We start from the raw sequence: 72,089 nt of genomic DNA, 5'->3' as shown, positions 1-72,089 counted from the left end.
TTACGTTCATATTGAAGGCTCCTCAGCTGCTTCCGGACCTTAAAAGAATGGCTGAAATGTGTGCAGATTCTTCGGCAGATGGTCAGTAATTTGACGACTGGCGCTTCTGTTTTCAAGAAGGCTTGCACCGCGATGTTAATATTGTGCGCCAAACACGGCACTCTGAAATAGCCACCGTTATCCATGGCCTTAACTATATTACTGCCATTATCCGTGGAAACATAACCAACTGTGCGGTTTCTTGGACGCAGCCATTCATTGATCTTCCTGTTAAACTCCTCCAAAAGGTTAGGTGCAGTGTGAGATTTCTCCATGGCAAACATGCCTACTGTTGCATGTTTGCGAGTAGCTTGAAAAACTTCCTCCGTGTCAACATCTTTGTGTTTTAACTGTTTTTCGACCCCTGCAAAAGAGACCCAGTGTGCAGTGATGCACATGTAATCAAGGGCTTGGCAACTGGTCCAAATGTCTGTTGTCATGTGGATAGTGTAAACAGCACTCTTCAGAATAGCTGCGCCAATCACCTCCAGCACATCTTGATGTAGTGCTGGAACAGCAACCCTTGCAAAATAAGACCGGCTAGGAACCTTCCATTTAGGGCAGACTGTTGCCACCAATTCACGAAAACCCACCTCTTCCACGAAAGAGAAAGGGAGAAGGTCCAGAGCTAGCATTTTAGCCAGCTTTGCGTTATACAGACGCACCGTTGGGCTGTTGCGTTCAAATGGCGCATCCGACCAAAACATGTTGCTTATGGTGCGCTGTACCGTTTTACGTGATGATGATGATGATGCAGACTTCAAACCAGTTAGGCTCATTGATTTAGTTTTTTGCATTGGTGTCTGTCCCAGACTCTTAGTGTGCCTCATACATGTTGCAGGGGTAGAAGGTGTGGGCGCTACCACTGCAGTGCTGATGCCAGGGGTACTGGGTGTTCCAGAAAAAATGTCTGTTGCTTCTTCACTTCCCCCCTGCACGATCAGCCTCTCATCATCATCAGATGAAATATCAAGGGATACATTTGGATTTGTTTTTGTTTTGGCTTCCTCGATCTTCCTCATGTGTGCTTCCCAAATGATAGTGTGGTGTTGCTTGAGATGACCTCTCTGGCCTCCGGTACCATAGTTGGTACCAAGCTTACCCCGACTAACGCATGCTTTACAAATCGAACAAACGACCATGTTTTCCGCATTTTGCTAACAGTAAAGAAGTCCCAAACTGGGGACTGGAGATGTCTGCTAGTGGTGGAGGTGCTACTTTGACTTTCAATGCCAGATGAAGTGGAGGTTGGGCGTGGCTGAATTAGTTTCTGTTGTTCACTTACAGCACCACTACTTGAGGTAATGGAGGTCCAGCTGAATGGAGGTCCCTGCCGGCCCTTCGGACGAGAAAATATGGAAGCTGTAGGTCGTGTTGGTGTTGTAGTTAACTGCGTTGGTAGTGGTACCAGTGCCACGCTGCCCACATCCCGCTCAGCAGCCATTCGGGCTAGGGTTAAAATGTTAGTCTGCTGCATGCCCGCTGTGGCTGGAGTGACGTCTGTGATGACTAGGTCATCGTCAGACTCTTCATCAGCAGCAGAAGGCACCACTTCTTGTTCATCGTCACCAACCATAAATCGAAGCCTTGCGGGAACCTTCCTTTTAGGCTTAGCTACCTTTATCGGCTCATGGCGTGCCTCACTGTCAGACTGCATTGGTGGGTTCCAATCAAGATCAAGGTCATCAGAATGAAGGGGGCTTGAAGAAGAACTTGTAGTAGTAGCAGCCCTCCTTAACCTTTTTCTTGCTGGGGATCTGGAAGACAATGTATCACTCTCAGGAGGAGTGGCTTCCTCGGATGATTCTTCCACTTGAATATCAATTTCCTGATGTGCCCCTACTTCTGGGGGAACAAGCGTTGTAGGCAGTTGTGCTGCTCCATGAACCTCTAGTGGCACCTCTCCATGCACCTCTACTTGCGCCTCTCCGTGTGCATGTACTTGCGCCTCTCCTTGCCCATGTACTTGCGCCTCTCCTTGCCCATGTACTTGCGCCTCTCCTTGCCCATGTACTTGCGCCTCTCCTTGCCCATGTACTTGCGCCTCTCCTTGCCCATGTAATTGCGCCTCTCCTTGCCCATGTACTTGCGCTTGTACTAGTTGCACTTGTGGTTGTCTTTGCGGCTGTGATTGTTGAACACTCGCCAGCTGAGTTACACCCGGCGTTGATTGGACGGTACTTTCTTGTGATGAGCCAACATCACTGGTCGATAGTGATTGAGAAAGTAAAGTGGCTGCCTCAGCAGCACTCATGGTCTTGGACCTAACTTGGCGTGGTGGCACTGACCCCAATGAGGCGGAGGTGCTGTTTCCAGCTTGGTCCCCGGCGGACACCGCTGCTGCTGCAGGCGTAGTTTTTTTCCCAAAAAAGGTGTTGGTGGTAACACCCGTCTCCTTGGTAGGTGGTGCCACTTGCTTCTTCTGCTCCTTCTTACTGGCAGTGGCACTGGCAACTTTCTTCGCTGAGGCGCTACGGCCACCTTTCTTTGGGCCCATCTTCTTCAGATGTCAGAACAGCAGGCTGCAGTTGCACGAGTTGCAGAGTTGTCTTGTCTGTGGCCACACGTGACGTCACGTGATGTTGTGCTGCACACACCGCTGCAGGACTTCTTCCTGGCACTGGTGGTTCTCTTGTGCACCTAAAAGCAATGGAAGACAGAGGAACATCAGTTATACACCCCAAAAAGTCGAAAAACACATATAAATCACCACAATCCCATGCCATCCATGCCCTCAATGATGTTTAAATTCAAGACACCCCACAGAAAGACTAGGCCCATGCACCACTGAGTACCCCTGGGCATAATGGTTGAAAGCAAGGCAAACTGGGTGCAGACCTGAGCACACTGCCTGCCTTCAAAATGGCCCCTTGCCCCCCAGCACATGGCCAGGCCCTGCCTGTACCAGCACTCAAAATGGTCCCACCCACATGGCCAGTCCCCAACAACACCCCAAAAAATCGAAAAACACATAAAAATCACCACAATCCCATGCTATCCATGCCCTCAATGATGTTTAAATTCAAGACACCCACAGAAAGACTAGGCCCATGCACCACTGAGTTCCCCTGGGCATAATGGATGAAAGCTAGGCAAAACGGGTGCAGGCCTGAGCACACTGCCTGCCTTCAAAATGGCCCCTTGCCCCCCAGCACATGGCCAGGCCCTGCCTGTACCAGCACTCAAAATGGCCCCCACCCACATGGCCAGTCCCCAACAACACCCCAGAAAATCGAAAAACACATAGAAATCACCACATTCCCATGCCATCCATGCCCTCAATGATGTTTAAATTCAAGACACCCCACAGAAAGACTAGGCCCATGCACCACTGAGTACCCCTGGGCATAATAGATGAAAGCTAGGCAAAATGGGTGCAGGCCTGAGCACACTGCCTGCCTTCAAAATGGCCCCTTGCCCCCCAGCACATGGCCAGGCCCTGCCTGTTCCAGCACTCAAAATGGCCCCCACCCACATGGCCAGTCCCCAACAACACCCCAAAAAATCGAAAAACACAAAAATCACCACAATCCCATGCCATCCATCCTCTCAATGATGTTTAAATTCAAGACACCCCACAGAAAGACTAGGCCCATGCACCACTGAGTATCCCTGGGCATAATAGATGAAAGCTAGGCAAAATGGGTGCAGGCCTGAGCACACTGCTTGCCTTCAAAATGGCCCCTTGCCCCCAGCACATGGCCAGGCCCTGCCTGTACCAGCACTCAAAATGGCCCCCACCCACATGGCCAGTCCCCAACAACACCCCAAAAAATCGAAAAACACATAAAAATCACCACAATCCCATGCCATCCATACCCTCAATGATGTTTAAACTCAAGACACCCCACAGAAAGACTTAGTCCATTCACCACTCACTACCCCTGGGCCTACTGGCTAGTGAGGCCTTACAGGCACCCCAAAATTTAAAAAAACAACAACATATAACAGTGAGCTAAAATTCCATGACATAAATGAGAATTAAGTTAAAAAAAATCAGAGAAACAGCTGTATCATGCACCCATGACTAACCCTGGGCCTACTGGATACTGTGGCTAGCTACCCACCACAATATATATTTTGTTAAAGTTGTGAAAAAAGTTTTAGAACTGGAGTTGCCTCAACTGCAATGCCCCAAACAAACAACACCAACTTACTTGTAAAATCTCAAGTCCAAAAGTGATCCAAACTCCAAAGTCCAAAAAGTCCTCAAATACAAAAATCCACCAGCAGCAAGAAAAAGTAATCCTTCCAGCTCCACAGCCAAATGAAAAGTGACCAGGACATGCACAAAGCACTGGGAGGAGCCTGCTGGACAGGAACAGGAAGTTGGAGACTCTGGGGCACTTCCTTCCTCCCACCCCACCCCAAAAAATGGACTCCTGCACCAAAAAGTGCAGCCAAATGTCAATCTGAGGAGTTATTCTGATCAAAATCATCATTTTCACAAGGTTTATGCTTCCTGCGGTGGATTTCTTGTGCAGAATTGCAATTTTTTCAATTTCGGGAACGCGAGCTGTTCAAACCTCCTGCCGGAAGTCAGCTGCGCGCCGTTGCGGGCATTTATGACGTACTCACGTTGTTAAACTCGCCGTGCAAGATGGCAAGCCACGATGACGTAATTGCATTCGAAAAACTCTTGCGCGATCACGCAGCAAGATCGAAAATGGCGCAGCTCACGCAAAACCGGGAGAAAAACAACTCGGCAGGCTCAGAGTCAACGCCGCGTGCGCGATATTATATTTTTCAAGCGCGACCAAGCAAAATGCGATTTATTGGGTAAATTCGTGCGATTCGTGGATCGCGAAATGGTCAAAAATTCGCAAATTCGCCCGCGAAGCGGATTTTACGCCCACGCTTACTTCATACACTAACCTCTTCATCTGATTTTTTCTCAATTGTCTGCTCCAGCTTCTTGACTGCAACACTGTTGCAGGTGACTGGAAGAAACCAAAAAGCAGAGCTAACATTTACAACAACAAAAAATGATGTGTGCTCTTCATTTTGCATTTTGTTTCCAGACACCACAGAATTGCATCTGATGTGAGTACTGGGTTTGTTTCTAACCCTGACCACTTTACCAGTGATGAAGACATAAGTGTAAATCAGAAATAATGTGACAAATGGAGGTATGCGATTACATCTCCAAAAAATGAATTTTGCTGATGGGAATTGAGCAGGTGCATGAAAATCTTAAAAAAATTTCACGTATGTAAATAGTAGTTGAAAAGAACAGAATTCCAGAAAAGTTCACGAGAATATGGAAAATGTTTTCAATACTTTTATATAAAGAGTGCTGAAGTGGTGATAAAAAAGATGAGTGTCTGAGGAGTGGACTGAACTGAAGGAGTAGGAGTAATAAATAATGGATAAGGTCCAGTGCCCAAAACTGCTCGGAAGCTGCCGGCTGATAAATTAAAGGTTGGCATGAAGAATATCAAGGCAGCACAGTCCTGAATCCACTTCATGCCTTTTAATTCACTACCAGGCACTTCCTGTCCGTTTCTTACATTTGCTGGTTCCTGCTTTTTAGGTTTCGGCTACCGTCCCACTGCGTAAGCAGTGGGCGGGCGGAGCCAAAATCTTTTGTTAGTAGTATGGGGGCCTGAACACGCCCCTCTTCTCCATTGGCTGGCCTCGTAAATGCTGGCCAGCCATTGGAGGAGAGGCGCGTCACTGAGTTCAGGGCCCGCCTTGACGAGATTCGGGGGCGTTTCCGTGTGGTTTTTTTAAGTCACGCCCTCTCCTCTTCCCATTGGCTGGAATTTTACCTTCCAGCCAATGGGAAGGGGAGAGCACGAAAAACACGCCCTTGCCTTACGGACTCCTGTCCATGCGAACATGTAACTGTGCAGTTGTACCCCGCTACGGTAACAGAGGCAACCTTGAATTTATCTGCAGTGGTATGACCCATTCAACACTAACTTCGCACTCGTAAAACCGGTCACGTAATTCATTTTACTAATCTCAACTATCTATTCATCCTTACTAACACAAAATAGAGCCCGATTGAGAGACCCGTTTCGAGCTCCCCTTTAAAATAAAACTGCCGGTGTTCAGTATTCGCCATGATTGTATAAACTGTGCTGTGCAAGAAGGAGGCCTCTGTACGTGTAGGTGTGGTGACGTGACTCGGTAGAACCATCGGCCTCCATGAACAAAAACCGTAGGTCTGCAGAAAGTTGGAGTGCGGTGGGGGCCAGACGGATAAGCAGGAGTGGAGCGTTCCGCTTGGGTTAGTTCAGGGGGCGGAACATGGTATGTGGAAAGGGGGGGTGTGCAAAGTAGCCGACGCAAACCTGGGTTTTACAAACCGCTCGTGGTCTCACGCACGGTGCGTGTCCTCCCCGTGTGAACGCACCTGGCGGGGCCATGCTCGGAGCTGCCGCGCGCTGAGGGGCTGCGCGCGAGAGTCCCCGGGCCTCAGCATCAGCACCGGAGCCCCGCGAGGAGACTGCAGCCCGGCTGGGCAGAGGGGGTCATGCTGCAGGGTCCGGAGGATCCCACTGCAGGAAGCGGGGGTGCGGCTCGCTGTGATGCAAGAGCCTGGCGGGGACCACCGGCAGTGAATGCACTCTCGGAAGGCCGGGTGTCGCACCGCAGGTGGCCAGGTGGATGCACCTCGGGATGTCGATGTGATCTCCCATATTCAGGTTAGGGGGAACTGCGCTGCAGGGAGTGACGTGACCGTGCAGACACCGGCTCACACCGAGGTGCTTCTGCTCCTGGAGGAACACAGCGATGGAGGCCGGAGGATGCACCGGAAGGAGGCTGGGCTGATGAACTGCACGAGGCTGGGCTGGTGAACTGCACCAGGCTGGGCTGGTGAACTGCACGAGGCTGGACTGGTGAACTGCGCAAGGCTGGGCTGGTGAACTGCACGAGGCTGGGCTGGTGAACTGCACGAGGCTGACATATTGGTGCTGCAGAAGGCCGGGTGATCTCACTGCTGGAAGTTGTGTGTGAGGCAGGAACTGACCAGCCGCAGGAGGTTGGGGTAACTGCACTGGGGTGTCTGGGGCTAAGGCACTGGCGGAGGTTGAAGGGACTGCACTGCAAGTGATAGTGACTGCGTACACTAGGGGAGGTCCGGGTGACTGCTCTGGAGAAGCCTGGGGTGACTGCTCTGGAGAAGGCTGGGGTGACTGCTCTGGAGAAGGCTGGGGTGACTGTGCTGGTGGAGGCTTGAGTGACTGCACTGGTGGGGCTGGGGGACTGCACTAGAGAAGACTGGGGTGCATGCACTGGTGGAGGCTGGGGTGACAGCACTGGTGGAGGCTTGAGTAACTGCACTGGTGGGGGCTGGGGTGACTGAACTGGAGGAGACTGGGGTGACTGCACTGGAGGAGACTGGGGTGACTGCACTGGTGGAGGCTGGGGTGAGGAGGAGACTGGGGTGACTGCACTGGTGGAGGCTGGGGTGACTGCACTAGAGGAGACTGGTGTGACTGCACTGGTGGAGGCCGGGATGACTGCACTAGTAGAGGCTGGGGTGACTGCACTGGTGGAGGGTGAGGTGACTGCGCTGGAGGGTGTAATAGGTGACTGCACAGGTGGAGGGTAGGGTGACTGCTCTGCTGGAGGCCGGAGTGACCGCTGTGGTGGAGGTTAGGGTGACTGCTCTGCTGGAGGGTGTAATAGGTGACTGCACTGGTGGAGGTTAGGGTGACTGCTCTGCTGGAGGGTGTAATAGGTGACTGCACTGGTGGAGGTTAAGGTGACTGCTCTGCTGGCGGCCGGGGTGACTGCACTAGAAGAGGGGGAGGTGTCTGCACTGGCGGGTGTAATAGGTGACTGCTCTCCTGGAGATCGGGGTGACCGCTGGGGTGGCGGTTAGGGGTGCCAGCACCTCGGCAGATTGGGCGGTTGCTTTGCGGGAGGACGGACGTGGCTCCATCGGAGGAGGAGAGCTGCACTGCAGTAGCACAGCGCCAGCACTGCACGGCCGCGGCCTGGGCCCATGCCATCCATGCCCTCAATGATGTTTAAATTCAAGACACCCCACAGAAAGACTAGGCCCATGCACCACTGAGTACCCCTGGGCTTAATAGATGAAAGCTAGGCAAAATGGGTGCAGGCCTGAGCACACTGCCTGCCTTCAAAATGGCCCCTTGCCCCCCAGCACATGGCCAGGCCCTGCCTGTACCAGCACTCAAAATGGCCCCCACCCACATGGCCAGTCCCCAACAACACCCCAAAAAATCAAAAAACACAAAGAAATCACCACATTCCCATGCCATCCATGCCCTCAATGATGTTTAAATTCAAGACACCCCACAGAAAGACTAGGCCCATGCACCACTGAGTACCCCTGGGCATAATAGATGAAAGCTAGGCAAAATGGGTGCAGGCCTGAGCACACTGCCTGGCTTCAAAATGGCCCCTTGCCCCCCAGCACATGGCCAGGCCCTGCCTGTACCAGCACTCAAAATGGCCCCCACCCACATGGCCAGTCCCCAACAACACCCCAAAAAATCGAAAAACACATAAAAATCACCACAATCCCATGCCATCCATCCTCTCAATGATGTTTAAATTCAAGACACCCCACAGAAAGACTAGGCCCATGCACCACTGAGTACCCCTGGGCATAATAGATGAAAGCTAGGCAAAATGGGTGCAGGCCTGAGCACACTGCTTGCCTTCAAAATGGCCCCTTGCCCCCAGCACATGGCCAGGCCCTGCCTGTACCAGCACTCAAAATGGCCCCCACCCACATGGCCAGTCCCCAACAACACCCCAAAAAATCGAAAAACACATAAAAATCACCACAATCCCATGCCATCCATGCCCTCAATGATGTTTAAATTCAAGACACCCCACAGAAAGACTTAGTCCATTCACCACTCACTACCCCTGGGCCTACTGGCTAGTGAGGCTTTACAGGCACTCCAAAATTAAAAAAACAACAACATATAACAGTGAGCTAAAATTCCATGACATAAATGAGAATTAAATAAAAAAAATCAGAGAAACAGCTGTATCATGCACCCATGACTAACCCTGGGCCTACTGGATACTGTGGCTAGCTACCCACCACAATATATATTTTGTTAAAGTTGTGAAAAAAGTTTTAGAACTGGAGTTGCCTCAACTGCAATGCCCCAAACAAACAACACCAACTTACTTGTAAAATCTCAAGTCCAAAAGTGATCCAAACTCCAAAGTCCAAAAAGTCCTCAAATACAAAAATCCACCAGCAGCAAGAAAAAGTAATCCTTCCAGCTCCACAGCCAAATGAAAAGTGACCAGGACATGCACAAAGCACTGGGAGGAGCCTGCTGGACAGGAACAGGAAGTTGGAGACTCTGGGGCACTTCCTTTCTCCCACCCCACCCCAAAAAATGGACTCCTGCACCAAAAAGTGCAGCCAAATGTCAATCTGATGAGTTATTCTGATCAAAATCATCATTTTCACAAGGTTTATGCTTCCTGCGGTGGATTTCTTGTGCAGAATTGCAATTTTTGCAATTTCGGGAACGCAAGCTGTTCAAACCTCCTGCCGGAAGTCAGCTGCGCGCCGTCGCGGGCATTTATGACGTACTCGCTTTGCTAAACTCGCCGTGCAAGATGGCAAGCCACGATGACGTAATTGCGTTCGAAAAACTCTTGCGCGATCACGCAGCAAGATCGAAAATGGCACAGCTCACGCAAAACCGGGAGAAAAACAACTCGGCAGGCTCAGAGTCAACGCCGCGCGCACGATATTATATTTTTCAAGCGCGACCAAGCAAAATGCGATTTATTGGGTAAATTTGTGCGATTCGTGGATCGCGAAATGGTCAAAAATTCGCAAATTCGCCCGCGAAGCGGATTTTACGCCCACGCTTACTTCATACACTAACCTCTTCATCTGATTTTTTCTCAATTGTCTGCTCCAGCTTCTTCACTGCAACACTGTTGCAGGTGACTGGAAGAAACCAAAAAGCAGAGCTAACATTTACAACAACAAAAAATGATGTGTGCTCTTCATTTTGCATTTTGTTTACAGACACCACAGAATTGCATCTGATGTGAGTACTGGGTTTGTTTCTAACCCTGACCACTTTACCAGTGATGAAGCCATAAGTGTAAATCAGAAATAATGTGACAAATGGAGGTATGCGATTACATCTCCAAAAAATGAATTTTGCTGATGGGAATTGAGCAGGTGCATGAAAATCCTAAAAAAATGTCACGTATGTAAATAGTAGTTGAAAAGAACAGAATTCCAGAAAAGTTCATGAGAATATGGAAAATGTTTTCAATACTTTTATATAAAGAGTGCTGAAGTGGTGATAAAAAAGATGAGTGTCTGAGGAGTGGACTGAACTGAAGGAGTAGGAGTAATAAAGAATGGATAAGGTCCAGTGCCCAAAACTGCTCGGAAGCTGCCGGCTGAAAAATTAAAGGTTGGCATGAAAAATATCAAGGCAGCACAGTCCTGAATCCACTTCATGCCTTTTAATTCACTACCAGGCACTCCCTGTCCGCTTCTTACATTTGCTGGTTCCTGCTTTTTAGGTTTCGGCTACCGTCCCACTGCGTAAGCAGTGGGTGGGCGGAGCCGAAATCTTTTGTTAGTACTATGGGGGCCTGAACACGCCCCTCTTCTCCATTGGCTGGCCTCGTAAATGCTGGCCAGCCATTGGAGGAGAGGAGCGTCACTGAGTTCAGGGCCCACCTTGACGCGATTCGGGGGCGTTGCCGTGTGTTTTTTTAAGTCACGCCCTCTCCTCTTCCCATTGGCTGGAATTTTACCTTCCAGCCAATGGGAAGGGGAGAGCACGAAAAACACGCCCTTGCCTTACGGACTCCTGTCCATGCGAACATGTAACTGCGCAGTTGTACCCCGCTACGGTAACAGAGGCAACCTTGAATTTATCTGCAGAGGTATGACCCATTCAACACTAACTTCGCACTCGTAAAACCGGTCACGTAATTCATTTTACTAATCTCAACTATCTATTCATTCTTACTAACACAAAATAGAGCCCGATAGAGAGACCCGTTTTGAGCTCCCCTTTAAAATAAAACTGCCGGTTTCCAGTATTCGCCATGATTGTATAAACTGTGCTGTGCAAGAAGGAGGCCTCTGTACGTGTAGGTGTGGTCACGTGACTCGGTAGAACCATCGGCCTCCATGAACAAAAACCGTAGGTCTGCGGAAAGTTGGAGTGCGGTGGGGGCCAGACGGATAAGCAGGAGTGGAGCGTTCCGCTTGGGTTAGTTCAGTGGGCGGAACATGGTAGGTGGAAAGGGGGGGTGTGCAAAGTAGGCGACGCAAACCTGGGTTTTACAAACCGCTCGTGGTCTCACGCACGGTGCGTGTCCTCCCCGTGTGAACGCACCTGGCGGGGCCATGCTCGGAGCTGCCGCGCGCTGAGGGGCTGCGCGCGAGAGTCCCCGGGCCTCAGCATTAGCACCGGAGCCCCGCGAGGAGACTGCAGCCCGGCTGGGCAGAGGGGGTCACGCTGCAGGGTCCGGGGGATCCCACTGCAGGAAGCGGGGGTGCGGCTCGCTGTGATGCAAGAGCCTGGCGGGGACCACCGGCAGTGAATGCACTCTCGGAAGGCCGGGGGTCGCACCGCAGGTGGCCAGGTGGATGCACCTCGGGATGTCGATGTGATCTCCCATATTCAGGTTAGGGGGAACTGCGCTGCAGGGAGTGACGTGACCTTGCAGACACCGGCTCACACCGAGGTTGCTTCTGCTCCTGGAGGAACACAGCGATGGAGGCCGGAGGATGCACCGGAAGGAGGCTGGGCTGATGAACTGCACGAGGCTGGGCTGGTGAACTGCACCAGGCTGGGCTGGTGAACTGCGCGAGGCTGGACTGGTGAACTGCGCAAGGCTGGGCTGGGGAAACTGCACGAGGCTGGGCTGGTGAACTGCACGAGGCTGACATATTGGTGCTGCAGAAGGCCGGGTGATCTCACTGCTGGAAGTTGTGTGTGAGGCAGGAACTGACCAGCCGCAGGAGGTTGGGGCAACTGCACTGGGGTGTCTGGGGCTAAGGCACTGGCGGAGGTTGAAGGGACTGCACTGCAAGTGATAGTGACTGCGTACACTAGGGGAGGTTCGGGTGACTGCTCTGGAGAAGCCTGAGGTGACTGCTCTGGAGAAGGCTGGGGTGACTGCTCTGGAGAAGGCTGGGGTGACTGTGCTGGTGGAGTCTTGAGTGACTGCACTGGTGGGGCTGGGGGACTGCACTAGAGAAGACTGGGGTGCATGCACTGGTTGAGGCTGGGGTGACAGCACTGGTGGAGGCTTGAGTAACTGCACGGGTGGGGGCTGGGGTGACTGAACTGGAGGAGACTGGGGTGACTGGACTGGAGGAGACTGGGGTGACTGCACTGGTGGAGGCTGGGGTGAGGAGGAGACTGGGGTGACTGCACTGGTAGAGGCTGGGGTGACTGCACTAGAGGAGACTGGTGTGACTGCACTGGTGGAGGCCGGGATGACTGCACTAGTAGAGGCTGGGGTGACTGCACTGGTGGAGGGTGAGGTGACTGCGCTGGAGGGTGTAATAGGTGACTGCACAGGTGGAGGGTAGGGTGACTGCTCTGCTGGAGGCCGGAGTGACCGCTGTGGTGGAGGTTAGGGTGATTGCTCTGCTGGGGGGTGTAATAGGTGACTGCACTGGTGGAAGTTAGGGTGACTGCTCTGCTGGAGGGTGTAATAGGTCACTGCACTGGTGGAGGTTAAGGTGACTGCTCTGCTGGAGGCCGGGGTGACTGCACTAGAAGAGGGGGAGGTGTCTGCGCTGGCGGGTGTAATAGGTGACTGCTCTCCTGGAGATCGGGGTGACCGCTGGGTGGCGGTTAGGGGTGCCAGCACCTCGGCCGGTTGGGCGGTTGCTTTGCGGGAGGACGGACGTGGCTCCATCGGAGGAGGAGAGCTGCACTGCAGCAGCACAGAGCCAGCACTGCACGGCCGCGGCCTGGGCTACCTGCAGCGTGGGGAGAAGGATGCCCGGTCCCCCGGATACACCCGGCCCTCGCCCGGCTCTACTCTGCAAGAGGCTCCGGGGCTCAGCACCCGCCGCCTGAAGAGCGCCCAGGAGTAGGACCATGCCCGGCCTGCCAGGCTGCCTACACCACAAGTAAGTGGCACACCGCCCACCTCTCCAGCACACACAACCACACGGAAACGCACACTGCACAGCAGCAGACACACAAACCCATCACTGCGGTAGTAGGCCACACACACACAAGCACACACATGCCGTACGGACACTCCAAAGCAGAAGACACACATGCATACACATGAACATACACACGCACTTCAAAGCAGAAGACACACACAATACATCAATGCGGTAGAAGGCCACACACGTGCACACAGACATACACACGTGCACACATGCGCACACACACACGCACAGTACATCGCTCTTCCGGGGCATGCACGCACACATCACTGCGAGAAACATTCACAGGCTGTTCTGATGTGCTTCCACTCACCAACGCATAGAGTTAGTCCACCCTTCCCTCCATGTGCTTCCTCTACCGCCGAGCCTGGCCCGCCTTCCTTGCACGTCCTGGCGTGTGTTGTTGGGTTCACAACGGCGGTGATGTGTGTAGCTGGGCTGATCCTGTGTTCCATTACGCATTTATTGTGCATGTTTAGTTTTCCTGGCGGGGCTCACGTTTCTGTATGTGTGTGTATGCGTAGGCTGGTAACGTTATGTGTGCTGGATAAATGTTATTTTATTTTCACTGGGAATATCAGTTTGCGTCCATTTGAGTTTCTGTGTTTGTGCACTGGGACTTTCGATGGCCTGAGTGTGTTCTTGCAGCTGTGCTCAAGTCTTTGTCCATCTTTGTGTATTTGCTTCTGTATGTGTATCTGTGGCAGTGTCAGTGTGCCTGTTCTTTTATTTGTATGACAGTCGGTATGTGTCTCCATGTGCCAGGTCTCGCATTTGCGAGAGATTAAGCTATTGCCATTGTAAATGACAATGCCATTTATTTATCGGTTTTCAAAACCAACACATAAATAAAAAGTTTGTCATTTACAATGCCAATAGCTCAAACCTTTGCAAAGGCGAAACCGTTGCATTGTAAATGCTTGTTCTCTTACTGATGGTTTTTCAGTTTTTCACTTCCTTGGAGTTTCTGCTTTTGTTTTTTCCTTCTTTTTACTCAGTGAATGTCTGATGAAGAAAAATAAGTGCTGGACCCTAAAAATGAGTGTCAGTGGCCCCCACCAACTCAAATGAAGCACTAATAATCAGAGATCGGATGTGTGAATAGCGTGAAGAGAAAAGCGTGGAACAGTTTCTGCTATGTCAATGGCCAAGACTTCAGCCTCAATAGGTTCTGAAATGTGTGCATCAGCAAAAACCATATGTTCCAGAGGGTGGAGAACCAAAGCTCGGGAGCAGGTCCTTATCTTTTCTGTATAAAAGTCAAAGTATGTCGCTAGTGTTCTCTCTTAGCATGATAAGCATTACCAACTCAGTGCCAAAAAGGATATTCTTCAGAGTTTCACAAATGTATATTAACAGACTTAATACACTAACATTTTCATTGGATTTTTTCTCAATTGTCTGATCCAGCTTCTTGACTGCTACACTGGGTGCAGGTGACTGGATGAAACCAAAAACCAGAGCTAACATTCACAACAACAAAAAATGATGTGTGCTCTTCACTTAGCATTTCGTTTACAGACATCACAGAATTGCATCTGATGTGATCACTGTTTTTTTTTCTAACCCTGACCACTTTACCAGTGATGGAGCCATAAGTGTAAATAAAAAATAATGTGACAAATGGAGGAACATGATTACCTCTCCAAAAAATGAATTTGGCTGATGGGAAATGGGCAGGTGTATGAAAATCCTAAAATAAGTTACAGTATATCAATAGTAGTTGAAAAGAACAGATTTCAAGAAAAGTTCACGAGAATATGGAAAATGTTTTCAATACTTTTATATAAAGAGTGCTGAAGTGGTTATAAAAGAGATGGAACGATTTGGAGTGAAGAGCTAAAGCAGTGAGAGTCTTAGAGAATTCTAAGAGGAAGAAACTAAGGTCAAATCACATTAAATGATTTGTCAAGTATGGATATTTAACAACATCAACAATTGTATAAATGTATTCAGCTTTTAAGACGTCCAAGCTAATGCACCTGCGCTGGGCTTTTAGCATAAAACAGTATATATATATATATATTAGATAACAAACAACTTACTGTGTCCTTCGTGACCTTTTTACTATCTACTGCACTAGACTGAATTTAGTGGTAAAAAAAAATCAGCAAGCGTTCTCGATGAATGACAAACTATGAGAATTGATGTAGAGTTTTCAGAGGTGCTTTTTTCAGTACTCTCCTTCTCAACATAAAAAATGTGCCTGTATTCTGTACCGGACAATATTGACCCATTTAAAGTACTGGTTATATGTCTCTAAAACCCACACAACAGCAGAGGTACCCTAGTTAAGATAATACCAGACCCAGCTAAAACCAGTGTTGAATGTAATGTAAATATATTATATTGCATTTGTGACACAGTTGTACAGCATTACAAAAGGGAAAAGCTAATCATATTATCACCAACAAAAACCTTGAGGTAATTCCACATTGAAAAAAATGGATTTCTGGTAACTTTTTGGTCAAACAGTAATTATTAAATACTTATATTGGTTATGTAGACACCATTAAATAGTTCCAACACAATACACTCATGCCTTGTCCATTTTTACGTTGCAACACTAATCTTTTAAATATCAGAAACACTTGTAGAAACACTGTTTGTGTTTGGTACACCCTGTTCTTAGCTAAAATTGGGTTAATACCTTGAATTCCATGTGTGGGATTCCTATCACCAATTCATGGTGCTGTTACTTATTTTTCATGACTCTCTAAATGGGTCTGAAGGTTTTAATGTGAGTAATGAACTCAGATATGAACTCGTTCTGTATAATCACGCTCGGGAATATGCAAGGTTCTGGTTTCTCTGTGGAGAAATACCCTGAAACCGAAGTATAAATACAGACAAAGGAAATAGTCTGGAATTATTCTTTCTATGTACCAGAGTCACTTCACAAGACGTAAGTCTCTGTGTGCTCTGAAATGTGTGCATTGGCAAACATAGAAGGTACAGACGATGAAGAATCTAACATGGGGACCATGTCTTTCTCTGATAGTCAGTGTGTCTCTGGCTTTCTCTTTGTGTGTTAAGCATGAGTGGCTCACTTCCGAAATATGATACATTTACGTTTTTCACAGATATATATCAACAGGCGGAATATACTAACCTGTTCAATTGATGTTTCCTCAGCCGATTTATATTGCTTCTGCACAAGGACATCAGAAATAGGTCGCTGGAGTAAATTAAGAAAAATCCCGTAACATTTACAAAAAGACACAATAATGCATACACCTCATATTACCCATTGTTTTCATAAATCGATCAGTTTTTATCTGTGTTGATTACAGGGTGTTTGAGGCACTTGACCCCTTTTCTCATTGTTTTTTTTACTTGGTTTTTATTAAAACTTCGAGGACAAATGACATACATGTACATTTTCAGGATGTTATAGGCAGTATACAGCCAGCGGTGTTAACAAGTCATATCATGTTTACGTACAAGCTCTCTATTGGTGAGCGGCATTACACATCCATTATAAAAGTGCAACTTTCTGTTTATATTTTTAAACTATTTTTCATTGGTGATAGAGGCATGAGTGAAGGCCAAGCAATACATTTAAGAGCTTGGGTATGTCAATACCACCACGAGGAATTAATCTCACTGATGGGAAATTGATAAATGTATGAGCACTTAAAGATTTGTCTTGGCATAAAATTGTATTTAAAAATAGCACATGTCAGAAACATTCTGGGAAAAGTTTACATTACTATTATATACAAACTGGCAATAAAGTATGGTATATTGGGCAAAAGGAATTAGAGTCTTTGAACATTGTAGCGGGCAAAAATAAACACGGACGACATTGATTTGAGTTTCTGGTGGCAATATGTAAGAAGATGAGCAATCATATTTTTGAACTCAGGTTTTAGAAAATCCTCGCTGGTCCACTTAACCAGCAGCAGCCGGCACAAGTAAATGCGGTGGGTTGGGGCAGGGTGGTTGGGGGAAAGTCGATGCATTTTGTATAATTAAATAAATAAATAATACCCATTCTGTCGTCTGTCGACTTCCCCCTGCCGCGCCCTGCCCCGATCTGCCACGCACTGCCCCGATTCACTGCGCTTACCTGTGCCGGCCGCCACTGCACTTAATTTTCACTGAACTGGGAAACATTGTTTGATTTATTTTGTATAAAAGCAGTATATCAGAGGAGGAACTGCTTATTATGCATCTCATCGCCTTTTCACTATCCACTGCAGTTGGAGGCAAATTCTAATGGTAAAAAAAAAGTCAGAAAGAGTTCTCAGTGAATGACAAACGATGCTAACTAATAAAAGTTTTTCACGTGGAATTTTGGGGCTAGATGTAGGTAAATCAGAATTACCAATTCATAAATACCGAATTTTACCGATTCGGTATTCATGAATCGGTAAATCTGATGTAGGTAATTGTTCGGTAACAAATACCGCATCGGTAGGATTCGGTATTTACCGATTCGGTAATTACCGAATCGGTATTTGCCATTGATTCCTATGGGGCTTGAAGCCCATAGGAACCAATGCAAATACCGATTCGGTAATTACCGAATCGGTCAAAATACCGAATTGCCAAGGGGACAGGGTGTCACTTTGACACCCTGTTGCACCCCTGTTTCTGGCTTGTGTGCCATGTGACACACAGACATGCCCTTAGGGCATGTCTGTGTGCCACATGGCACAGGTGTACTACAAAGGAATTCGTTATTTACCATGCAATAGCATTACATGGTAAATAACGAATTCTTAGGGGCCTGTGGCACTGTTTACTGTGCCACCTACATATTGATTTACAGATTCGGTAAATTTACCGATTCGGTATTTTACTGATTCTGTAAATTTACCGAATCGGTAAATTTAACCGATTCTGTAAATCAACGGCCCCCTACATTACAAAACCCAAATACCGGTCGGTAACGGCCGAAATCGGCCGTTACCGACCGGTATTTGGTCTCCTACATCTGGCCCTTAGTCTCTGTGACCTAATCAAGTGTGGTGGTGCTCTCATTTCTGCAAAGTCAGGTTCACATTAAATCATTGCTGAACATGTTGTAAGGCATTCTACTGCATTTGTGGAACAATAATACAGCATTGAATAATATGGAAACTTATCCTTTTATTACCAATAAAAGTGAATGCTAATTCCACACTTGTTTTGAAAATAATTTGTTTTCTCATTTTTAGGTCAAAAGGGAGTTCTATATCATGTTGAAAACATTAAAGAGACCACCTAATGCAAAAAAGCTATTTTTGTCAACTATTTCTTCTCTAACAATCAGCAACAGTAGACCTGTCCCATCAACACTGATTGGTTGTTGTTACAGACAGAGGTACCCCGAGTTAAGGTAGTACACAGTGGCAGTAGCCATTCTGTAGTCATAGCTAGGGTGACTGGATATTGAAATTTCTGTCCCTTAATCTCTTTGCATCTGTTTGACGAACATCCATGAAACTTTGCAGACCTACTGCCCCATGTTATTCTGGTAGTCCTGAAGGTTTCATTGTGTTTCATCAAGGGGGTGCAAAGAAAAAAGGGGGATTCCAAAATGGGTGTAAAATCCAATGCATTTTACATAGACTTTTGTATTTCGCGTCGCAGGAAATCTGTCAGTCTGATTTTCCCAGCATTTGGATGGATTATATGTTATGGTATGCAGATGATATTGTGAGTACTGGAGGTAAGAAGGGTTAGTATTTGTTAAGTTTTAAGTGTTTTAAATTTAGCTATATCTATGGCCACAGTAGTACCGCAGTACTCTTCAGGTATATAGTGATGGCAAGTCATTAGCTGATTGGCTAATGACTGCCTTTACAAAAGTTGAAGGCAGCCATGTTGTTTTCAGTTCAAGTTTCCCTGTGTTTTGCATTACACCATTCAATGTAGGTAAGTATTAGGTTTGGTATTTTTTCCTACCTATTACCGCTTTAGGAAAGGGGTAATAGGCAGAGAAAAATATTTATAAGTTTAAATATATATATTTTCTTTATTTTGAAGTACTTAAGTACCGTAAAAAAATTATTTAAAAAAAATTGCAAATAATAAGACTGTACTGTAAATATAATGTGTTAAAGTGTATTTAATTTTTTTTTTTGCATATTTAAATATATACAAAAAAGTGTAAAATTGTGTATGGAGTAGCGCGTAAATTAGTAAAAAGTACCCTGCTACTTTACAAAAAACACAGCGTAGAGTACACTGCTTTATAGAAATAAAAAAGACAAATTTTAACCTTACAAAATGTTTTTAGGGTACCACGGTACTACCGTGCTCTCTGTTTTTTTTAAAAATATATAGAAACGTTTAAGTATTTTACGCTAAAGTGGTAATAGTTAGGGCAAAAATACCACCCCACGAATACTTACCTACATCTGAAGGCGTAACAAAGAAAATGGGCAAAGTGTACCCAAAAACATAGCTGCGTTTAACTTTTCTAAGGCCAAAGATAACACAATCAGCTAATGACTTGTAATTACTATGAACTGTGGTACTATCTCGCAATACCTCCATATTTAGCAAAAAAAACACAACAACAGATATGACTAACTTTAAATACACTAAAACGTATAAATTAGTTACACTACTTACCGAACCTACAGAACAAGTTACTTACCTTCGGTAACGCTTTTTCTGGTGGATACAGTATCTGCCTGTGGATTCCTCACCTTGTGAATATCCCCCTGCGTCAGCAACGTTCGGAAAATTCTTTTGTAGCACGCCGGCGTGGACGACGTCACAGGAGCACGGCATCGCGCGCGACTCCGACTGACGTCACTGACTCCTTATTAGGCCCACATCGGCGTGATAACATCAGTTCCGTCCTTTTTTCCATGCCTTCGAGGCACCCGGACGGACCAATGATGGTAGACATGTACATATACAATGTACCCAGTACATAATATCCAAAAATACACACATAGTGTGAAGATAATGCATGGAAAACACCATATATAACATATATATATATATATATATATATATATATATATATATATATATATATATATATATATATACATATAAACACATTAATGTATTTAAACATTGTCATGAACTCAGATATAGAAGAGTGGACAACGGGGAGGCGGGTGGGCATGTGTGGAATCCACAGGCAGATACTGTATCCACCAGAAAAAGCATTACCAAAGGTAAGTAACTTGTTCTTCTGATGGATACATCTGCCAGTGGATTCCTCACCTTGTGAATAGATTCCCATAGCAGTCCCCACTCCCGGAGGAGGGTGTCCACTCTTCTATACCAGGAAATCTTGAAGGACAGAGCGCGCAAAATGGCCATCCCTCCTCATCTCACTATCTAAGCAGTAATGCTTTGCAAAAGTGTGGAGGGAGGCCCATGTTGCCGCTCTACAAATGTCCTCTACAGGTACACCTCTAGACAAAGCAGATGTTGACGACTTTGCTCTAGTAGAATGAGCACTTATTCCCTCTGGAGGTTCCTTACCAGCCAGGGCGTAGCAGATTTTTATGCATAGTATGATCCATCTTGAGAGTGTGCGCTTGTGCACAGCTCTTCCTTTTTTGCAGCCAGCAAATCAAATAAAGAGCTAATCATCCACTCGATAGTCTTTCGTCCTATCAAGATAAAAGCTCACCGCCCTTTTGGGGTCCAGACGGTAAAGTCGCTCCTCCTCCTTAGAAGGGTGAGGGGGAGGATAGAAGGTAGGAAGGATAATAGACTGCCCTAGATGGCAGGGAGTTACCTCCTTAGGCAGAAAAGCAGCCCTGGTCCTAAGAAACATTCGTTCAGCATGGATGGTCAAGAACGGGGGCTTTGAACTAAGAGCTTGAAGCTCACTTACCCTCCTTGCTGAGGTAATTGCGACAAGAAAAACAGTCTTAAAAGACAAAAGTCTCAAATGACACCTGTGTAGAGGCTCAAATGGAGAACCCATTAAATATGTAAGAACCAGGTTCAAGTCCCACTGAGGCACAATAGAGTGAGTAGGAGGAAACTTATTTGTTAAACCCTTTAAAAATCTCAATACAACAGGAGATTTAAACAAAGATGGTTCATCCGGTAAACAGATAAAAGCTGATAAAGCTGATAGATATCCCTTTACCGTAGCTACAGCAAAACCTTGCTGCGTCAATGAAAGAGCAAATTGAAGTATTTCTGACAAGCACGCTCTTAAAGGATCAACAGAATTCTCCCCACACCAGTATATAAATTTAGACCACCTATAAGAATAGATGGACTTGGTGGAGTCACGCCTGGCCGATAGAATGAAATCCACCACACCAGGTGTGAGAGAAAAGGAATTCAGGTTGCCCCGTTCAATCTCCAGGCATGAAAGTGTAAGGTCTGGAGGTGGGGGTGTAGAACCTACCCCTGCGACTGCGAGAGGAGGTCTGCCCTGAGAGGGAGACGGAGCGGAGGGCACGAGGAAAGGTGGAGAAGATCTGTGTACCACACCCTTCTTGGCCAATCCGGGGCGATCAATATTACTTGGGCCCGGTCTTGACATATCTTCCTCAGAACCCGAAGAATCAAGGGTATGGGAGGAAATGCGTAAAGGAGTCGCGAGCCCCAACTCAACTGAAACGCATCCCCCAACGCTCCTTGCATCGGATACTGGAGACTGCAGAATGATGGGCAGTGAGCGTTCTCGTGAGTGGCAAACAGGTCCACCTGAGGAGAACCCCATGTCCGAAAGACATGACAAACTACCTCTGGATGAAGCCTCCACTCGTGATCTGCTGAGAACTGCCGAATGAGACTGTCTGCACGAACGTTCAGTACTCCGGCCAGATGATTTGCCACTGGACAAATCTGATGTTCCTGAACCCAGGACCAGAGACGCAGAGCCTCTCTGCAGAGACACTGCGACCCCACTCCTCTCTGTTTGTTGATATACCACATCTCGGTGTTGTTGTCCGTCAGGACTTGAACCGACCGACCGCGAAGGGAAGGGAGGAAGGCCTTGAGTGCCAGACGTATTGCCCGCAATTCCAAAAGGATGATGTGAAGAAACCTTTCTTCTGGAGACCAAAGACCCTTGACATCCAGTTCCCCCAGATGAGCACCCTACCCTAGAGTGGATGCATCCGTTATCAATGTGGCCACCGACGGAGGAGTTTGAAAAGGCTTTCCTTGAGACAGATTCGACTCCCCACCAAGACAGATCCACCACAGCTTCTCTGGAGATCCTTACTGACTCCCTGAGATCCCCTTGGTGTTGATACCACTGCCTGCGGAGGCACCACTGGAGTGCCCTCATGTGCCAGCATGCATGGTTGACTAACAGAATGCAAGAAGCCATCAGACCGAGCAGACGAAGGACCTTCAGGACTGGAACAACCTCTCCATTGTAAAAAAAAGGAATCATTTCCTGTATGTCGTGAATCCTTTGAGGTGGAGGGAATGCACGACATACAGTTGTGTCCAGTACCACACCTATGAACAGGTTGCCCTGGGAGGGCACCAGGTGAGATTTGAGTACATTTATCGAAAAACCCAACCTGTACAACAACTGAGTTGTCTCTTGCAGATGATGGAGCACTATCTCTGGAGATTCTGTTTTGATCAGCCAGTCGTCCAGATAAGCGAATACTGGAATCCCTGACCTTCTGAGATGTGCATCCACCACAGCCATCACCTTCGTGAAGACTCGAGGCGCAGTAGTAAGACCAAACGGTAGAACCGCAAACTGGTAGTGTTGCGATCCCACCGTGAAGCAGAGATACTTTCTGTGTGACTTCAGAATGGGTATATGGAAATAAGCATCCTGCAAGTCATTGACACCATCCAGTCTTCTTCCATCAGCGCCTGAAGAACCTGCGCAAGAGTGAGCATCTTGAACTTCTCCTGCTTTAGGTAAAAGTTCAAGATCCTGAGATCCAGGATTGGACGAAGTCTGCCATCCTTCTTGGGAATCAGGAAATACCGGGAGTAGCATCCCTGACCCCTTTCCTACTCCGGAACCACCTCTATCGCACCCTTTTTGAACAATGCTTGTACTTCTTCCTGAAGGAGCAACAGGTGGTCCTCCGAGCAAAAACTTTGGCAAGGAGGGTAATTTGGGGGAAATTCCCGAAAGGGAAGAGCATACCCATTCTCTACAAGATTGAGAACCCAAAGATCTGATGTAACCGATTCCCAATCCTGTAGAAAATAAGTAAGCCGACCCCCACAGGACCCGCATGATCCGAAATGGTGGATCTAGGGCTGCTTTGCTGTTGTAGGCGGGGAGTGGGTAGCAGAGGAGGAAGTGGAGGAGGAGGAGGCTTGACGTCCACAAGAACGACCCCTTTGTCTGCCTCTGTAGGACCTGTACAAAGGATTTTTCTGCTGCTGTTGCTGCTGGGTCTGCTTATAGGTACGAAAAGTAGACCTTCCAAAACCTTTGTATCTTTTGGCGACAGAGCCTCTAGTTTGCAACCCCAAGATCTTGCCGTTACTCTGCTATCCTTAAACCTTTCCAAAGCAGCATCAGCTTTCTTTCCGAAAAAGCCTGTGCCATCAAAAGGCAAATCCATCAGAGCAGCCTGAACATCCGCTGAAAACTCAGAAGTCTTTAGCCAAGCAGCTCTTCTGGTGGCGATCGAAGACCCCATGATCCTAGCCACAGAATCTGCTGTGTTCATACCACTTTGTATGACCGGCCGAGCTGCAGCCTGCGCGTCAGATACCACTTCATTAAAGTTCTTTCTATCCTCCTCAGGAAGCTTAGGAGATAGCTGTTTCACTGTATCCATCAAAGCATGGATATATCTGCCTAGCAAAAAAGGAGCATATGTCGATTTTAGGGCCATACTGCCTGACGAAAACAATTTTTTTGCATTCTGATCTAGCTTCTTAGAGTCTTATTCCAGGAACCTAGGGAAAAGCACCTGCAAATCTTTTCGAACAAGCAGCTTGAACCACCAAACTCTCTGGCAAAGGATGTGTGGCTAAGAATTCAGGATCTCCAGGCGCCACTCTGTAGCGCCTTGCCACTGTCTTTGAAACTGCAGGAGCAGTAAAAGGTTTACTCCATATCTCCAATATAGGATCAGTAAGAGCCTCAGTAAATGGAAGAGTTGGCTCAACCACAGAGGATGGAGAATGGAGAACTTCAGTAAGAATGTTCGACTTGTACTCCACAGATGGCAGTCAAATTTAAGAGTTCTGCAGCCTTCTTAATTACCACATGGTAAGGTGCCACATCCTTAGAGGGAGCATCAGACACCGTGGGCAACCCCCATTCTGGTGAAAATTCCAGACCACTTGCATCATGCAACTCTTCAAAATAATCCTCCTGATCCTGAAGCTCGCCTTCTTCAATTTCAGCCTCTCCATAATTTCTTTCCTCCAAAAGGTGCTGCGCTCTACGCCTCGACCACTCCATTCACACTGATGTCGTCGGATCCGGTAACGACTCCGATGGAGTCGGAGCTGGCGCCGAATGTGGAGCTGGAGCCGGAGCCGCCTTCGAATGTGAAGCTGGTACCGGCGTCGAACTTCGATTTGGATCTCGAGGTCGCTCCGGAGCCAGTGAAGCCGTGCACGGAGTCGATGACCTCGGAGGCGCAGAGAGAAGCCATGGTGGAGTCGGGGTCGGCATAAACGGCAGGAAAGGAGCCGGAGCATAAGCCTGCGGCACACCCAGATTATAAGCCAATGGATCCATGGGACCAGCCGGCACACCAGAGGGGTACATTGCTCTTACATATACACCATACATGGTGTTTAGAAAATGCGAAGGGTCCTGACCAGGACCAGGAAATTGAGGGTACGAACCCACCGGCTGCTCCTGAGGAGGCTGCACCCGATTCGACTCCTCCTGTTCCTTTTGTTCCTCGGGATGATGTACCGGAGTCGTCGAGCCAGAGGAACTTCTTCTTCTTCATGCACCGAAGACTGATACAGATCCGGAGACAGATTCAATTCCGGAGCCGGTGTAGGCTCCCGAGATTGTAAAGGCGTAGCCTCACCTTCAGGATTATGAGCTGGAGAGGGACATATCATGCCCTTACGATGTTTTCGTGAAGGTGACTTCTTTTTGGAGTCCGACTCCCTGCCAGAATGGTGTCTCGAACTGTGCTTCTTTCTCTTATGCTTCCTTTTTGATGAACCAGAAGCATAACACGAAGCCGACTTCGAAGCCGACCTCGACCGGGACCTTGACCTCGACTTCGACTTTGACTTCGACCTCGAGCCTCTCGATCTTGACCTCGAAGCTCTCTCAGTATCCTTACCCTTCAATTTGGCAACAAGATGTTTTGCCTCTCATTCCCGAAGAGCCTTTGGGTTCATTTTAAAACAGGATCGACAACCCTTGACGTCGTGATCCAAACCCAGACACCATAGACAGTCACCATGAGGATCGGTAATGGACATAATTCTCCCACATGAGTCGCATGGTTTAAATCCCGTCTTCCTCGATGACATCTCGACAGAAGACAGCAACCCCAAACAGATACAGAAACCAGAAATCCACAAAAGTAACAAAGTTACTATCCGTACAACAGAAGATCCCAAGAAACCGTCAGCGTCGACGACGCGGAAAAAAGGGAACTGATGTCATCACGCCGACGTCGACCTAATAAGGAGTCAGTGACGTCAGTCGGAGTCGCGCGCGACGCCGGCGTGCTACAAAATAATTTTCCGAATGTTGCTGAACCAGAGGGATATTCACAAGGTGAGGAATCCACTGGCAGGTGTATCCATCAGAACAAAATATTCATGTGGGCACTATAATATGTAATCCAGCCACATTCTAACAAAGTGTGACTGGCATTTTCCACGGAACGGAAAATACAAAAGAGTACATGAAATATATTGTAATTACACACGTTTTAAGACCCTCTTTTTATTGCATCCCCTTGACCAAGCCATACAAAACTTTTACTCCTTCCACAATAAAACGGGTGGAACAAGTATGTAAAATTTCACTGCGATTCGGCAAACGGCCCAACATTACTAAAGGAAAAAATAATTTAAAATTCATAGGTTGATAATATCTACACATCTGTAAACAAAAAAGGTAACCTATTACCACTGACAGGGTGGTAATAGGTAGTTAATAACAATAAAACATAATAATTAATTGTATGTAACACCCTAACCCATAAGTTAGCAAAACGCTAACTGTACAATAATGGAAAATTGTGATTAAAACTATATGGTTGGGGGCGTGGCCAAGATGGCGAGCGGGTAAGACGTGTTCCACAGTGGCTCCCTGCTCCCGGGCACCTGACTTGGCCAGCAGCAGCGTTGCCTCCAGCCAACAGCTTGGTATTGAGGGAGAGCCCGCTCCTGGACTCTGAGTGCCGCCGATACTGCTCCGGTGGAGCCGAGTGACCGGTGGGAGGGCGAGAGAGGAATCCATGTGGCCGGAGGCAGCAGCGGCGAAAATGGCAGCCTGGCCTGGACTGTGTTGGTGAGGCCAGCAGAATCCTGTGTCCCCGACAGCGAGGTGATGGCGGCTTTTGGGGCTGGCGGCGACTTCTCCGGTGCCTGGCAGTGAAGGTGAGAGGTGCTGCTAGTGAGTTGGTGCAGAGTGCGCCACAGAAGCAGCGGAGGCGAGCAGCCGGATCCCTGCGAGGTGGCGGGACCTGGCGAGCCACATGTAGCTGGGTCTCTGGTGGGCGCAGGGCGGCCCTGAGGTGGGTGCACAGCGGGGTCTCCGACCGGCAGAGCTTCGCCCAGTGGGGTCAGCTGGCGCTCGTGATCGGAGCAGGAGCACAGGAGGATTCTGGGCCAGAGTGCGGTGGCGTCCGGGCAGGAGCTGCGGACGGAGGAGGCCTGGATCTGGCCTAGAGCTAGCACACCACCAGAAGCTGCATAAGGGGCCTGGGGGCAGTCACAGCTCCCTGAAGGGGACACCCTCTTTATCAGTGAAGAGCTTTAGGGACTCCGTGTGCTGGCGGTGAGAGGCCCGTGACTGAGCAAGCGCTGCTTGGCTGGTTTGTGCGAGACTCCCCCATCTGCAGGCCTTAACAGGGAGACTGGGGGAGTGTACGCCTACACTTGTGGCCTTGAGTAGTGATGGGCCTACTGCGGCCTTGAAGCCTGAGAGATGGAGGGACTGGAGTCCGGTTATACCCCCGTTTGGACATTCGCCATTTTACGTACTTTACCGTAAGCCCACTGTGCAGTACTAAAATGTACGCCACTCCACCTTATGGTACTCCACTGTACTCCACTCCACTGTACGCTATTCTACTTTACCCCACTTCATTGTACCTGAGTCTACTGTATGCCACTCAACTGTATGCTATTTCAATATACGATTTTCGAATACATGCTCCTAGACTGTACAACACTCCAGTCTATAGCACTCCACTGTACACCAGTACAGTGGATGCAAATATACTCTACAGTAGTGTCAGAATGGAGGGGGTGAAGGGCTGAACAATGAGGACTTACCGGATGACGTGTCTTGGCCCGTGCCCGGCCCTTCCCCTGAAAAACCAAATCACAAACACTTTTACTTTTTCAGGCCTTCGAGGATATCACAGAAATAAAGGAAGGACAAAGTCAGGCATCATTTGAAGGGACAACAGGAAATCCTATCCTGATTGCTACAACAAGACGGGAAGTGGATAAGTCTTTCCTCGATACTGCTCACCCAAGGCCCTTTAAATCGAGTACCTAGAGAGCAAAAGGGTGTGGATGCTGAAGACTACACTACAACACTACAGTGGGAGAACACCTGAGACTGGACAAGCTGTATGGGCCCAGGGGAAGGACGACGCTGATGGGAGGATATCTCAATGGCAGGTCCGGACTGGCCGTTGCGGGCACCGGGAAATCCCCCGGTGTGCCGCAAGGGTGGGGGCCAGTGTTGGGCCCCTGGCGGCCTTTTTTGTTACAGGACTGTTTTTGCAGAATCGGCCCTGTAACAAAATTTGCCAAAAACTGGCCCCGGTAAAGAGCTCATGCACCCCCAACACCCCCCCCCCCCGGGGGGCTGACGAGCACTTTGCCAGGGCCGGTTTTTGTTCTCAGTCCGGCCCTGTTCAATGGCAGGAGGGACACGGGCAGGATGCTTCACCCAGCCATGCCCAGGAGGAGCGTGGCTCGCCCAGGAACGTGACCAGTTTCTATTCCAGCACTGGTGGATGGAGGGGCCACACAAGGGTCTAATTGGAGCCTAAGATAAGGCCAACATGGGAACTTCAGTATTAACGTAGGAGGGAGGTGGAGTGTCATAAATTACGGGTGGGTTTTCGTTTAATCTTTTATCAGGATTCGCATGCTACATGAAACTCCTTCACTTGTCCTGAAACTGCTAAGCCACGGTTAAGATCGGAAATCTCTTCTGAGACTTAAAGGAGCTAGTGATTTATCCTGGTCTGGAGCACCACCTTTAACTACCCCTCTTACTCACTCAACCTGGTTGGAAATTGAGCTAGACCATCAAAGACTAAAAGGACCACGCAGCTTGTAAGAAAGACCAGGTGCATGTTAAAAGAAGAGGATTCCTTCTATTCCAATTTTGTTTCTCTTTTCTTACTCTCATTTGGGCACTATCTTTTATCTGGCTTCCACAACTATAGAGAAATTGAACCCCTCACACCTCACTAACCCCACAAGAGACGGTATACCAAGATAAGGATAAGGGCACCTGTATTAGCCTTAGTCTGGGAAAAAGTATAAGAGACTTACCTGTGGCTTGTTTCCTTGTTTCGAGGGGGCCGGTGGACCAGACTTCCGGCCATTCTAGAAGGAAGGAAAAGAGAAAACAGAAGACTTGAGAATTTCATCAAGGTAAAAATAACTGTCCAAATAAATACCTACTTCCAAAACCCAATTATCTTGTGTTGTCAATCGCATGCCAAGCAACCCATGGTTGAGAAAGCAGGCAGCCTTCCATTGTTACATAATTGATACCGTGGTACAGCATATAGAATGGGTATTAGAGAGGCAAATGTCCTCGACCAAAGCGGGCGAGAGATATTCTGCAATGCTGTCTAGTCACAGTTGGACCATTTGAATACAGATCAGTTTCAGTTGATTTATGGTTTGGTTCTACTTCCACATTATAGTTACAAAAGCATATTGTGGGCGATGACCCTGATGCTTTATTGTTATACTTCAAAAGAGCTGCTAGGACATATCTTTGCCCTAGAGAAAAGTGTTCTTTTTTTCTCCTCCGTCTTCTGACTAGAGAAGCCCAGGCAGCATACCAAATAATGAACGCCCAGGGAGATGCCCCATACAAGGAAATACATTCATATGGGACCATCTAGGGATTGATGAAGAGACTTACAGGATAAGATCTAGAAAACGAAAGAGGCCTACATGGAGATACGCCGAAGACTCTTTTTAGGTCGAGCATTCAAGACCTGTTGTAATTTTTCATGTTGGCTTAAAGCCATCCCCCTGCTTTTGATTTGTTTAAGTGTCATTTAAAAATCCTTGCTTGCTAGTGGTCAGTACTGCCTCTTTGTCCCTCCTTATTCTCTTCAGTTCCTCCTAAGCAGCAGGGACTAACTAATGTCTTTATGTGTTCTGAGGGGGACTCTTTCATTTCTTGGTTTTAGAAAACGAGGTCTAAGTTTCCTATCCTTTACGTATATCCCCTAAGAAAGAGCAGCATTATCATGTCAATCTATTGAAGAAACAGTTGGGACCACTTACCCGAAAAGTACAAGCCGCGACTGCAGTGGAGAGCCCCCCTAGGACTCTGGGGCAGCTTCCCTATAATGAGTTCTTGAAGGAATAACTGCAGAGTGGGCTGTTAAAAACACTACAGCTTTTTTCCCCAAGCCATCCCCACACAAGTGTTTTTTTTCATAAAACATAAAAACCGTATCAGATACCTGCTGCTAGAAGACAGGCAATCCAGAAAGAAGTTGAACAAATGTTGCAGATGGCGGTAATAGAACCATCAAAAAGTAATTGGTCGTCCCCTATAGTATTGGTCCCTAAGCCAGATGGCACTATACATTTTTGCATTGACTTCAGAGCGCTCAACAGAGGTATCCACATTTGATGGGTCTTCCCTCCCCAGGACTGATGAGCTGATAAGAGAAACTAGAAAAGCATGTTATATTACTATCATTGGCCTTACCAAGGGATACTGTCAAGTACCCCTTAAAAAGGAGGACCAAGAAAAGACAGCCTTTTCTATACTATACAGCTTATTTCGATTTACTGTCTTGCCCTTTGGCCTTCACTGAACCCCCTACATTTTATTAGTTAATAAAAAATGAATTAAAGAACCATCAAGCTTACTTCTCCGCTTTTCTGCATGACATCGTCATCTTCAGCAATACTTTGAAAGACCATCTTAACAACCTTCACGCAGTCCTTCAAGAACTGGGAAAAGCTAACTTGCATATCAACACAAAAAAATCGAGAGCAGGATATAAGAAAGTGAGGTATTTGGAATAATATCTTGCACAGGGAGGATCAGCTGGTTTGGAGGGCAAAGCTTTACATTTGAGAAGAGGGGGAAGGGGGGGCTAAGGCGGGGGCAGCAGAAAGGTTGGTAGGGGGGGTTCAGGGGACAGGTCTTGACCAGGACCGGCCAGGGTTAGATATGGCTGGACTGGAATGGAGTGAGGGGAGGAAGAGGGATTGAGTGACAGGGAAGTAGGTGATTGGTTTAAGGTAGGGCGGAAGACAGGGGATGAGTATCAAAGGCCCGGCACACCAGAACAATCATTTATATAGCAGGGCGAAGACTCACTTCCGGTGGTGGACTTGGCAGAGCTGGGTGTGGCTTACTGGCGCCTAGGAGAAGGGAGGGTGGAGCCTTGTGCGGCGTACCTGTTACCATCGGGGGATTCCGGCGTGGCCAGCACATGTAGGCCAAGAGCGGTCTCGCTGGCCCCAACACCTGACGGACTTCAGCGGTCTGCAGGATGGAAAACTAGCAGGAGAACGTAGTCATAGGACTCAGGGGTATATCAGATGGTGTGGTTGGTTCCCCGGAGGCGCAGAGTTATGGGCCCATGAGGGGTCGCACGAAGGCACGGAGTTAGATTTCGATGAGTAGAGCCTTGAGGAAGGCGAGCTTAGAGATGATTTAGATGGGGTGGGGGATAAGAGTAATGTCTCTCAGAGTGTTTTCCAGGTGTCCAGAAGAGAGTCAAAGCCTACGGCAAGGCCAACCAAGTTGGGATGAACTACGGGGCTACTGGCAAGGCTGACTGCAGCAATACGGGCACCCTCCTTAGAGCCAGGTAAAACATATGGAAAGAGGGAGGGGCTGGTATTGGTCTCTGTGGGGACAGAGGAGAGGGGGCAAGGGTTCCTCTGACCATAGAGAATTGGACAGCAGCTTTCTTGATTTATGTTAGTGTTTACTGGGAGAAATTCCCAGAACGCTGCGTAGCACTATTCAAGTATGTGGAGGTCAATCACAGGTTGGGGGGTTATGCATGGGCACAATACAATGAGGAATTCAGGGCCGGTATGGCCTGGGATACTGAGGCATTCATGGGCACAATACAATGAGGAATTCAGGGCCGGTATGGCCTGGGATACTGAGGCAAAAATGGGTGGAACATGACACGGATTATGGCAGCACACAATTGGGCTTCCAGGAGCATGGGGGCCTGCTGGGATTTCAATAAAGGTCTGTGCACATGCAAATATTGCAGATTTCGCCATGAGTGCTCAAAATCCCTTGATCAACTGTTTTGGGGTAGGAGGGGTTTTCAGCAACGGGGGCAACACGGGGGACAGCAGTAGAAGCATTTTTCGGGGTCAAGAGGAGCTACGGGTTTTCTGGGACAAAAGGCTCATACGCCAGTTAAGGCAGACAAATTGGAGGCAGTCTTACAGAGTTAGGACAGCCAGAAGGCTGCAGAAGTACTAAGGGAAGGGTTCAAGTGGGGTTTTCATTTGGGGTAGGCAGCACCTAGACACAGGCTTTGATCAGAAAATTTGAAGTCAGCAAAGAACATTCACAGGTTGGGCAAGAGAAATTAGGCAAAGAGGTGAGGAGATGGAGAATGGTGGGCCCTTTCCCAGTTTAGCCTCTGGACAACTTGATTGTGTCACCAGTTGTGGTGGTGTCCAATAAAGAACCCCGACAATTCAGGCTTATTCAGCATTTATCATGGCCAGAATGGTGCTCGGTGAATGATTTTATCGATGAAAAGGAAGCTACTGTTTTTTACTCGTCAGTTGACGTGACCATGTCACTGGTAGTGACGGCGGGCGCAATGGCGGAAATGGCAAAATGCGATATAAAATTGGTTTTCCATTTGCTTCCAGTCCATCCAGATGATTGGGATCTTCTGTATATCAATTTCAATTGTAAATGGTACGTGGATAAGGCATTACCTTGTCTGCAGTGGTTGTTTTAGAAAAGGACGGGGCACATGTTAGTGACCCATTACTTGGATGTATTTTTTCTTTGTTGGAACCTCTTGCTCCACGGAGTGCCAGGAGGCCCTGCTAAACTTCAAAGAGCTGACGTAGGATTTGGGAGTGCCATTGGCACTCAAAAAGACAATGGGCACCAGCATTGCACTGTCTTTTCTTAGATTTCTGATTGACTCCAGAAGAATGCAAGCCCGGTTGCCGGATGATGAAAGTGATAAAATGCTGGAATTGCTTAACGCAAAGGACAGGGCACATGTTAGTGACCAATTACTTGGATGATTTTCTTTGTTAGAGCCTCTTGCTCCACGGAGTGCCAGGAGGTCCTGGAAAACTTCAAAGAGCTGACGGAGAAGTTGGGAGTGCCATTGGCACACGAAAAGACGATGACCCCAGCACGGCACTGTCTTTTTTTGGGAATTGGATTGATTCCAAAGAAATGCAAGCCCCGTTGCCAGATAATAAATGGGATAAAATGCTGGAATTGCTTAACGCCGTGCTGGCACAGCAAAAAGTAATGGTCAAAGAGATACAGGCCTTGCTAGGGCATCTCATTTTTGCATGTAGGGTAGTGAGAGTAGGGAGAACCTTTTGCAGGAGGCTAGTGAGGGCATTGGGGGGAACAGATTGCCTCATCGTCATGGGCCTTTCCTTGCAGGCGTAAAAGAAGATTTGAGAATGTGACATGTTTTTCTGCAAACTTTCAATGGCATTAGACTGGCAAGGGAGGGGAGATCTCATTTGGGATATGCAGATATTTTCAGATACAGCAGGTAGCAAAGGTTTTGGCCTCTACTTGCAGGGGAAGTGGTGTGCCGAGCAGTGGCAGGCAGAATAGATTTCTGGAGTTCTTCTCCTTAGTTGTGGCAGTTACACTATAGGGTAGTCAGCTTGCGCATAGGAAAGTGGCTTTTCGAGTTGATAATAGGGCAGTTGTAGAGATTGTGAACCGTCAGTCAGCAAGGGATGAACAAGTGTTGCTGAGGGTTTTGTCCTAGGTTGTTTGTGTTAATATATAGCATTTGGAGCACTGCATGTACCAGGTGTGGACAATGACATAGCGAATGTCTCGTTCACTGTGGGGTAGATTCTGTGGGTTGGCCAAGGACGCCAACAGGATCCCGACACCCATGCCGCAGCAGTTGTGGTACGTAGGCAACACAAGATGCTACAACTGGTGGTAGGATCACTGGATAAGTCCACTAGGATAGCCTATAATCTAGCATGGAAAGAGTTTTGCTGTCAGTTGCCCAGCGGCGCTCGACTAAGTTACAGCGAAGGGACAATGTGATTCAGTTTATACCGGATATGATTGGAAAAGGTTTACCCAGGGTAACAATTGCAGGAAAATTAGCGGGAATTGCATTCATGTGTAAATTGCTCTGGGGTTACATGGCTTCAGCGGGTGAATTGGGCTCAAGGATGCTAGAAGGGTGGGCCAGGGAGCATGGCCAGCTGAATATGGTCAGGAGATCCTTGTCATGGCAGTTGCTGAGCAGCGTAATACAGATTTTGCCTAGGATTTGCACGGACGCCTTTGAGTCGTGCCTGATTTCCACACTGATGGTGGATGTTCTTTTGTGCATTTAGTATCTGAGTCGTTAGGGGCCAGAAGGGGTGGGGGGATCTGATGGAAAGATGTGGTCTTGCGCGATGCAGGTGTACATATATGGATAAAAAAGTGCAAATCAGTCTGACCCTGTGCCTCATGGAAACAGTCCAGCCCGAACTGCCAAGCCATGTCTTCCCTGGACCGGAAACAAGCATCCTGGGACCGGTTTCGGTTTCATAACACTCATCAGCCAGGCTATCTTCAACCCAGTGGCAAAGTGAGCAGGGGACCCACATCTGGGCAAACCCTGCCATCTTAGGGCGAACAAAGCGATACCAAAGGGGATGCTGGACGGGGCGCTTGAGCAAATCAAATACACATTCCCAGTCAACTGATCTGGGTTTAATTCATCATCATTCTTTAGCTCACCCCAACACCCCAGTTCAGACATGGCCATATGCAAATCAGTCTGACCCTGTGCCTCATGGGGCCTCATGGGAACAGTCCAGCCCGTACTGCCAAGCCATGTCTTCCCTGGACCGGAAACAAGCATCCTGGGACCGGTTTCGGGCACCTAACCCTCATCAGCCAGGCTATCTTGAATCCAGTGGCAAAGTGAGCAAGGGACCCACATCTGGGCATACCCTGCCAACTTAGGGCGTACAAAGCGATACCAAAGGGAATGATGGACAGAGCGCTTGAGCAAATCAAACTTCAACCTCAGTCAACTGATCTGGGTTTAATCCATCATCATTCTTTAGCTCACTCCACCACCCTAGTTCAGACATGGCCATATGCAAATCAATCATGACCCTGAGCCTCATGTGAACAGTCCAGCCCGAACTGCCAAGCCATGTCTTCCCTAGACAGGAAACAAGCATCCTGAGACCAGTTTCGGGTTCATAACCCTCATCAGCCAGGTTATCTAGAATCCAGTGGCAAAGTGTGCAAGGGACAGGGTCAAGACTGATTTGCATATGGCTGGGTTCAAACTGGAATGGCATGATGACCAAAAAAATGATGGACTTAGGCCCAGCTCTCTGAATTGGGGTATATGTATGACATTGTTCTGCATTTTATGACCATCAACTGTTGTTTTTAATTTGTCACCCCGAGTGGGACGTGTATGCTCAGACGTGAGTCCAGTGCTCTCCATGCCACTGGAATCAAGCTCTCCTGGCTGATGAAGGCTGAAAGCCGGAAACCGGTCCTATGGTACTTGTTTCCTGGCGTGGCAATTCCGGCTGGTCTGTTTCTATGGGGCGCATGGTCAAGACTGATTTGCATTTGGCTGGGTTCAAACTGGAGTGGCATGGTGAGCAAAAACCAATGGATTTAGGCCCAGATCTCTGTACTGGGGTGAATGCATGACATTGTTCTGCATTCTGTCCATCAACTATTGTTTTTGCATTTGCCACCCCGAGTGGGACGTGTATGCTCAGACGTGAGTCCAGTGCTGTCCATGCCACTGGAATCAAGCTATCCTGGCTGATGAGGGTTGAAAGCCTGAAACCGGTTCCAGGAATATTGTTTCCAGTCCAGGCAGGTCCTGGCTTGGAAGTTCGGGCTGGACTCTTCCCATGGGGCACAGGGTCAAGACTGATTTGCATAAGGCTGGGTTCAAACTGGAACGGCATAGTGAGCAAAACAAACGATGGATTTAGGCCCAGATCCCTGTACTGGGGTGAATGCATGACATTGTTCTGCATTCTGTCCATCAACTATTGTTTTTGCATTTGCCACCCCGAGTGGGACGGGCATACTCAGACGTGAGTCCCGCGCTCTTGCTGCCACTGGAATCAAGCTATCCTGGCTGATGAGGGCTGAAATCCTGAAACTGGTCAAAGGAAGCTTGTTTCCAGTCGAAGCAGGGCCTGGCTTGGCAGTCCAGGCTGGACTGTCCCCATGGGGCACAGTGTCTCGACTGATTTGCATATGGCTGGGTTCAAACTGGAAAGGCATGGTGAGCAACAAAACGATGGATTTAGGCCCAGATCTCTGTACTGGGGTGAATGTATGACATTGTTCTGCATTCTGTCCATCAACTGTTGTTTTTGCGAATTAAAGGTTGCCATGAAGAATATCAAGGCTGCACAGTTCTGAATCCACTTCATGCCTTTTAATTCACTACCGGGTACTCCCTGAACCTTTCTTACACTTGCTGGTTCCTGCTCTCTCTCTTAGTGATGTTTTTTCCATTATTCTCTTCCTCTGAGTTTCTGCTGTTTGTTTTTTCCTTTCTTTTTCTTAGTGAATGTCTGATAAAGAAAAATAAGTGCTGGTCTCCAAAAATGAGTGTCAGTGGCCCCCACCAACTCGAATGAAGCACTAATAATCAGAGAACAGATGTGTGAATAGCATGAAGAGAATAGCCTGGAACAGTTTCTGCTATGTCAATGCCCAAGACTACAGCCTCAAAAGGTTCTGAAATATGTACATCAGTAAAACCAAGGTGTTCCAGAGAGTGGAGAACCTAAGCTCAGGAGCAGGTCCTGATCTTTTCTGTATAACAGTCAAATTGTGTCTCTAGTGTTCTCTCTTAGCTTGATAAGTATTACCAACTCAGTGCCAAAAAGGATATTGTTCAGCGTTTCACAAATGTATATTAACAGACTAAATACACTAACCTCTTCATCGGATTTATTCTCAATTGTCTGATCCAGCTTCTTGACTGCATCACTGGGTGCAGGTAGCTGGAAGAAACCAAAAACCAGAGCTAACATTTACAACAACAAAAAATGATGTGTGCTCTTCATTTTCCATTTCGTTTACAGACATCACAGAATTGTATCTGATGTGAGAACTGGGTTTGTTTCTAACCCTGACCTCTTTACCAGTGATGGAGACATAAGTGTAAATCAAAAAGAATGTGCCAAATGGAGGTATGTGATTACCTCTCCAAAAAGTGAATTTGGCGGATGGGAAATGAGCAGGTGCATGAAAATCTTAAAAAATGTCACGGTATATAATTAGAAGTTGAAAAGAAAAGATTTCCAGGAATGTTCACGAGAATATGGAAAATTCAATACTTTTATATAAAGAGTGCTGAAGTGGCGATAAAGGATATGAGTGTCTTAGGAGTGGACTGGACTAAAGGAGCAGGAGTAATAAAGAATGGATAAGGGCCGGTGCCTAAAGCTGCTCAGAAGCTGGCTGCCGGTAAATTAAAGGTTGACATGAAGAATATCTTGGCTGCACAGTCTTAAATCCACTTCTTGCCTTTTAATTCACTACCGGGCCCTCCCTGTCCGTTTCTTACACTTGCTGGTTCCTGCTTTTTCTCTTAGGGATGGTTTTTCGGTTTTTCACTTCCTCTGAGTTTCGTCTTTTGTTTTTTCCTTCATTTTACTCAGTGAATGTCTGATTAAGAAAAATAAGTGTTGGTCCCCAAAAATGAGCGACAGTGGCCCCCACCAACTCAAATGAAGCACTAATAATAAGAGAACGTATGTTTGAAGAGAATAGCCTGGAACAGTTTCTGCTATGTCAATGCCCAAGACTTCAGCCTCAATAGGCTCTGAAATGTGTGCATCAGCAAAACCAAGATGTTCCAGAGGGTGGAGAACCTAAGCTCGGGAGCAGGTCCTGATCTTTTTTGTATCAAAGTCAAAGTATGATGCTAGTGTTCTCTCTCAGCATGACAAGCATTACCAACTCAGTGCCAAACAGGATATTCTTCAGAGTTTCACAAATGTATATTAACAGACTTAATACACTAACCTCTTCATCGGATTTTTTCTCAATTGTCTGTTCTAGCTTCTTGACTGCAACACTGGTTGCAGGTGACTGGAAGAAACCAAAAAGCAGAGCTAACATTTACAACAACAAAAAATTATGTGTGCTCTTCATTTTGCATTTTGTTTACAGACATCACAGAAATGCATCTGATGTGAGCACTGGGTTTGTTTCTAACCCTGACCACTTTACCAGTGATGGAGCCATACGTGTGAATCAGAAATAATGTGACAAATGGAGGTATGCGATTACATCTCCAAAAAATGAATTTTGCTGATGGGAAATGAGCAGGTGCATGAAAATCCTAAAAAAATGTCACGTATATAAATAGTAGTTGAAAAGAACAGATTTACAGAAAAGTTCACGAGAATATGGAAAATGTTTTCAATACTATTACATAAAGAGTGCGGAAGTGGTGATAAAAGAGGTGAGAGTCTGAACAGTGGACTGGACTAAAGGAGCATGAGTAATAAAAAATGGATAAGGGCCAGTGCCTAAAACTGCTCAGAAGCTGTCTGCCGGTAAATTAAAGGTGCTACCAAAGGGGATGATAGACGGAGCGCTTGAGCAAATCAAACAATCACCCCGTCCACTGATCTGAATTTAATCTATCGTCATTCTTTAGCCCACTCCACCACCCCTGTACAGACATGGCGATATGCAAATCAGTCTGACCCTGTGCCTCATGGGAACAGTCCAGCCGGAACTGCCAAGCCATGTCTTCCCTAGACCGGAAACAAGCATCCTGGGACCGGTTTGGGTTCATAACACTCATCAGAGAGGCTATCTTCAACCCAGTGGCAAAGTGAGCATGGGACCCACATCTGGGCAAACCCTGCCAACTTAGGGGGAACAAAGCGATACCAAAGGGGATGCTGGAAGGAGCGCTTGAGCAAATCAAATACACCCCCCCCAGTCAACTGATCTGGGTTTAATTCATCATCATTCTTTAGCTCACCCCAACACCCCAGTTCAGACATGGCCATATGCAATTCAGTCAGACCCTGTGCCTCATGGGAACAGTCCAGCCCATACTGCCAAGCCATGTCTTCCCTGGACCGGAAACGAGCATCCTGGGACCGGTTTTGGGTTTATAACCCTCATCAGCCAGGCTATCTTGAATCCAGTGGCAAAGTGAACAAGGGACCCACATCTGGGCATACCCTGCCAATTTAGGGCGAACAAAGCGATACCAAATGGAATGATGGACGGAGCGCTTGAGCAAATCAAACACTCACCCCCAGTCAACTGATCTGGGTTTAATCCATCATCATTCTTTAGCTCACTCCACCACCCTAGTTCAGACATGGCCATATGCAAATCAATCATGACCTTGAGCCTCATGTGAACAGTCCAGCCCGAACTGCCAAGCCATGTCTTCCCTAGACCGGAAACAAGCATCCTGGGACCAGTTTCGGGTTCATAACCCTCATTAGCCAGGCTATCTTGAATCAAGTGGCAAAGTGAGCAAGGGACATGGTCAAGACTGATTTGCATATGGCTGGGTTCAAACTGGAATGGCATGGTGAGCAAACAAACAATGGATTTAGGCCCAGATCTCTGTACTGGGGTGAATGTATGACATTGTTCCGCATACTGTCCTTCAACTGTTGTTTTTGCATTTGTCACCCCGAGTGGGACGTGTATGCTCAGACGTGAGTCCAGCGCTGAAAGCCTGAAACCAGTTCTAGGAATCTTGTTTCCAGTCCAGGCCGGTCCTGGCTTGGAAGTTCGGGCTGGACTCTTCCCATGGGGCACAGGGTCAAGACTGATTTGCATATGGCTGGGTTCAAACTGGAATGGCATGGTGAGCAAAAAGAACGATGGATTTAGGCCCAGATCCTTGTACTAGGGTGAATGCATGACATTGTTCTGCATTCTGTCCATCAACTGTTGTTTTTGCAAATTAAAGGTTGCCATGAAGAATATTAAGGCTGCACAGTTCTGAATCCACTTCATGCCTTTTAATTCACTACCGGGTACTCCCTGAACCTTTCTTACACTTGCTGGTTCCTCCTCTCTCTCTTAGTGATGTTTTTTCCATTATTCTCTTCCTCTGAGTTTCTGCTGTTAGTTTTTTCCTTTCTTTTTCTTAGTGAATGTCTGATAAAGAAAAATAAGTGCTGGTCCCCAAAAATGAGGGTCAGTGGACCCCACCAACTCAAATGAAGCACTAATAATCATCAAACAGATGTGTGAATAGCATGAAGAGAATAGCCTGGAACAGTTTCTGCTATGTCAATGCCCAAGACTACAGCCTCGATAGGTTCTGAAATATGTACATCAGTAAAACCAAGGTGTTCCAGAGAGTGGAGAACCTAAGCTCAGGAGCAGGTCCTGATCTTTTCTGTATAACAGTCAAATTGTGTCTCTAGTGTTCTCTCTTAGCATGATAAGTATTACCAACTCAGTGCCAAAAAGGATATTCTTCAGCGTTTTACAAATGTATATTAACAGACTAAATACACTAACCTCTTCATCGGATTTATTATCAATTGTCTGATGCAGCTTCTTGACTGCATCACTGGGTGCAGGTGACTGGAAGAAACCAAACACCAGAGATAACATTTACAACAACAAAAAATGATGTGTGCTCATCATTTTCCATTTTGTTTACAGACATCACAGAATTGCATCTGATGTGATCACTGGGTTTCTTTCTAACCATGACCTCTTTAACAGTGATGGAGACATAAGTGTAAATCAAAAAAGAATGTGACAAATGGAGGTATGTGATTACCTCTCCAAAAAGTGAATTTGGCGGATGGCTAATGAGCAGGTGCATGAAAATAGTAAAAAATGTCACAGTATATAATTAGAAGTTGAAAAGAAAAGATTTCCAGGAATGTTCACGAGAATATGGAAAATGTTTTCAATACTTTTATATAAAGAGTGCTGAAGTGGCGATAAAGGATATGAGTGTCTTAGGAGTGGACTGGACTAAAGGAGCAGGAGTAATAAAGAATGGATAAGGGCCAATGCCTAAAGCTGCTCAGAAGCTGGCTGCCGGTAAATTAAAGGTTGACATGAAGAATATCGAGGCTGCACAGTCTTAAATCCACTTCTTGCCTTTTAATTCACTTCCAGGCCCTCCCTGTTCGTTTCTTACACTTGCTGGTTCCTGCTATTTTTCTTAGTGATGGTTTTTCAGTTTTTCACTTCCTCTGAGTTTCTGCTTTTGTTTTTTCCTTCTTTTTACTCAGTGAATGTCTGATGAAGAAAAATAAGTGCTGGTCCCCAAAAATGAGCGTCAGTGGCCCCCACCATCTCAAATGAAGCACTAATAATCAGAGTACGGATGTGTGAAGAGAATAGCCTGGAACAGTTTCTGCTATGTCAATGCCCAAGACTTCAGCCTTAATAGGTTCTGAAATGTGTGCATCAGCAAAACCAAGATGTTCCAGAGGGTGGAGAACCTAAGCTCGGGAGCAGGTCCTGTTTTTTTTTGTATCAAAGTCAAAGTATGATGCTAGTGTTCTCTCTCAGCATGACAAGCATTACCAACTCAGTGCCAAACAGGATATTCTTCAGAGTTTCACAAATGGATATTAACAGACTTAATACTAAGTATGGGCGAAATCTGTGAAATCGCGGTCCCCGAAATCGTGCGAAAGCGAATTCACGATCCGCATAATTTGCGAATTCGTTCGAAATTGCGAATTTTTGCGAGTTTGCGGGGGTTTTTGCGTGTTCGCGGGGCTTTTTGCGTGTTCGCGGGCCGCTTGCATGGCGAAGTTACCCATGCGGTCGTGTATGGGCACACAGCACCCTCTGGTTCATCACTGCCACCCTCTGGTTCATCACTGCCACCCTCTGGTTCATCACAGCACCCTCTGGTTCACCACTGACACCCTCTGGTTCACCACTACCACCCTCTGGTTCACCACTACCACCCTCTTGTTCACCACTGCCAACCTCTGGTTCATTACTGCCACCCTCTGGATCATTACTGCCACCCTCTTGTTCACCACTGCCACCCTCTGGTTCATCACAGCACCCTCTTGTTCACCCCTGCTGCCACCCTCTGGTTCAGCACTCACCACTGCCACCCTTTGGTTTATCACAGCACCCTCAGGTTCACCACTGCCACCCTCTGGTTCATCAATGCCACCCTGTAGTTCATCACTGCCACCCTCTGGTTCACCACTGTCACCCTCTGGATCATCACTGCCACCCTCTGGTTCATCACTGCCACCCTCTGGTTCATTACTGCCACCCTCTTGTTCACCACTGCCACACTCTGGTTCATCACAGCACTCTCTGGTTCACAACTGTCACCCTCTGGTTCACACTACCACCCTCTTATTACCACTCCCACCCTCTGGTTCATCACTGCCATCCTCTGGTTCATTACTGCCACCCTCTGGTTCACCACTGCCACCCTTTGGTTCATCACAGCACCCTCTGGTTCACCACTGCCAGCCTCTGGTTCATCACTGCCACCCTCTGGTTCACCACTGCCACCCTCTGGTTCATCACAGTACCCTCTGGTTAACCACTGCCACCCTCTGGTTTACCCCTGCCACCATATGGTTCATCACTGACACCCTCTAGTTCATCACTGCCACCCTCTGGTTCACCACTGCCACCCTCTGGATCATCACTGCCACCCTCTGGTTCATTACTGCCACCCTCTGGTTCATTACTGCCACCCTCTTGTTCACCACTGCCACCCTCTGGTTCATCACAGCACCCTCTGGTTCACCACTGTCACCCTCTGGTTCACCACTACCACCCTCTTGTTCACCACTCCCACCCTCTGGTTCCTCCAACTCTAGGTCTTTGTGAGTAGAACCCAGTTTAAAGACAAACTCATGTATTACCTCCCACTGCTCAGACAGACGCTCAAGCACGTAAAAGGTTGAGTTCCAATGTGTTGCCACCTCCTGGATTAGTCCTTTGACTGGCAGTTTACGTTCATATTGAAGGCTCCTCAGCTGCTTCCGGACCTTAAAAGAATGGCTGAAATGTGTGCAGATTCTTCGGCAGATGGTCAGTAATTTGACGACTGGCGCTTCTGTTTTCAAGAAGGCTTGCACCGCGATGTTAATACTGTGCGCCAAACACGGCACTCTGAAATAGCCACCGTTATCCATGGCCTTAACTATATTACTGCCATTATCCGTGGAAACATAACCAACTGTGCGGTTTCTTGGATGCAGCCATTCATTGATCTTCCTGTTAAACTCCTCCAAAAGGTTAGGTGCAGTGTGAGATTTCTCCATGGCAAACATGCCTACTGTTGCATGTTTGCGAGTAGCTTGAAAAACTTCCTCCGTGTCAACATCTTTGTGTTTTAACTGTTTTTCGACCCCTGCAAAAGAGACCCAGTGTGCAGTGATGCACATGTAATCAAGGGCTTGGCAACTGGTCCAAATGTCTGTTGTCATGTGGATAGTGTAAACAGCACTCTTCAGAATAGCTGCGCCAATCACCTCCAGCACATCTTGATGTAGTGCTGGAACAGCAACCCTTGCAAAATAAGACCGGCTAGGAACCTTCCATTTAGGGCAGACTGTTGCCACCAATTCACGAAAACCCACCTCTTCCACGAAAGAGAAAGGGAGAAGGTCCAGAGCTAGCATTTTAGCCAGCTTTGCGTTATACAGACGCACCGTTGGGCTGTTGCGTTCAAATGGCGCATCCGACCAAAACATGTTGCTTATGGTGCGCTGTACCGTTTTACGTGATGATGATGATGATGCAGACTTCAAACCAGTTAGGCTCATTGATTTAGTTTTTTGCATTGGTGTCTGTCCCAGACTCTTAGTGTGCCTCATACATGTTGCAGGGGTAGAAGGTGTGGGCGCTACCACTGCAGTGCTGATGCCAGGGGTACTGGGTGTTCCAGAAAAAATGTCTGTTGCTTCTTCACTTCCCCCCTGCACGATCAGCCTCTCATCATCATCAGATGAAATATCAAGGGATACATTTGGATTTGTTTTTGTTTTGGCTTCCTCGATCTTCCTCATGTGTGCTTCCCAAATGATAGTGTGGTGTTGCTTGAGATGACCTCTCTGGCCTCCGGTACCATAGTTGGTACCAAGCTTACCCCGACTAACGCATGCTTTACAAATCGAACAAACGACCATGTTTTCCGCGTTTTGCTAACAGTAAAGAAGTCCCAAACTGGGGACTGGAGATGTCTGCTAGTGGTGGAGGTGCTACTTTGACTTTCAATGCCAGATGAAGTGGAGGTTGGGCGTGGCTGAATTAGTTTCTGTTGTTCACTTACAGCACCACTACTTGAGGTAATGGAGGTCCAGCTGAATGGAGGTCCCTGCCGGCCCTTCGGACGAGAAAATATGGAAGCTGTAGGTCGTGTTGGTGTTGTAGTTAACTGCGTTGGTAGTGGTACCAGTGCCACGCTGCCCACATCCCGCTCAGCAGCCATTCGGGCTAGGGTTAAAATGTTAGTCTGCTGCATGCCCGCTGTGGCTGGAGTGACGTCTGTGATGACTAGGTCATCGTCAGACTCTTCATCAGCAGCAGAAGGCACCACTTCTTGTTCATCGTCACCAACCAAAAGTCGAAGCCTTGCGGGAACCTTCCTTTTAGGCTTAGCTACCTTTATCGGCTCATGGCGTGCCTCACTGTCAGACTGCATTGGTGGGTTCCAATCAAGATCAAGGTCATCAGAATGAAGGGGGCTTGAAGAAGAACTTGTAGTAGTAGTAGCCCTCCTTAACCTTTTTCTTGCTGGGGATCTGGAAGACAATGTATCACTCTCAGGAGGAGTGGCTTCCTCGGATGATTCTTCCACTTGAATATCAATTTCCTGATGTGCCCCTACTTCTGGAGGAACAAGCGTTGTAGGCAGTTGTGCTGCTCCATGAACCTCTAGTGGCACCTCTCCATGCACCTCTACTTGCGCCTCTCCGTGTGCATGTACTTGCGCCTCTCCTTGCCCATGTACTTGCGCCTCTCCTTGCCCATGTACTTGCGCCTCTCCTTGCCCATGTACTTGCGCCTCTCCTTGCCCATGTACTTGCGCCTCTCCTTGCCCATGTAATTGCGCCTCTCCTTGCCCATGTACTTGCGCTTGTACTAGTTGCACTTGTGGTTGTCTTTGCGGCTGTGATTGTTGAACACGCGCCAGCTGAGTTACACCCGGCGTTGATTGGACGGTACTTTCTTGTGATGAGCCAACATCACTGGTCGATAGTGATTGAGAAAGTAAAGTGGCTGCCTCAGCAGCACTCATGGTCTTGGACCTAACTTGGCGTGGTGGCACTGACCCCAATGAGGCGGAGGTGCTGTTTCCAGCTTGGTCCCCGGCGGACACCGCTGCTGCTGCAGGCGTAGTTTTTTTCCCCAAAAAAGGTGTTGGTGGTAACACCCGTCTCCTTGGTAGGTGGTGCCACTTGCTTCTTCTGCTCCTTCTTACTGGCAGTGGCACTGGCAACTTTCTTCGCTGAGGCGCTACGGCCACCTTTCTTTGGGCCCATCTTTTTCAGATGTCAGAACAGCAGTCTGCAGTTGCACGAGTTGCAGAGTTGTCTTGTCTGTGGCCACACGTGACGTCACGTGATGTTGTGCTGCACACACCGCTGCAGGACTTCTTCCTGGCACTGGTGGTTCTCTTGTGCACCTAAAAGCAATGGAAGACAGAGGAACATCAGTTATACACCCCAAAAAGTCGAAAAACACATATAAATCACCACAATCCCATGCCATCCATGCCCTCAATGATGTTTAAATTCAAGACACCCCACAGAAAGACTAGGCCCATGCACCACTGAGTACCCCTGGGCATAATGGTTGAAAGCAAGGCAAACTGGGTGCAGACCTGAGCACACTACCTGCCTTCAAAATGGCCCCTTGCCCCCCAGCACATGGCCAGGCCCTGCCTGTACCAGCACTCAAAATGGTCCCACCCACATGGCCAGTCCCCAACAACACCCCAAAAAATCGAAAAACACATAAAAATCACCACAATCCCATGCTATCCATGCCCTCAATGATGGTTAAATTCAAGACACCCACAGAAAGACTAGGCCCATGCACCACTGAGTACCCCTGGGCATAATGGATGAAAGCTAGGCAAAACGGGTGCAGGCCTGAGCACACTGCCTGCCTTCAAAATGGCCCCTTGCCCCCCAGCACATGGCCAGGCCCTGCCTGTACCAGCACTCAAAATGGCCCCCACCCACATGGCCAGTCCCCAACAACACCCCAGAAAATCGAAAAACACATAGAAATCACCACATTCCCATGCCATCCATGCCCTCAATGATGTTTAAATTCAAGACACCCCACAGAAAGACTAGGCCCATGCACCACTGAGTACCCCTGGGCATAATAGATGAAAGCTAGGCAAAATGGGTGCAGGCCTGAGCACACTGCCTGCCTTCAAAATGGCCCCTTGCCCCCCAGCACATGGCCAGGCCCTGCCTGTACCAGCACTCAAAATGCCCCCCACCCACATGGCCAGTCCCCAACAACACCCCCAAAAATCGAAAAACACATAAAAATCACCACAATCCCATGCCATCCATCCTCTCAATGATGTTTAAATTCAAGACACCCCACAGAAAGACTAGGCCCATGCACCACTGAGTACCCCTGGGCATAATAGATGAAAGCTAGGCAAAATGGGTGCAGGCCTGAGCACACTGCTTGCCTTCAAAATGGCCCCTTGCCCCCAGCACATGGCCAGGCCCTGCCTGTACCAGCACTCAAAATGGCCCCCACCCACATGGCCAGTCCCCAACAACACCCCAAAAAATCGAAAAACACATAAAAATCACCACAATCCCATGCCATCCATGCCCTCAATGATGTTTAAATTCAAGACACCCCACAGAAAGACTTAGTCCATTCACCACTCACTACCCCTGGGCCTACTGGCTAGTGAGGCCTTACAGGCACCCCAAAATTTAAAAAAACAACAACATATAACAGTGAGCTAAAATTCCATGACATAAATGAGAATTAAGTTAAAAAAAATCAGAGAAACAGCTGTATCATGCACCCATGACTAACCCTGGGCCTACTGGATACTGTGGCTAGCTACCCACCACAATATATATTTTGTTAAAGTTGTGAAAAAAGTTTTAGAACTGGAGTTGCCTCAACTGCAATGCCCCAAACAAACAACACCAACTTACTTGTAAAATCTCAAGTCCAAAAGTGATCCAAACTCCAAAGTCCAAAAAGTCCTCAAATACAAAAATCCACCAGCAGCAAGAAAAAGTAATCCTTCCAGCTCCACAGCCAAATGAAAAGTGACCAGGACATGCACAAAGCACTGGGAGGAGCCTGCTGGACAGGAACAGGAAGTTGGAGACTCTGGGGCACTTCCTTCCTCCCACCCCACCCCAAAAAATGGACTCCTGCACCAAAAAGTGCAGCCAAATGTCAATCTGAGGAGTTATTCTGATCAAAATCATCATTTTCACAAGGTTTATGCTTCCTGCGGTGGATTTCTTGTGCAGAATTGCAATTTTTGCAATTTCGGGAACGCGAGCTGTTCAAACCTCCTGCCGGAAGTCAGCTGCGCGCCGTTGCGGGCATTTATGACGTACTCACGTTGTTAAACGCGCCGTGCAAGATGGCAAGCCACGATGACGTAATTGCGTTCGAAAAACTTTTGCGCGATCACGCAGCAAGATCGAAAATGGCGCAGCTCACGCAAAACCGGGAGAAAAACAACTCGGCAGGCTCAGAGTCAACGCCGCGTGCGCGATATTATATTTTTCAAGCCCGACCAAGCAAAATGCGATTTATTGGGTAAATTCGTGCGATTCGTGGATCGCGAAATGGTCAAAAATTCGCAAATTCGCCCGCGAAGCGGATTTTACGCCCACGCTTACTTCATACACTAACCTCTTCATCTGATTTTTTCTCAATTGTCTGCTCCAGCTTCTTGACTGCAACACTGTTGCAGGTGACTGGAGGAAACAAAAAGCAGGTGTTAACATTTACAACAACAAAAAATGATGTGTGCTCTTCATTTTGCATTTTGTTTCCAGACACCACAGAATTGCATCTGATGTGAGTACTGGGTTTGTTTCTAACCCTGACCACTTTACCAGTGATGAAGACATAAGTGTAAATCAGAAATAATGTGACAAATGGAGGTATGCGATTACATCTCCAAAAAATGAATTTTGCTGATGGGAATTGAGCAGGTGCATGAAAATCCTAAAAAAATGTCACGTATGTAAATAGTAGTTGAAAAGAACAGAATTCCAGAAAAGTTCACGAGAATATGGAAAATGTTTTCAATACTTTTATATAAAGAGTGCTGAAGTGGTGATAAAAAAGATAAGTGTCTGAGGAGTGGACTGAACTGAAGGAGTAGGAGTAATAAATAATGGATAAGGTCCAGTGCCCAAAACTGCTCGGAAGCTGCCGGCTGATAAATTAAAGGTTGGCATGAAGAATATCAAGGCAGCACAGTCCTGAATCCACTTCATGCCTTTTAATTCACTACCAGGCACTCCCTGTCCGTTTCTTACATTTGCTGGTTCCTGCTTTTTAGGTTTCGGCTACCGTCCCACTGCGTAAGCAGTGGGTGGGCGGAGCCAAAATCTTTTGTTAGTAGTATGGGGGCCTGAACACGCCCCTCTTCTCCATTGGCTGGCCTCGTAAATGCTGGCCAGCCATTGGAGGAGAGGAGCGTCACTGAGTTCAGGGCCCGCCTTGACGAGATTCGGGCGCGTTTCCGTGTGTTTTTTTAAGTCACGCCCTCTCCTCTTCCCATTGGCTGGAATTTTACCTTCCAGCCAATGGGAAGGGGAGAGCACGAAAAACACGCCCTTGCCTTACGGACTCCTGTCCATGCGAACATGTAACTGTGCAGTTGTACCCCGCTACGGTAACAGAGGCAACCTTGAATTTATCTGCAGAGGTATGACCCATTCAACACTAACTTCGCACTCGTAAAACCGGTCACGTAATTCATTTTACTAATCTCAACTATCTATTCATCCTTACTAACACAAAATAGAGCCCGATAGAGAGACCCGTTTCGAGCTCCCCTTTAAAATAAAACTGCCGGTGTTCAGTATTCGCCATGATTGTATAAACTGTGCTGTGCAAGAAGGAGGCCTCTGTACGTGTAGGTGTGGTGACGTGACTCGGTAGAACCATCGGCCTCCATGAACAAAAACCGTAGGTCTGCAGAAAGTTGGAGTGCGGTGGGGGCCAGACGGATAAGCAGGAGTGGAGCGTTCCGCTTGGGTTAGTTCAGGGGGCGGAACATGGTATGTGGAAAGGGGGGGTGTGCAAAGTAGCCGACGCAAACCTGGGTTTTACAAACCGCTCGTGGTCTCACGCACGGTGCGTGTCCTCCCCGTGTGAACGCACCTGGCGGGGCCATGCTCGGAGCTGCCGCGCGCTGAGGGGCTGCGCGCGAGAGTCCCCGGGCCTCAGCATCAGCACCGGAGCCCCGCGAGGAGACTGCAGCCCGGCTGGGCAGAGGGGGTCACGCTGCAGGGTCCGGGGGATCCCACTGCAGGAAGCGGAGGTGCGGCTCGCTGTGATGCAAGAGCCTGGCGGGGACCACCGGCAGTGAATGCACTCTCGGAAGGCCGGGGGTCGCACCGCAGGTGGCCAGGTGGATGCACCTCGGGATGTCGATGTGATCTCCCATATTCAGGTTAGGGGGAACTGCGCTGCAGGGAGTGACGTGACCGTGCAGACACCGGCTCACACCGAGGTGCTTCTGCTCCTGGAGGAACACAGCGATGGAGGCCGGAGGATGCACCGGAAGGAGGCTGGGCTGATGAACTGCACGAGGCTGGGCTGGTGAACTGCACCAGGCTGGGCTGGTGAACTGCACGAGGCTGGACTGGTGAACTGCGCAAGGCTGGGCTGGTGAACTGCACGAGGCTGGGCTGGTGAACTGCACGAGGCTGACATATTGGTGCTGCAGAAGGCCGGGTGATCTCACTGCTGGAAGTTGTGTGTGAGGCAGGAACTGACCAGCCGCAGGAGGTTGGGGTAACTGCACTGGGGTGTCTGGGGCTAAGGCACTGGTGGAGGTTGAAGGGACTGCACTGCAAGTGATAGTGACTGCGTACACTAGGGGAGGTCCGGGTGACTGCTCTGGAGAAGCCTGGGGTGACTGCTCTGGAGAAGGCTGGGGTGACTGCTCTGGAGAAGGCTGGGGTGACTGTGCTGGTGGAGGCTTGAGTGACTGCACTGGTGGGGCTGGGGGAATGCACTAGAGAAGACTGGGGTGCATGCACTGGTGGAGGCTGGGGTGACAGCACTGGTGGAGGCTTGAGTAACTGCACTGGTGGGGGCTGGGGTGACTGAACTGGAGGAGACTGGGGTGACTGCACTGGAGGAGACTGGGGTGACTGCACTGGTGGAGGCTGGGGTGAGGAGGAGACTGGGGTGACTGCACTGGTGGAGGCTGGGGTGACTGCACTAGAGGAGACTGGTGTGACTGCACTGGTGGAGGCCGGGATGACTGCACTAGTAGAGGCTGGGGTGACTGCACTGGTGGAGGGTGAGGTGACTGCGCTGGAGGGTGTAATAGGTGACTGCACAGGTGGAGGGTAGGGTGACTGCTCTGCTGGAGGCCGGAGTGACCGCTGTGGTGGAGGTTAGGGTGACTGCTCTGCTGGAGGGTGTAATAGGTGACTGCACTGGTGGAGGTTAGGGTGACTGCTCTGCTGGAGGGTGTAATAGGTGACTGCACTGGTGGAGGTTAAGGTGACTGCTCTGCTGGAGGCCGGGGTGACTGCACTAGAAGAGGGGGAGGTGTCTGCACTGGCGGGTGTAATAGGTGACTGCTCTCCTGGAGATCGGGGTGACCGCTGGGGTGGCGGTTAGGGGTGCCAGCACCTCGGCAGATTGGGCGGTTGCTTTGCGGGAGGACGGACGTGGCTCCATCGGAGGAGGAGAGCTGCCCTGCAGCAGCACAGCGCCAGCACTGCACGGCCGCGGCCTGGGCCCATGCCATCCATGCCCTCAATGATGTTTAAATTCAAGACACCCCACAGAAAGACTAGGCCCATGCACCACTGAGTACCCCTGGGCTTAATAGATGAAAGCTAGGCAAAATGGGTGCAGGCCTGAGCACACTGCCTGCCTTCAAAATGGCCCCTTGCCCCCAGCACATGGCCAGGCCCTGCCTGTACCAGCACTCAAAATGGCCCCCACCCACATGGCCAGTCCCCAACAACACCCCAAAAAATCAAAAAACACATAGAAATCACCACATTCCCATGCCATCCATGCCCTCAATGATGTTTAAATTCAAGACACCCCACAGAAAGACTAGGCCCATGCACCACTGAGTACCCCTGGGCATAATAGATGAAAGCTAGGCAAAATGGGTGCAGGCCTGAGCACACTGCCTGCCTTCAAAATGGCCCCTTGCCCCCCAGCACATGGCCAGGCCCTGCCTGTACCAGCACTCAAAATGGCCCCCACCCACATGGCCAGTCCCCAACAACACCCCAAAAAATCGAAAAACACATAAAAATCACCACAATCCCATGCCATCCATCCTCTCAATGATGTTTAAATTCAAGACACCCCACAGAAAGACTAGGCCCATGCACCACTGAGTACCCCTGGGCATAATAGATGAAAGCTAGGCAAAATGGGTGCAGGCCTGAGCACACTGCTTGCCTTCAAAATGGCCCCTTGCCCCCAGCACATGGCCAGGCCCTGCCTGTACCAGCACTCAAAATGGCCCCCACCCACATGGCCAGTCCCCAACAACACCCCAAAAAATCGAAAAACACATAAAAATCACCACAATCCCATGCCATCCATGCCCTCAATGATGTTTAAATTCAAGACACCCCACAGAAAGACTTAGTCCATTCACCACTCACTACCCCTGGGCCTACTGGCTAGTGAGGCTTTACAGGCACCCCAAAATAAAAAAAACAACAACATATAACAGTGAGCTAAAATTCCATGACATAAATGAGAATTAAGTAAAAAAAATCAGAGAAACAGCTGTATCATGCACCCATGACTAACCCTGGGCCTACTGGATACTGTGGCTAGCTACCCACCACAATATATATTTTGTTAAAGTTGTGAAAAAAGTTTTAGAACTGGAGTTGCCTCAACTGCAATGCCCCAAACAAACAACACCAACTTACTTGTAAAATCTCAAGTCCAAAAGTGATCCAAACTCCAAAGTCCAAAAAGTCCTCAAATACAAAAATCCACCAGCAGCAAGAAAAAGTAATCCTTCCAGCTCCACAGCCAAATGAAAAGTGACCAGGACATGCACAAAGCACTGGGAGGAGCCTGCTGGACAGGAACAGGAAGTTGGAGACTCTGGGGCACTTCCTTCCTCCCACCCCACCCCAAAAAATGGACTCCTGCACCAAAAAGTGCAGCCAAATGTCAATCTGAGGAGTTATTCTGATCAAAATCATCATTTTCACAAGGTTTATGCTTCCTGCGGTGGATTTCTTGTGCAGAATTGCAATTTTTGCAATTTCGGGAACGCAAGCTGTTCAAACCTCCTGCCGGAAGTCAGCTGCGCGCCATCGCGGGCATTTATGACGTACTCGCTTTGCTAAACTCGCCGTGCAAGATGGCAAGCCACGATGACGTAATTGCGTTCGAAAAACTCTTGCGCGATCACGCAGCAAGATCGAAAATGGCACAGCTCACGCAAAACCGGGAGAAAAACAACTCGGCAGGCTCAGAGTCAACGCCGCGCGCGCGATATTATATTTTTCAAGCGCGACCAAGCAAAATGCAATTTATTGGGTAAATTTGTGCGATTTGTGGATCGTGAAATGGACAAAAATTCGCAAATTCGCCCGCGAAGCGGATTTTACGCCCACGCTTACTTCATACACTAACCTCTTCATCTGATTTTTTCTCAATTGTCTGCTCCAGCTTTTTGACTGCAACACTGTTGCAGGTGATTGGAAGAAACCAAGAAGCAGAGCTAACATTTACAACAACAAAAAATGATGTGTGCTCTTCATTTTGCATTTTGTTTACAGACACCACAGAATTGCATCTGATGTGAGTACTGGGTTTGTTTCTAACCCTGACCACTTTACCAGTGATGAAGCCATAAGTGTAAATCATAAATAATGTGACAAATGGAGGTATGCGATTACATCTCCAAAAAATGAATTTTGCTGATGGGAATTGAGCAGGTGCATGAAAATCCTAAAAAAATGTCACGTATGTAAATAGTAGTTGGAACAGAATTCCAGAAAAGTTCACGAGAATATGGAAAATGTTTTCAATACTTTTATATAAAGAGTGCTGAAGTGGTGATAAAAAAGATGAGTGTCTGAGGAGTGGACTGAACTGAAGGAGTAGGAGTAATAAAGAATGGATAAGGTCCAGTGCCCAAAACTGCTCGGAAGCTGCCGGCTGATAAATTAAAGGTTGGCATGAAGAATATCAAGGCAGTACAGTCCTGAATCCACTTCATGCCTTTTAATTCACTACCAGGCACTCCCTGTCCGCTTCTTACATTTGCTGGTTCCTGCTTTTTAGGTTTCGGCTACCGTCCCACTGCGTAAGCAGTGGGTGGGCGGAGCCGAAATCTTTTGTTAGTACTATGGGGGCCTGAACACGCCCCTCTTCTCCATTGGCTGGCCTCATAAATGCTGGCCAGCCATTGGAGGAGAGGAGCGTCACTGAGTTCAGGGCCCACCTTGACGCGATTCGGGGGCGTTTCCGTGTGTTTTTTTAAGTCACGCCCTCTCCTCTTCCCATTGGCTGGAATTTTACCTTCCAGCCAATGGGAAGGGGAGAGCACGAAAAACACGCCCTTGCCTTACGGACTCCTGTCCATGCGAACATGTAACTGCGCAGTTGTACCCCGCTACGGTAACAGAGGCAACCTTGAATTTATCTGCAGAGGTATGACCCATTCAACACTAACTTCGCACTCGTAAAACCGGTCACGTAATTCATTTTACTAATCTCAACTATCTATTCATCCTTACTAACACAAAATAGAGCCCGATAGAGAGACCCGTTTCGAGCTCCCCTTTAAAATAAAACTGCCGGTTTTCAGTATTCGCCATGATTGTATAAACTGTGCTGTGCAATAAGGAGGCCTCTGTACGTGTAGGTGTGGTCACGTGACTCGGTAGAACCATCGGCCTCCATGAACAAAAACCGTAGGTCTGCGGAAAGTCTGAGTGCGGTGGGGGCCAGACGGATAAGCAGGAGTGGAGCGTTCCGCTAGGGTTAGTTCAGTGGGCGGAACATGGTATGTGGAAAGGGGGGGTGTGCAAAGTAGCCGACGCAAACCTGGGTTTTACAAACCGCTCGTGGTCTCACGCACGGTGCGTGTCCTCCCCGTGTGAACGCACCTGGCGGGGCCATGCTCGGAGCTGCCGCGCGCTGAGGGGCTGCGCGCGAGAGTCCCCGGGCCTCAGCATCAGCACCGGAGCCCCGCGAGGAGACTGCAGCCCGGCTGGGCAGAGGGGGTCACGCTGCAGGGTCCGGGGGATCCCACTGCAGGAGGCGGGGGTGCGGCTCGCTGTGATGCAAGAGCCTGGCGGGGACCACCGGCAGTGAATGCACTCTCGGAAGGCCGGGGGTCGCACCGCAGGTGGCCAGGTGGATGCACCTCGGGATGTCGATGTGATCTCCCATATTCAGGTTAGGGGGAACTGCGCTGCAGGGAGTGATGTGACCGTGCAGACACCGGCTCACACCGAGGTTGCTTCTGCTCCTGGAGGAACACAGCGATGGAGGCCGGAGGATGCACCGGAAGGAGGCTGGGCTGATGAACTGCACGAGGCTGGGCTGGTGAACTGCACCAGGCTGGGCTGGTGAACTGCGCGAGGCTGGACTGGTGAACTGCGCAAGGCTGGGCTGGGGAAACTGCACGAGGCTGGGCTGGTGAACTGCACGAGGCTGACATATTGGTGCTGCAGAAGGCCGGGTGATCTCACTGCTGGAAGTTGTGTGTGAGGCAGGAACTGACCAGCCGCAGGAGGTTGGGGCAACTGCACTGGGGTGTCTGGGGCTAGGGCACTGGCGGAGGTTGAAGGGACTGCACTGCAAGTGATAGTGACTGCGTACACTAGGGGAGGTTCGGGTGACTGCTCTGGAGAAGCCTGGGGTGACTGCTCTGGAGAAGGCTGGGGTGACTGCTCTGGAGAAGGCTGGGGTGACTGTGCTGGTGGAGGCTTGAGTGACTGCACTGGTGGGGCTGGGGGACTGCACTAGAGAAGACTGGGGTGCATGCACTGGTGGATGCTGGGGTGACAGCACTGGTGGAGGCTTGAGTAACTGCACTGGTGGGGGCAGGGGTGACTGAACTGGAGGAGACTGGGGTGACTGGACTGGAGGAGACTGGGGTGACTGCACTGGTGGAGGCTGGGGTGAGGAGGAGACTGGGGTGACTGCACTGGTGGAGGCTGGGGTGACTGCACTAGAGGAGACTGGTGTGACTGCACTGGTGGAGGCCGGGATGACTGCACTAGTAGAGGCTGGGGTGACTGCACTGGTGGAGGGTGAAGTGACTGCACTGGAGGGTGTAATAGGTGACTGCACAGGTGGAGGGTAGGGTGACTGCTCTGCTGGAGGCCGGAGTGACCGCTGTGGTGGAGGTTAGGGTGACTGCTCTGCTGGAGGGTGTAATAGGTGACTGAACTGGTGGAAGTTAGGGTGACTGCTCTGCTGGAGGGTGTAATAGGTGACTGCACTGGTGGAGGTTAAGGTGACTGCTCTGCTGGAGGCCGGGGTGACTGCACTAGAAGAGGGGGAGGTGTCTGCGCTGGCGGGTGTAATAGGTGACTGCTCTCCTGGAGATCGGGGTGACCGCTGGGTGGCGGTTAGGGGTGCCAGCACCTCGGCAGGTTGGGCGGTTGCTTTGCGGGAGGACGGACGTGGCTCCATCGGAGGAGGAGAGCTGCACTGCAGCAGCACAGCGCCAGCACTGCACGGCCGCGGCCTGGGCTACCTGCAGCGCGGGGAGAAGGATGCCCGGTCCCCCGGATACACCCGGCCCTCGCCCGGCTCTACTCTGCAAGAGGCTCCGGGGCTCAGCACCCGCCGCCTGAAGAGCGCCCAGGAGTAGGACCATGCCCGGCCTGCCAGGCTGCCTACACCACAAGTAAGTGGCACACCGCCCACCCCTCCAGCACACACAACCACACGGAAACCCACACTGCACAGCAGCAGACACACAAACCCATCACTGCGGTAGTAGGCCACACACACACAAGCACACACATGCCGTACGGACACTCCAAAGCAGAAGACACACATGCATACACATGAACATACACACGCACTTCAAAGCAGAAGACACACACAATACATCACTGCGGTAGAAGGCCACACACGTGCACACAGACATACACACGTGCACACACGCGCACACACACACGCACAGTACATCGCTCTTCCGGGGCATGCACGCACACATCACTGCGAGAAACATTCACAGGCTGTTCTGATGTGCTTCCACTCACCAACGCATAGAGTTAGTCCACCCTTCCCTCCATGTGCTTTCTCTCCCGCCGAGCCTGGCCCGCCTTCCTTGCACGTCCTGGCGTGTGTTGTTGGGTTCACAGCGGCGGTGATGTGTGTAGCTGGGCTGATCCTGTGTTCCATTACGCATTTATTGTGCATGTTTAGTTTTCCTGGCGGGGCTCACGTTTCTGTATGTGTGTGTATGCGTAGGCTGGTAACGTTATGTGTGCTGGATAAATGTTATTTTATTTTCACTGGGAATATCAGTTTGCGTCCATTTGAGTTTCTGTGTTTGTGCACTGGGACTTTCGATGGCCTGAGTGTGTTCTTGCCGCTGTGCTCAAGTCTTTGTCCATCTTTGTGTATTTGCTTCTGTATGTGTATCTGTGGCAGTGTCAGTGTGCCTGTTCTTTTATTTGTATGACAGTCGGTATGTGTCTCCATGTGCCAGGTCTCGCATTTGCGAGAGATTAAGCTATTGCCATTGTAAATGACAATGCCATTTATTTATCGGTTTTCAAAACCAACACATAAATAAAAAGTTTGTCATTTACAATGCCAATAGCTCAAACTTTTGCAAAGGCGAAACCGTTGCATTGTAAATGCTTGTTCTCTTAGTGATGGTTTTTCAGTTTTTCACTTCCTTGGAGTTTCTGCTTTTGTTTTTTCCTTCTTTTTACTCAGTGAATGTCTGATGAAGAAAAATAAGTGCTGGTCCCTAAAAATGAGTGTCAGTGGCCCCCACCAACTCAAATGAAGCACTAATAATCAGAGATCGGATGTGTGAATAGCGTGAAGAGAAAAGCGTGGAACAGTTTCTGCTATGTCAATGGCCAAGACTTCAGCCTCAATAGGTTCTGAAATGTGTGCATCAGCAAAAACCATATGTTCCAGAGGGTGGAGAACCAAAGCTCGGGAGCAGGTCCTTATCTTTTCTGTATAAAAGTCAAAGTATGTCGCTAGTGTTCTCTCTTAGCATGATAAGCATTACCAACTCAGTGCCAAAAAGGATATTCTTCAGAGTTTCACAAATGTATATTAACAGACTTAATACACTAACATTTTCATTGGATTTTTTCTCAATTGTCTGATCCAGCTTCTTGACTGCTACACTGGGTGCAGGTGACTGGATGAAACCAAAAACCAGAGCTAACATTCACAACAACAAAAAATGATGTGTGCTCTTCACTTAGCATTTCGTTTACAGACATCACAGAATTGCATCTGATGTGATCACTGTTTTTTTTTCTAACCCTGACCACTTTACCAGTGATGGAGCCATAAGTGTAAATAAAAAATAATGTGACAAATGGAGGAACATGATTACCTCTCCAAAAAATGAATTTGGCTGATGGGAAATGGGCAGGTGTATGAAAATCCTAAAATAAGTCACAGTATATAAATAGTAGTTGAAAAGAACAGATTTCAAGAAAAGTTCACGAGAATATGGAAAATGTTTTCAATACTTTTATATAAAGAGTGCTGAAGTGGTTATAAAAGAGATGGAACGATTTGGAGTGAAGAGCTAAAGCAGTGAGAGTCTTAGAGAATTCTAAGAGGAAGAAACTAAGGTCAAATCACATTAAATGATTTGTCAAGTATGGATATTTAACAACATCAACAATTGTATAAATGTATTCAGCTTTTAAGACGTCCAAGCTAATGCACCTGCGCTGGGCTTTTAGCATAAAACAGTATATATATATATATATATTAGATAACAAACAACTTACTGTGTCCTTCATGACCTTTTTACTATCTACTGCACTAGACTGAATTTAGTGGTAAAAAAAAATCAGCAAGCGTTCTCGATGAATGACAAACTATGAGAATTGATGTAGAGTTTTCAGAGGTGCTTTTTTCAGTACTCTCCTTCTCAACATAAAAAATGTGCCTGTATTCTGTACCGGACAATATTGACCCATTTAAAGTACTGGTTATATGTCTCTAAAACCCACACAACAGCAGAGGTACCCTAGTTAAGATAATACCAGACCCAGCTAAAACCAGTGTTGAATGTAATGTAAATATATTATATTGCATTTGTGACACAGTTGTACAGCATTACAAAAGGGAAAAGCTAATCATATTATCACCAACAAAAACCTTGAGGTAATTCCACATTGAAAAAAATGGATTTCTGGTAACTTTTTGGTCAAACAGTAATTATTAAATACTTATATTGGTTATGTAGACACCATTAAATAGTTCCAACACAATATACTCATGCCTTGTCCATTTTTACGTTGCACCACTAATCTTTTAAATATCAGAAACACTTGTAGAAACACTGTTTGTGTTTGGTACACCCTGTTCTTAGCTAAAATTGGGTTAATACCTTGAATTCCATGTGTGGGATTCCTATCACTAATTCATGGTGCTGTTACTTATTTTTCATGACTCTCTAAATGGGTCTGAAGGTTTTAATGTGAGTAATGAACTCAGATATGAACTCGTTCTGTATAATCACGCTCGGGAATATGCAAGGTTCTGGTTTCTCTGTGGAGAAATACCCTGAAACCGAAGTATAAATACAGACAAAGGAAATGGTCTGGAATTATTCTTTCTATGTACCAGAGTCACTTCACAAGACGTAAGTCTCTGTGTGCTCTGAAATGTGTGCATTGGCAAACATAGAAGGTACAGACGATGAAGAATCTAACATGGGGACCATGTCTTTCTCTGATAGTCAGTGTGTCTCTGGCTTTCTCTTTGTGTGTTAAGCATGAGTGGCTCACTTCCGAAATATGATACATTTACGTTTTTCACAGATATATATCAACAGGCGGAATATACTAACCTGTTCAATTGATGTTTCCTCAGCCGATTTATATTGCTTCTGCACAAGGACATCAGAAATAGGTCGCTGGAGTAAATTAAGAAAAATCCCGTAACATTTACAAAAAGACACAATAATGCATACTCCTCATATTACCCATTGTTTTCATAAATCGATCAGTTTTTATCTGTGTTGATTACAGGGTGTTTGAGGCACTTGACCCCTTTCTCATTGTTTTTTTTTACTTGTTTTTATTAAAACTTCGAGGACAAATGACATACATGTTCATTTTCAGGATGTTATAGGCAGTATACAGCCAGCGGTGTTAACAAGTCATATCATGTTTACGTACAAGCTCTCTATTGGTGAGCGGCATTACAGATCCATTATAAAAGTGCAACTTTCTGTTTATATTTTTAAACTATTTTTCATTGGTGATAGAGGCATGAGTGAAGGCCAAGCAATACATTTAAGAGCTTGGGTATGTCAATACCACCACGAGGAATTAATCTCACTGATGGGAAATTGATAAATGTATGAGCACTTAAAGATTTGTCTTGGCATAACATTGTATTTAAAAATAGCACATGTCAGACACATTCTGGGAAAAGTTTACATTACTATTATATACAAACTGGCAATAAAGTATGGTATATTGGGCAAAAGGAATTAGAGTCTTTGAACATTGTAGCGGGCAAAAATAAACACGGACGACATTGATTTGAGTTTCTGGTGGCAATATGTAAGAAGATGAGCAATCATATTTTTGAACTCAGGTTTTAGAAAATCCTCGCTGGTCCACTTAACCAGCAGCAGCCGGCACAAGTAAATGCGGTGGGTTGGGGCAGGGTGGTTGGGGGAAAGTCGATGCATTTTGTATAATTAAATAAATAAATAATACCCATTCTGTCGTCTGTCGACTTCCCCCTGCCGCGCCCTGCCCCGATCTGCCACGCACTGCCCCGATTCACTGCGCTTACCTGTGCCGGCCGCCACTGCACTTAATTTTCACTGAACTGGGAAACATTGTTTGATTTATTTTGTATAAAAGCAGTATATCAGAGGAGGAACTGCTTATTATGCATCTCACCGCCTTTTCACTATCCACTGCAGTTGGAGGCAAATTCTAATGGTAAAAAAAAAAAGTCAGAAAGAGTTCTCAGTGAATGACAAACGATGCTAACTAATAAAAGTTTTTCACGTGGAATTTTGGGGCTAGATGTAGGTAAATCAGAATTACCGATTCATAAATACCGAATTTTACCGATTCGGTATTCATGAATCGGTAAATCTGATGTAGGTAATTGTTCGGTAACAAATACCGCATCGGTAGGATTCGGTATTTACCGATTCGGTAATTACCGAATCGGTATTTGCCATTGATTCCTATGGGGCTTGAAGCCCATAGGAATCAATGCAAATACCGATTCGGTAATTACCGAATCGGTAAAAATACCGAATTGCCAAGGGGGACAGGGTGTCACTTTGACACCCTGTTGCACCCCTGTTTCTGGCTTGTGTGCCATGTGACACACATACATGCCCTTAGGGCATGTCTGTGTGCCACATGGCACAGGTGTACTACAAAGGAATTCGTTATTTACCATGCAATAGCATTACATGGTAAATAACGAATTCTTAGGGGCCTGTGGCACTGTTTACTGTGCCACCTACATATTGATTTACAGATTCGGTAAATTTACCGATTCGGTATTTTACTGATTCTGTAAATTTACCGAATCGGTAAATTTAACCGATTCTGTAAATCAACGGCCCCCTACATTACAAAACCCAAATACCGGTCGGTAACGGCCGAAATCGGCCGTTACCGACCGGTATTTGGTCTCCTACATCTGGCCCTTAGTCTCTGTGACCTAATCAAGTGTGGTGGTGCTCTCATTTCTGCAAAGTCAGGTTCACATTAAATCATTGCTGAACATGTTGTAAGGCATTCTACTGCATTTGTGGAACAATAATACAGCATTGAATAATATGGAAACTTATCCTTTTATTACCAATAAAAGTGAATGCTAATTCCACACTTGTTTTGAAAATAATTTGTTTTCTCATTTTTAGGTCAAAAGGGAGTTCTATATCATGTTGAAAACATTAAAGAGACCACCTAATGCAAAAAAGCTATTTTTGTCAACTATTTCTTCTCTAACAATCAGCAACAGTAGACCTGTCCCATCAACACTGATTGGTTGTTGTTACAGACAGAGGTACCCCGAGTTAAGGTAGTACACAGTGGCAGTAGCCATTCTGTAGTCATAGCTAGGGTGACTGGATATTGAGATTTCTGTCCCTTAATCTCTTTGCATCTGTTTGACGAACATCCATGAAACTTTGCAGACCTACTGCCCCATGTTATTCTGGTAGTCCTGAAGGTTTCATTGTGTTTCATCAAGGGGGTGCAAAGAAAAAAGGGGGATTCCAAAATGGGTGTAAAATCCAATGCATTTTACATAGACTTTTGTATTTCGCGTCGCAGGAAATCTGTCAGTCTGATTTTCCCAGCATTTGGAAGGATTATATGTTATGGTATGCAGATGATATTGTGAGTACTGGAGGTAAGAAGGGTTAGTATTTGTTAAGTTTTAAGTGTTTTAAATTTAGCTATATCTATGGCCACAGTAGTACCGCAGTACTCTTCAGGTATATAGTGATGGCAAGTCATTAGCTGATTGGCTAATGACTGCCTTTACAAAAGTTGAAGGCAGCCATGTTGTTTTCAGTTCAAGTTTCCCTGTGTTTTGCATTACACCATTCAATGTAGGTAAGTATTAGGTTTGGTATTTTTTCCTACCTATTACCGCTTTAGGAAAGGGGTAATAGGCAGAGAAAAATATTTATAAGTTTAAATATATATATTTTCTTTAATCTGAAGTACTTAAGTACCGTAAAAAAATAATTTTTTAAAAATTGCAAATAATAAGACAATATATTTTATAAATATAATGTGTTAAAGTGTATTTAATTTTTTTTTTTGCATATTTAAATATATACAAAAAAGTGTAAAATTGTGTATGGAGTAGCGCGCTAATTAGTAAAAAGTACCCTGCTACTTTACAAAAAACACAGCGTAGAGTACACTGCTTTATAGAAATAAAAAAGACAAATTTTAACCTTACAAAATGTTTTTAGGGTACCACGGTACTACCGTGCTCTCTGTTTTTTTTTTTAAATATATAGAAACGTTTAAATATTTTACGCTAAAGTGGTAATAGTTAGGGCAAAAATACCACCCCACGAATACTTACCTACATCTGAAGGCGTAACAAAGAAAATGGGCAAAGTGTACCCAAAAACATAGCTGCGTTTAACTTTTCTAAGGCCAAAGATAACACAATCAGCGAATGACTTGTAATTACTATGAACTGTGGTACTATCTCGCAATACCTCCATATTTAGCAAAAAAAACACAACAACAGATATGACTAACTTTAAATACACTAAAACGTATAAATTAGTTACACTACTTACCGAACCTACAGAACAAGTTACTTACCTTCGGTAACGCTTTTTCTGGTGGATACAGTATCTGCCTGTGGATTCCTCACCTTGTGAATATCCCCCTGCGTCAGCAACGTTCGGAAAATTCTTTTGTAGCACGCCGGCGTGGACGACGTCACAGGAGCACGGCATCGCGCGCGACTCCGACTGACGTCACTGACTCCTTATTAGGCCCACATCGGCGTGATGACATCAGTTCCGCCCTTTTTTCCGTGCCTTCGAGGCACCCGGACGGACCAATGATGGTAGACATGTACATATACAATGTACCCAGTACATAATATCCAAAAATACACACATAGTGTGAAGATAATGCATGGAAAACACCATATATAACATATATATATATATATATATATATATATATATATATATATATATATATATATATATATATATATATATATATATATATATATATATATATATACATATAAACACATTAATGTATTTAAACATTGTCATGAACTCAGATATAGAAGAGTGGACAACGGGGAGGCGGGTGGGCATGTGAGGAATCCACAGGCAGATACTGTATCCACCAGAAAAAGCATTACCAAAGGTGAGTAACTTGTTCTTCTGATGGATACATCTGCCAGTGGATTCCTCACCTTGTGAATAGATTCCCATAGCAGTGCCCACTCCCGGAGGAGGGTGTCCACTCTTCTATACCAGGAAATCTTGAAGGACAGAGCGCGCAAAATGGCCATCCCTCCTCATCTCACTATCTAAGCAGTAATGCTTTGCAAAAGTGTGGAGGGAGGCCCATGTTGCCGCTCTACAAATGTCCTCTACAGGTACACCTCTAGACAAAGCAGATGTTGACGACTTTGCTCTAGTAGAATGAGCACTTATACCCTCTGGAGGTTCCTTACCAGCCAGGGCGTAGCAGTTTTTTATGCATAGTATGATCCATCTTGAGAGTGTGCGCTTGTGCACAGCTCTTCCTTTTTTGCAGCCAGCAAATCCAATAAAGAGCTAATCATCCACTCGATAGTCTTTCGTCCTATCAAGATAAAAGCTCACCGCCCTTTTGGGGTCCAGACGGTAAAGTCGCTCCTCCTCCTTAGAAGGGTGAGGGGGAGGATAGAAGGTAGGAAGGATAATAGACTGCCCTAGATGGCAGGGAGTTACCTCCTTAGGCAGAAAAGCAGCCCTGGTCCTAAGAAACATTCGTTCAGCATGGATGGTCAAGAACGGGGGCTTTGAACTAAGAGCTTGAAGCTCACTTACCCTCCTTGCTGAGGTAATTGCGACAAGAAAAACAGTCTTAAAAGACAAAAGTCTCAAATGACACCTGTGTAGAGGCTCAAATGGAGAACCCATTAAATATGTAAGAACCAGGTTCAAGTCCCACTGAGGCACAATAGAGTGAGTAGGAGGAAACTTATTTGTTAAACCCTTTAAAAATCTCAATACAACAGGAGATTTAAACAAAGATGGTTGATCCGGTAAACAGATAAAAGCTGATAAAGCTGATAGATATCCCTTTACCGTAGCTACAGCAAAACCTTGCTGCGTCAATGAAAGAGCAAATTGAAGTATTTCTGACAAACGAGCTCTTAAAGGATCAACAGAATTCTCCCCACACCAGTATATAAATTTAGACCACCTATAAGAATAGATGGACTTGGTGGAGTCACGCCTGGCCGATAGAATGAAATCCACCACACCAGGTGTGAGAGAAAAGGAATTCAGGTTGCCCCGTTCAATCTCCAGGCATGAAAGTGTAAGGTCTGGAGGTGGGGGTGTAGAACCTACCCCTGCGACTGCGAGAGGAGGTCTGCCCTGAGAGGGAGACGGAGCGGAGGGCACGAGGAAAGGTGGAGAAGATCTGTGTACCACACCCTTCTTGGCCAATCCGGGGCGATCAATATTACTTGGGCCCGGTCTTGACATATCTTCCTCAGAACCCGAAGAATCAAGGGTATGGGAGGAAATGCGTAAAGGAGTCGCGAGCCCCAACTCAACTGAAACGCATCCCCCAACGCTCCTTGCATCGGATACTGGAGACTGCAGAATGATGGGCAGTGAGCGTTCTCGTGAGTGGCAAACAGGTCCACCTGAGGAGAACCCCATGTCCGAAAGACATGACGAACTACCTCTGGATGAAGCCTCCACTCGTGATCTGCTGAGAACTGCCGAATGAGACTGTCTGCACGAACGTTCAGTACTCCGGCCAGATGATTTGCCACTGGACAAATCTGATGTTCCTGAACCCAGGACCAGAGACGCAGAGCCTCTCTGCAGAGACAATGCGACCCCACTCCTCTCTGTTTGTTGATATACCACATCTCGGTGTTGTTGTCCGTCAGGACTTGAACCGACCGACCGCGAAGGGAAGGGAGGAAGGCCTTGAGTGCCAGACGTATTGCCCGCAATTCCTAAAGGATGATGTGAAGAAACCTTTCTTCTGGAGACCAAAGACCCTTGACATCCAGTTCCCCCAGATGAGCACCCCACCCTAGAGTGGATGCACCCGTTATCAATGTGGCCACCGACGGAGGAGTTTGAAAAGGCTTTCCTTGAGACAGATTCGACTCCCCACCAAGACAGATCCACCGCAGCTTTTCTGGAGATCCTTACTGACTCCCTGAGATCCCCTTGGTGTTGATACCACTGCCTGCGGAGGCACCACTGGAGTGCCCTCATGTGCCAGCAGGCATGGTTGACTAACAGAATGCAAGAAGCCATCAGACCGAGCAGACGAAGGACCTTCAGGACTGGAACAACCGCTCCATTGTAAAAAAAAAGGAATAATTTCCTGTATGTCGTGAATCCTTTGAGGTGGAGGGAATGCACGACATACAGTTGTGTCCAGTACCACACCTATGAACAGGTTGCCCTGGGAGGGCACCAGGTGAGATTTGGGTACATTTATCGAAAAACCCAACCTGTACAACAACTGAGTTGTCTCTTGCAGATGATGGAGCACTATCTCTGGAGATTCTGTTTTGATCAGCCAGTCGTCCAGATAAGCGAATACTGGAATCCCTGACCTTCTGAGATGTGCATCCACCAAAGCCATCACCTTCGTGAAGACTCGAGGCGCAGTAGTAAGACCAAACGGTAGAACCGCAAACTGGTAGTGTTGCGATCCCACCGTGAAGCAGAGATACTTTCTGTGTGACTTCAGAATGGGTATATGGAAATAAGCATCCTGCAAGTCATTGACACCATCCAGTCTTCTTCCATCAGCACCTGAAGAACCTGCGCAAGAGTGAGCATCTTGAACTTCTCCTGCTTTAGGTAAAAGTTCAAGATCCTGAGATCCAGGATTGGACGAAGTCTGCCATCCTTCTTGGGAATCAGGAAATACCGGGAGTAGCATCCCTGACCCCTTTCCTACTCCGGAACCACCTCTATCGCACCTTTTTTGAACAATGCTTGTACTTCTTCCTGAAGGAGCAACAGGTGGTCCTCCGAGCAAAAACTTTGGCAAGGAGGGTAATTTGGGGGAAATTCCCGAAAGGGAAGAGCATACCCATTCTCTACAAGATTGAGAACCCAAAGATCTGATGTAACCGATTCCCAATCCTGTAGAAAATAAGTAAGCCGACCCCCACAGGACCCGCATGATCCGAAATGGTGGATCTAGGGCTGCTTTGCTGTTGTAGGCGGGGAGTGGGTAGCAGAGGAGGAAGTGGAGGAGGAGGAGGCTTGACGTCCACAAGAACGACCCCTTTGTCTGCCTCTGTAGGACCTGTACAAAGGATTTTTCTGCTGCTGTTGCTGCTGGGTCTGCTTATAGGTACGAAAAGTAGACCTTCCAAAACCTTTGTATCTTTTGGCGACAGAGCCTCTAGTTTGCAACCCCAAGATCTTGCCGTTACTCTGCTATCCTTAAACCTTTCCAAAGCAGCATCAGCTTTCTTTCCGAAAAAGCCTGTGCCATCAAAAGGCAAATCCATCAGAGCAGCCTGAACATCCGCTGAAAACTCAGAAGTCTTTAGCCAAGCAGCTCTTCTGGTGGCGATCGAAGACCCCATGATCCTAGCCACAGAATCTGCTGTGTTCATACCACTTTGTATGACCGGCCGAGCTGCAGCCTGCGCGTCAGATACCACTTCATTAAAGTTCTTTCTATCCTCCTCAGGAAGCTTAGGAGATAGCTGTTTCACTGTATCCATCAAAGCATGGATATATCTGCCTAGCAAAAAAGGAGCATATGTCGATTTTAGGGCCATACTGCCTGACGAAAACAATTTTTTTGCATTCTGATCTAGCTTCTTAGAGTCTTATTCCAGGAACCTAGGGAAAAGCACCTGCAGATCTTTTCGAACAAGCAGCTTGAACCACCAAACTCTCTGGCAAAGGATGTGTGGCTAAGAATTCAGGATCTCCAGGCGCCACTCTGTAGCGCCTTGCCACTGTCTTTGAAACTGCAGGAGCAGTAAAAGGTTTACTCCATATCTCCAATATAGGATCAGTAATAGCCTCAGTAAATGGAAGAGTTGGCTCAACCACAGAGGATGGAGAATGGAGAACTTCAGTAAGAATGTTCGACTTGTACTCCACAGATGGCAGTCAAATTTAAGAGTTCTGCAGCCTTCTTAATTACCACATGGTAAGGTGCCACATCCTTAGAGGGAGCATCAGACACCGTGGGCAACCCCCATTCTGGTGAAAATTCCAGACCACTTGCATCATGCAACTCTTCAAAATAATCCTCCTGATCCTGAAGCTCGCCTTCTTCAATTTCAGCCTCTCCATAATTTCTTTCCTCCAAAAGGCGCTGCGCTCTACGCCTCGACCACTCCATTCGCACTGATGTCGTCGGATCCGGTAACGACTCCGATGGAGTCGGAGCTGGCGCCGAATGTGGAGCTGGAGCCGGAGCCGCCTTCGAATGTGAAGCTGGTACCGGCGTCGAACTTCGATTTGGATCTCGAGGTCGCTCCGGAGCCAGTGAAGCCGTGCACGGAGTCGATGACCTCGGAGGCGCAGAGAGAAGCCATGGTGGAGTGGGGGTCGGCATAAACGGCAGGAAAGGAGCCGGAGCATAAGCCTGCGGCACACCCAGATTATAAGCCAATGGATCCATGGGACCAGCCGGCACACCAGAGGGGTACATTGCTCTTACATATACACCATACATGGTGTTTAGAAAATGCGAAGGGTCCTGACCAGGACCAGGAAATTGAGGGTACGAACCCACCGGCTGCTCCTGAGGAGGCTGCACCCGATTCGACTCCTCCTGTTCCTTTTGTTCCTCGGGATGATGTACCGGAGTCGTCGAGCCAGAGGAACTTCTTCTTCTTCATGCACCGAAGACTGATACAGATCCGGAGACAGATTCAATTCCGGAGCCGGTGTAGGCTCCCGAGATTGTAAAGGCGTAGCCTCACCTTCAGGATTATGAGCTGGAGAGGGACATATCAAGCCCTTACGATGTTTTCGTGAAGGTGACTTCTTTTTGGAGTCCGACTCCCTGCCAGAATGGTGTCTCGAACTGTGCTTCTTTCTCTTATGCTTCCTTTTTGATGAACCAGAAGCATAACCCGAAGCCGACTTTGAAGCCGACCTCGACCGGGACCTTGACCTCGACTTCGACTTTGACTTCGACCTCGAGCCTCTCGATCTTGACCTCGAAGCTCTCTCAGTATCCTTACCCTTCAATTTGGCAACAAGAAGTTTTGCCTCCCATTCCCGAAGAGCCTTTGGGTTCATTTTAAAACAGGATCGACAACCCTTGACGTCGTGATCCAAACCCAGACACCATAGACAGTCACCATGAGGATCGGTAATGGACATAATTCTCCCACATGAGTCGCATGGTTTAAATCCCGTCTTCCTCGATGACATCTCGACAGAAGACAGCAACACCAAACAGATACAGAAACCAGAAATCCACAAAAGTAACAAAGTTACTATCCGTACAACAGAAGATCCCAAGAAACCGTCAGCGTCGACGACGCGGAAAAAAGGGAACTGATGTCATCACGCCGACGTCGACCTAATAAGGAGTCAGTGACGTCAGTCGGAGTCGCGCGCGACGCCGGCGTGCTACAAAAGAATTTTCCGAATGTTGCTGAACCAGAGGGATATTCACAAGGTGAGGAATCCACTGGCAGGTGTATCCATCAGAACAAAATATTCATGTGGGCACTATAATATGTAATCCTGCCACATTCTAACAAAGTGTGACTGGCATTTTCCACGGAACGGAAAATACAAAAGAGTACATGAAATATATTGTAATTACACACGTTTTAAGACCCTCTTTTTATTGTATCCCCTTGACCAAGCCATACAAAACTTTTACTCCTTCCACAATAAAACGGGTGGAACAAGTATGTTAAATTTCACTGCGATTCGGCAAACGGCCCAACATTACTAAAGGAAAAAATAATTTAAAATTCATAGGTTGATAATATCTACACATCTGTAAACAAAAAAGGTAACCTATTACCACTGACAGGGTGGTAATAGGTAGTTAATAACAATAAAACATAATAATTAATTGTATGTAACACCCTAACCCATAAGTTAGCAAAACGCTAACTGTACAATAATGGAAAATTGTGATTAAAACTATATGGTTGGGGGCGTGGCCAAGATGGCGAGCGGGTAAGACGTGTTCCACAGTGGCTCCCTGCTCCCGGGCACCTGACTTGGCCAGCAGCAGCGTTGCCTCCAGCCAACAGCTTGGTATTGAGGGAGAGCCCGCTCCTGGACTCTGAGTGCCGCCGATACTGCTCCGGTGGAGCCGAGTGACCGGTGGGAGGGCGAGAGAGGAATCCATGTGGCCGGAGGCAGCAGCGGCGAAAATGGCAGCCTGGCCTGGACTGTGTTGGTGAGGCCAGCAGAATCCTGTGTCCCCGACAGCGAGGTGATGGCGGCTTTTGGGGCTGGCGGCGACTTCTCCGGTGCCTGGCAGTGAAGGTGAGAGGTGCTGCTAGTGAGTTGGTGCAGAGTGCGCCACAGAAGCAGCGGAGGCGAGCAGCCGGATCCCTGCGAGGTGGCGGGACCTGGCGAGCCACATGTAGCTGGGTCTCTGGTGGGCGCAGGGCGGCCCTGAGGTGGGTGCACAGCGGGGTCTCCGACCGGCAGAGCTTCGCCCAGTGGGGTCAGCTGGCGCTCGTGATCGGAGCAGGAGCACAGGAGGATTCTGGGCCAGAGTGCGGTGGCGTCTGGGCAGGAGCTGCGGACGGAGGAGGCCTGGATCTGGCCTAGAGCTAGCACACCACCAGAAGCTGCATAAGGGGCCTGGGGGCAGTCACAGCTCCCTGAAGGGGACACCCTCTTTATCAGTGAAGAGCTTTAGGGACTCCGTGTGCTGGCGGTGAGAGGCCCGTGACTGAGCAAGCGCTGCTTGGCTGGTTTGTGCGAGACTCCCCCATCTGCAGGCCTTAAAAGGGAGACTGGGGGAGTGTACGCCTACACTTGTGGCCTTGAGTAGTGATGGGCCTACTGCGGCCTTGAAGCCTGAGAGATGGAGGGACTGGAGTCCGGTTATACCCCCGTTTGGACATTCGCCATTTTACGTACTTTACCGTAAGCCCACTGTGCAGTACTAAAATGTACGCCACTCCACCTTATGGTACTCCACTGTACTCCACTCCACTGTACGCTATTCTACTTTACCCCACTTCATTGTACCTGAGTCTACTGTATGCCACTCAACTGTATGCTATTTCAATATACGATTTTCCAATACATGCTCCTAGACTGTACAACACTCCAGTCTATAGCACTCCACTGTACACCAGTACAGTGGATGCAAATATACTCTACAGTAGTGTCAGAATGGAGGGGGTGAAGGGCTGAACAATGAGGACTTACCGGATGACGTGTCTTGGCCCGTGCCCGGCCCTTCCCCTGAAAAACCAAATCACAAACACTTTTACTTTTTCAGGCCTTCGAGGATATCACAGAAATAAAGGAAAGACAAAGTCAGGCATCATTTGAAGGGACAACAGGAAATCCTATCCTGATTGCTACAACAAGACGGGAAGTGGATAAGTCTTTCCCCGATACTGCTCACCCAAGGCCCTTTAAATCGAGTACCTAGAGAGCAAAAGGGTGTGGATGCTGAAGACTACACTACAACACTACAGTGGGAGAACACCTGAGACTGGACAAGCTGTATGGGCCCAGGGGAAGGACGACGCTGATGGGAGGATATCTCAATGGCAGGTCCGGACTGGCCGTTGCGGGCACCGGGAAATCCCCCGGTGTGCCGCAAGGGTGGGGGCCGGTTTTGGGCCCCTGGCGGCCTTTTTTGTTACAGGACTGTTTTTGCAGAATCGGCCCTGTAACAAAATTTGCCAAAAACTGGCCCCGGTAAAGAGCTCATGCACCCCCAACACCCCCCCCCCCCGGGGGGCTGACGAGCACTTTGCCAGGGCCGGTTTTTGTTCTCAGTCCGGCCCTGTTCAATGGCAGGAGGGACACGGGCAGGATGCTTCACCCAGCCATGCACCAGGAGGAGCGTGGCTCGCCCAGGAACGTGACCAGTTTCTATTCCAGCACTGGTGGATGGAGGGGCCACACAAGGGTCTAATTGGAGCCTAAGATAAGGCCAACATGGGAACTTCAGTATTAACGTAGGAGGGAGGTGGAGTGTCATAAATTACGGGTGGGTTTTCGTTTAATCTTTTATCAGGATTCGCATGCTACATGAAACTCCTTCACTTGTCCTGAAACTGCTAAGCCACGGTTAAGATCGGAAATCTCTTCTGAGACTTAAAGGAGCTAGTGATTTATCCTGGTCTCGAGCGCCACCTTAAACTACCCCTCTTACTCACTCAACCTGGTTGGAAATTGAGCTAGACCATCAAAGACTAAAAGGACCACGCAGCTTGTAAGAAAGACCAGGTGCATGTTAAAAGAAGAGGATTCCTTCTATTCCAATTTTGTTTCTCTTTTCTTACTCTCATTTGGGCACTATCTTTTATCTGGCTTCCACAACTATAGAGAAATTGAACCCCTCACACCTCACTAACCCCACAAGAGACGGTATACCAAGATAAGGATAAGGGCACCTGTATTAGCCTTAGTCTGGGAAAAAGTATAAGAGACTTACCTGTGGCTTGTTTCCTTGTTTCGAGGGGGCCGGTGGACCAGACTTCCGGCCATTCTAGAAGGAAGGAAAAGAGAAAACAGTAGACTTGAGAATTTCATCAAGGTAAAAATAACTGTCCAAATAAATACCTACTTCCAAAACCCAATTATCTTGTGTTGTCAATCGCATGCCAAGCAACCCATGGTTGAGAAAGCAGGCAGCCTTCCATTGTTACATAATTGATACCGTGGTACAGCATATAGAATGGGTATTAGAGAGGCAAATGTCCTCGACCAAAGCGGGCGAGAGATATTCTGCAATGCTGTCTAGTCACAGTTGGACCATTTGAATACAGATCAGTTTCAGTTGATTTATGGTTTGGTTCTACTTCCACATTATAGTTACAAAAGCATATTGTGGGCGATGACCCTGATGCTTTATTGTTATACTTCAAAAGAGCTGCTAGGACATATCTTTGCCCTAGAGAAAAGTGTTCTTTTTTTCTCCTCCGTCTTCTGACTAGAGAAGCCCAGGCAGCATACCAAATAATGAACGCCCAGGGAGATGCCCCATACAAGGAAATACATTCATATGGGACCATCTAGGGATTGATGAAGAGACTTACAGGATAAGATCTAGAAAACGAAAGAGGCCTACATGGAGATACGCCGAAGAC

Source organism: Lissotriton helveticus, chromosome 5_1, assembly GCF_964261635.1.
Source record: "Lissotriton helveticus chromosome 5_1, aLisHel1.1, whole genome shotgun sequence".
NCBI lineage: Eukaryota > Metazoa > Chordata > Amphibia > Caudata > Salamandridae > Lissotriton > Lissotriton helveticus.
The sequence above is the reverse complement of the archived record's forward strand: the minus strand, read 5'-3'. Positions refer to the sequence as shown.